The following is a 72,089-nucleotide window of genomic DNA, read 5'->3' as shown; positions in this document are numbered from 1 at the left end:
CAGACGCACAGGTATATCCTCAAAATATGCAAACTTGGAGCATGTTTATATTTGTTTGATTGTTTGTTTTCAACGCCGCACTGAGCAATATGCCTGCTACATGACGGGGGTCTGTACATAATCGAGTCCTGTCCAGACAGTCCAGTGATGCACATCATGAGCATCGATCTACGTAATTGGGATGCGTTGACATGCATCAACCAACCCTGCGAGCCTGACCAATTGATCCAGTTTGACGCGTCTTACGACAAGAACAGTCGCCTCATACGGCAAGCATGGGTTGCTGAAGACTGGGAAATATTATATATTTTTCAATATAATGTTAATGCTTTTTTGTCATCGCTTCAGGTAGGTACATCAGCGGAAGGGAATTGTCTATTTGATCGTTATTGAACGGAATCAGATTATTTTTTCTAGCTTCTCGTGTTCTACTTTTGCCAATCCGAGCCGTAATTCCGAGTCATAAGAAATGACATCAGCAAGAAGGGGACCACACTTGTTTCCAGCGGGGAAGCCTATTTCTTGCCTGTATGTCCTATCCCCCACATAGACGTTAGCAATGAGGAAGTGCAGCATCTCACATATCGTTTCGGTGTTAGGATAAGGTTAAGTTTTATGTCCCTACTGAAAGGCCACAGGCTCTCAGTGTTAATTTTTTTTTGGTTGCATATATGTGTCACAGTTCATATTCAAATTAACAAAATGATAAATGAACATTGATATGATTTCAATATTTTCTGTGAAAATAAAAAGATTATGTATTAAAGATGAGACAGTTATTTGGTGGTACATTTGCCGGACCCAGCAATGTATTTCTCTTTGTATGGATTTTTGTTGAACTTTGGAATCACGTACAAAAGAGGAATGGACATGTCTCCAAAACAAAAATTGATGGTACTGATGCATGGTTTTGGCATATTTCTTCTCCAGTTAACGTATTGACCTCACAGGTAGCATAATTTGATTTAACACTTAACAAGTTCTTTGATCAAAAAATTGACGAGTGATGTTTTCATATAGTTTGACCAGAAATTGACCAGACATTATTGAGTATTACATACGAGGGGCGTTCAATAAGTTTTGCAACTTCAATTTTTGCACTTCTATTTTTCAGTATAACCTCCATTCACCTCAATACACTGATTCCATTTGTCCTTCAAGCCTTTAATACCACTTTTATAGAAATCCGCAGAATGGCCCTCTAACCACGCTTCTGTGGCAGCCTTTATGTCTTCGTCATCCTGGAAGCGTCTTCCACGTAGGGCAGATTTCATTAGAATAGTCACTGGGGGCTCAGTCTGGGTTCGAACAGTTAAATCACCCACCCTACAGCCCAGTTGCAAAACTTATTGATCGCCCCTCGTACCATTTTGGCCATCAATATTTACCATAACAAAGGTTTAAGTTGAACATATTCTGACTTCGTTCAAGGGATACAACTCAGCGTATCATATTTGTAAAGTATGACCCGAGTTGTCTCCCTTGGTAGCAGCAGTCGGCAAACAAGACCACAGTGGAAATGGCAGCTTTGGAAAAAAGTAAGAATTTTCCTGAATCAAGGTCAATTTTTACAATCAAGGTCAGCTTAGGTCATTATAGAGAGAACATACATTCATCTATATACCGAGTTTTGTAAAATGTTGAAAGTGGATATGGAATTGAGCACAAGAAGGGAGCAGGTAGGCCAAAGACATTGACTGTTGGTGACTTGGCGATGTCTTATATTTGCCTCTAAAACAAACGCATAAGCATGGAAAATATTAGACATGAAATGATTAATATAAGAACTGTTCATGTTTCTTAAGAGTCAATAAGAACGCATTTACATGCAATAGATTGGCAGAAATCACGAGGCATGTCATCACCACTTCTAAAACCGGAGTGAGAACGACGTTTGAACTGGTGTTTAGAAATGTTCTCAGATTAATGTTCAGTGTGGCTATATCCAAACTGTATTAAAATATGGTACAGAAAAAACAAATTACCAGCGTCTTAAGTACAGTCTAAAAGTTCATGTGTTGGGTGCCCACCGTTATGTGTATTTGAATGTGAATTGACCAGTGCTGTGAACACTGATATTCTTCAGGGACATCCCCTTCCAACAGCACACGTTTTAATTTTGCATGGTAGCAGATGGATATTCCCAGCAAGGCGATGGCATAGAGCGAGGCATTCTCAGGAGTGGTTTAACGAGCAGCATGTTCTCCTGGAATGGCCCAACTACAGTCTGGACCTGAACCCAATTGAAAATATTTGGGGAATCACGAAGGACAATATCAATCAAAATCATTAAAATATATATATATATATGATATGAAAGCAGAGGTGGTGAGATACTGGGACAGTATGACTCAAGATTATGGAACTTCCATAATAGGCAGTATGCCTCGCCACATTGAAGCATGTACTAGGAAAAGAGATGGTCTGACAAAATATTTAACTGTTTGCTGTTTTGTATACGTAGCATTAGGTAATCAGTGTTTGTTTGACACAATCTCTTGGTCTATGACTTAATAAATCTATAATTAATTATGTTCCCATTCTCAATAATCTCTGGTCAAACTGTACAATGGTTATGTTATCTGAGACCTTGTCAGCAGGAACAACTACAAACTTGTCATGAAGGGCAGTCAGACTAAGGATGACAGCTGTCTGGGAGAGAATGGATATATTCCGAATTCAATTATGACTCCATTTTTTAAGGAACACATGCAGATCTAGCATTTCCGACTCCATTTAAAAACAATATTAGTAATGTTCATGTATGGTGCAACATGGACACCAAGCTTACTCATCATCCTATGCCAACGGTTTGGGCTTTTCCGAGCTACAAGTAAATGTGTCTGTGTGTTTCATACCTATGTAGCCAGACAAAGCTATACAAATGAGTCCGTATCCCTTCTAATTTAAGATATTGTGGACCTAAAACAACTCAAGCCTCCTCGGCCGATTCACGGCTATTAGCCTACAGTAAACTGATTGAGGGTCCGTCCAGACAGATATCTACATAGGCTTGATATATCGAGCTTATCCAATACGTGAAAACTAATGATATCTAAAGTTAACACACATGGGCGCAACCTAGAGCCGTTTTACGTGGATTCTTTCTGGTATTTGTCCAGAATGACGTTCTGGTGTTGCTGGAATATTGCTCGACATAAGGGAAAGTTGACTATTGGACACTTGTCATACAGTCTTTTTGATAGTCGTTGTTACACTCAATCTGTATGCATAAATCTAAATATGAAGGAGATGACACGATGTCACTAGTCTCTTTTATTGAACCATACGTAATTACCGTCTTTTGATTTTGTCCATCCCAGAAACATAAGTTCAGTGAGTGCACCAGGAGGCTCCTTAACCGTGACATAATGGTGCATGTTTGCGAATTGGATATAGTTATACTATGATTAAAGTAATGTATATTCTAGAATTACAATAGTCCTTGCAAATATGCAAATGTGTTGAAATGAAGGATTGGACAAGTTATCATCATCCAGATTCATGTCCTAGAAGGAGACTGAGGGTCATCATCACTAGGACAAAGGGTGCATTCTGAGAACATGCCATATATGTGTGGTGTTATGTCCCCCTTTTCTGGAATGTCACGGTCTACATGTAGTTCATCCAACGTTTCTGTTGCGAAGTAGACCCCTTTTGACAATGTCCCACGCGTGCTCAATTGGTGTAAGATTGAGGTCCTGTGCTGGTTATTTTGCACATAGTAAGTACGCGGAGACATACAAGGGAGACAAATAGATAAAAGAGGGTAGGCACCAGTATGTTGTCACGGTAGTTCCGTCGTGTGACCCTCCAATGACGCTGTGTGATTGTTTTCAGTGCGTCATGACGATCGCAACCCATAACAACACACTGCCACCACCATGCTGACGGACACCGAGGTCGACTTTATGTTCAATGGGTCGTTTCCAAACACTCCTATGCCAAATAAGGTAGTCTATGGAGAATTTCCTGAAACATTGTTTGTTTGTTGTTTGACGCTGCACTCAGCAATATTTCTTCTGCCTTGATATGCTAATGACAGTCTTGCATAAACAATATGACAATAAACCATTTTGAAATACAGTAATTCCACCTAAACCAATTATAATATAATACGAATTAACTTAAGTTTGTTTGTTTGTTTGTTTGTTTAATTCTTGTTTAACGCCGCCCTCAGCAATATCCCAGCTATATGACGACGGTCTGTAAATAATCGAGTCTGGACCAGACAATCCAGTGATTGATATCATGAGCATCGATCCAACGAGCCTGACAACCCGATCCCGTTGGTCGTCTCTTACGACAAGCATTGGTTGCTGACGACCAATTCTAACCCGGATCTTCATGGGTTCCAATGACCATCATCTCTTGCCTCCATGAACGTTTTCTGCAACGTTGTGACCGAGCTGCAAAGCGACGATCAGCCAAGTGTAAGTGTACGCGAGGCCGTCGAAGGGAGGTGGAATAGGCTTTAAAGTCGCTTTCAAGATTATCGCACTGATGCACAGACTATGCCGGTTTTGTGGTGCTTGCCGACAGATACTATGAAACAATTCCATTCATAAACGGTATACAAAGCCGAGCCGACCAGTCCTTGTTTTATCCCCTAGCCGAGCGTCAGGCATGGTTACAAGTGCAAACTTTTAAAGTCTCTTGGCATGAAGCGGCCAGGAGATCGAAAAATCGACCTTCGTTTTTCGGACAGACGCTGTATCTACTAGACCAAGGAGGCTGTCGTGAACGGGGATGAAGTGCCTGAAGACGGTGTCGAATGGTCTACCCAGAAATTCTAACATCAGTTTCCCTGTGTTTCTCTCGATGTGCAGGGCTTGAGTTGTGATAAGATGATCCTAGATAAGTGATATGGATCTAATGAGTCTAAATACAAACTGTGACGCACACAGTGTACTGGCTGGGATACTAGCTGACTTGTACCAGTCTGCAGCGTGCCTACAGTCCCGTTTGTCATGTTTCGGGCGTAGCATTGTTAATTGGACGCCAACCCATGATCAAATCGTACAGAGTGTGTGTAAACATTTGTGGGAGTCACTAAGTTCGACTGTAATGACGACACGAATAATCACTTCAATGAAGATGTTCTACTCTCTACATGTGCATAGAACCTCCACCTGGTACGCGATGCATTTGGGAATTTAATATGACCATACGTTCAATGTGATTATTTCAAGTTGTGTGAGGTTTAATAATATCCTTTGCTATATTTACAATAAATGTAACAGTTTAGCATAAATATGGCGTACATTTGACTGTAACCTTGCAGGACAGTATTAAATGTACAGTATCTAGAATATGTATTGTTTAAGTGTTTAAATCAGTTATCCATCTGACACAACCCAGTACATAAATTACTAAGCTGGTACATGAACAAACATGAGATAAGTCACAACATAGTTCACAAATACTGGTAAATCATTATATCCAAACGTATAAGGCACAACACATTACATATCTCTATTCTGGAACATGAATATACAATGGGATGGGACACAACGCAGTACATATCTCTATAATCTGGTACATGAACATACCATGGGATGACGCACAACCAAGTACATATCTCTATTCTGGTACATGAACATACAATAGGATGACGCACAACCTGGTACATTTCTCTATATTCTGGTACATGAACATACCATGGGATGACGCACAACCAAGTACATATCTCTATATTCTGGTACATGGACATACCATGGGATGACGCACAACCTGGTACATATCTCTATATTCTGGTACATGAACATACCATGAGATGACGCACAACCAGGTACATATCTCTCTATTCTGGTACATGAACATACAATGGGATGACGCACAACCAAGTACATATCTCTATATTCTGGTACATGAACATACAATGGGATGACGCACAACCTGGTACATATCTCTATATTCTGGTACATGAACATACCATGAGATGACGCACAACCAGGTACATATCTCTCTATTCTGGTACATGAACATACAATGGGATGACGCACAACCAAGTACATATCTCTATATTCTGGTACATGAACATACCATGAGATGACGCACAACCAAGTACATATCTCTATATTCAGGTACATGAACATACAATGGGATGACGCACAACCAAGTACATATCTCTATAATCTGGTACATGAACATACAATGGGATGACGCACAACCAAGTACATATCTCTATATTCTGGTACATGAACATACAATGGGATGACGCACAACCAAGTACATATCTCTATAATCTGGTACATGAACATACAATGGGATGACGCACAACCAGGTACATATCTCTATATTCTGGTACATGAACATACCATGGGATGACGCACAACCAAGTACATATCTCTATATTCTGGTACATGAACATACCATGGGATGACGCACAACCAGGTACATATCTCTATATTCTGGTACATGAACATACCATGGGATGACGCACAACCAAGTACATATCTCTATAATCTGGTACATGAACATACAATAGGATCACGCACAACCAAGTACATATCTCTATATTCTGGTACATGAACATACAATGGGATGACGCACAACCAAGTACATATCTCTATATTCTGGTACATGAACATACAATGGGATGACGCACAACCAGGTACATATCTCTATAATCTGGTACATGAACATACAATGGGATGACGCACAACCAGGTACATATCTCTATAATCTGGTACATGAACATACCATGGGATGACGCACAACCAAGTACATATCTCTATATTCTGGTACATGAACATACCAACGGATGACGCACAACCAAGTACATATCTCTATATTCTGGTACATGAACATACTATGGGATGACGCACAACCAGGTACATATCTCTATATTCAGGTACATGAACATACAATGGGATGACGCACAGCCAAGTACATATCTCTATAATCTGGTACATGAACATACAATAGGATGACGCACAACCAAGTACATATCTCTATAATCTGGTACATGAACATACAATGGGATGACGCACAACCAAGTACATATCTCTATATTCTGGTACATGAACATACCATGGGATGACGCACAACCAAGTACATATCTCTATATTCTGGTACATGAACATACAATGAGATGACGCACAACCAGGTACATATCTCTATATTCTGGTACATGAACATACCATGGGATGACGCACAACCAAGTACATATCTCTTTAATCTGGTACATGAACATACAATAGGATCACGCACAGCCAAGTACATATCTCTATATTCTGGTACATGAACATACCATGGGATGACGCACAACCAAGTACATATCTCTTTAATCTGGTACATGAACATACAATAGGATCACGCACAGCCAAGTACATATCTCTATAATCTGGTACATGAACATACCATGGGATGACGCACAACCAGGTACATATCTCTATATTCTGGTACATGAACATACCATGGGATGACGCACAACCAAGTACATATCTCTATAAACTGGTACATGAACATACAATAGGATCACGCACAACCAAGTACATATCTCTATATTCTGGTACATGAACATACCATGGGATGACGCACAACCAAGTACATATCTCTTTAATCTGGTACATGAACATACAATAGGATGACGCACAGCCAAGTACATATCTCTATATTCTGATACATGGACATACCATGGGATGACGCACAACCAAGTACATATCTCTATATTCTGGTACATGAACATACCTTGGGATGACGCACAACCAAGTACATATCTCTATAATCTGGTACATGAACATACAATGGGATGACGCACAACCAAGTACATATCTCTATATTCTGGTACATGAACATACCATGGGATGACGCACAACCTGGTACATATCTCTATATTCAGGTACATGAACATACCATGGGATGACGCACAACCAGGTACATATCTCTATATTCTGGTACATGAACATACAATGGGATGACGCACAACCAGGTTCATATCTCTATATTCTGGTACATGAACATACCATGGGATGACGCACAACCAGGTACATATCTCTATATTCAGGTACATGAACATACAATGGGATGACGCACAACCAGGTACATATCTCTATATTCTGGTACATGAACATACAATGGGATGACGCACAACCAAGTACATATCTCTATATTCTGGTACATGAACATACCATGGGATGACGCACAACCCTTTAAACATCCTTTAAACAACAAACAGCTGTATGTGCACAAGCAATGTCTTTCTTCACTGATACTTCACTCACGCATATGACAGGCATTGATAGCGTGTAGCACGACAACTCTGTAAGCTAACCCCTAAAGAAATTTAAGCAAGCCACGCAGAGGGTTCGTTCTACAACGCACGTCACTATTCCGACGTCATATCGCTATTTTTGACGCAGCAGAATTGGAATTTCGCGAAAACCTTGTATCATCAATATTTGTTTGATTGAGTGAGTGAGTATGGTTTTACGCCGCGCTTAGCAATATTCCAGCAAAATCACGGCGGAGGACACCAGAAATGGGCTTCACACATTGTAACCCGCGTCTTCGGCGTGACGAGCGAACGCTTTATCCACTAGGCTACCCGACCGCCCCTCTATTTGATTGATTCAGAAACACATGCGCATGATATAGTCTGCTTTTGGCAGATATTTCTATTGAATATGATAAGGGTTTTGTTGCTTTCATTTGTAGATTTCAATTGCGTTTTCTGCAATCTATTGCTACACATCCTTCGAATATTGCACTAACCACAACTTTGCATTTTGTAACCTATAATTGTACATAAAAGTATTTAAATATACCTAACGACATGGACTTTGTACATGAAAAAAAATCGCTCAGCAAAAACCCTACACAATATGCTTCGCAGAAACTACAACGCCAAGAAAACTGAAAGGGTTGTGTGCATGGCTTAAGGCTGACTACAGTTCATTGCTGCGGGTTTGTCACACACTCGTGAAGGTCCGGGTTAGAATTGGTCCCCATGCTTGTCGTAAGAGGTAACTAACGGGATCAGGCTCACTGACTCGACTTATGCATGTCATCGCATCCCAATTGAGTAGATCGATACTCATGATGTCAACCACTGGATTGAGGTATTTACAGGCCGCCGTCAGATAGCTAGAATATTGCTGAGTGCGGAGTTAAACAACAAACAACCAAAAGGACAGTCAACCATTTTGATATGATTCACAGGTCATGTTGCGGCTTCGCTACTAACGCTGTGCTAAAAGACGTCAGGCACATAAGTACATACAATCGCATGATATTTTTCAAAAATATAAAATGTTCTTGAAAATGCTGAAAACAATAATTTGACCTCCATTTCCAATGGACATGAACATGTTCCTATATATACATGTTCAGTATATAAGCGAAACATAGTTGTAAACTTGATATGAAAAGAAATGAATTTTATCAAGTCATTTTTTTTGTCAACACTCAGGATAGTGAAAAACAGGAACATGGCAGGGATCAAGAGCTTCATCACATTAGGATATTGACAGTATCTCTCACGACATGAAGGGCTGAAGCATAAATGACAAGGCATCCAAATAATGTCAATAACCCCTCAAGGCTTAATCTAAAACTTTGAGACTCTGTGCCCCTCTTGTATGGAACATTTCCATGTGATTTCTCCTGAGATGCTCACCGTCGATGATTAATGACTTTAAAAAAATATTTGTATTATATGTATGACCCTCAGGCGAATCTGTGGTGGATCATCCGAGGAGACTGTACTGTGTTTTCTTTAAATGAATACACTTACATTTTTATTTCAAGATTTCAAGAAATTGTGCTGTTGCAATATTTCTATTTTACTTTTGAGTAGGTTTTGTTGGTCCGAGATCGATTTTGATTGTTTGATAACACACACACACACACTCTGTGTGATTAATTCCTTAATCTCGGTATGTAGAAGGCCAAAGGTATATTTAACAAATGATAATGTACAGGACATATAAACCCATTTAGTCCTGGTCCTTTAAATCAGGAAACACCGCCTCCCCGGCGATTTCTCGTTAATATATAGAGAATCTCACATAAGTGTGTTTTGATATCAAATATATCAACACGAGTTGATAAAAGTGGGAAAACTCCGAGGCTTGCCGAGTGTTGATATACATGTATTTGATATCAAAAGACACTCGGGTAAGATTTTATTTATCATTCAACATCATTCTTCCAACTTTTTCAGTTTGTAGACAGTAATAAGCAGTGTCTTAAGTGTAAAAAGTACTGCTAACAGCTTCAATAGCAGAGCCATTAGTGATGTCATTTGATTGTGACGTCATGATAGCCAATGACGTCACAATGGTCTACAAAGCATTGTGATGCAATTTCATTGCAGCGATATCTACAGTGTAAATATCGCTTGATCTCACCCAAGCGATTTCTCCTGTAGGAGCCAGTTTTGGATGATATATACATATATTACCCTTACCATGATGCATTTGTCCAAATATATACTACTCCGGACCATTTCACTGCGAACAACTCAATCCAGACTAAGTGTAGATGTACATACTATCACTGTATTATAACAGCTAAAATATTATTCCTTTCAAAAACAACATTGCATGAGTGATGTCCAACAATTGGGCTTTAGCATAATTGGGCCACATGTAAGCTCTTTAATTAAAACACATTTAATGAATTAACGTAAGGGTAAAGCACGAAGAATGATATCAGCCTTAAACGGATCACTGGAAATATCACTGGAAAGTTGCGGAAAATTGAAATTGAAAATTATCTCATATATTCAAGTAGCTGGCGGCTAGCCTTTTTCTTTCTTTTCTTGCAAGTTTTGGATTTCTGTCATGACCAAGTACATAAATACGGCTAAAATGAGTGAAAGTGTCCGATTTGTGGAATTTCAAGATAACAAAAAGGCATGCGCAAGTCTGCGACAGAATATGATTTTCTTACCCTTTCCTTCTACTGTTTTTTATCAACATCTCTTAAGAACATACTTGCTCATGTTCAAATATAAAAAAAACGATTCTTGAGGATACCTAATATCAGTTTGTCTGACACATTTTTGCTTTGTCGATACTTTTAGAAGTTCTAAACGTGCAAATATTTAGACGAACAAAGCCTAAGTTTCATTGATACGAATAAATCTGAAAACTTTCATGAATGATTAAAATTTGTGTGAATTTTTTTCTCATTTGTTAAATTGTGCATGTATCTCGTAGGAAAAACGCCTTATCAAACCTAGTCCGTTCGTAAATGCATCTATTAAAATAGGTTTAATTTTTTTAAATAGGTGCCCAAAACCCTGTGAGGCTACTTTATGAATTGTTTTATTGGTCATGGTGACTCGGTTGATGTTGTCGCACCCTCACATCGTGGTTCGTTGCTCTCATTATCAATCACTGCATTGTCTGGACGTTTACAGACCTCCGTCATAAAGCTGTGACAATGTAACGCTGTAACGTTACACACAAAAAACTGCCACACCCGTATGTTATAGTGCAGAGCACTGCAGGAAGTGTCACGCGTCCTTTAGAAGTGTGTTGTTAGCACATAACATTCAAGCTGAAGTGTTTGTAAACTTTTGTGCAGCATGGAAACTTATATGTAGCTTTCTATCCAATAAATGCGTATTAGATTTTCAGTAAAGACACTAGATCTAACGAAAGTACACGTGGCTTGGATTTCACGGTGTTTAAAGCCACGTGACTACAGCCAGCCAATCAGAAAGGTTCAACCAGTTGTTTATGCACATTTTACCAAAATATGAGATAACACGTAAATCTATAAAAACAAACAAACAGAGCTCTCCATTTATATATGTCAAAAACAGAAATTGCCATGAACAGGTGTAGTGAGAAGCTTCGCGTTGAGTTGGCTGGAGCAAATACACTTTTCTAAACCACATGAACCACTCACATTAAAGCCTTATGCCCTTACCTTAAGGTGGTGGTTGCACAAATGTGTCTGTGTGGTATTTTAAGAAGTCTTTAAGAGGTGAAACATGCGTAAAACAAACTAATCAACTTGGGACATTAATCTGAACATACTAGTTAGATTCTACAGACATCACTGGGCCCGCTATTTCCGCCCTGACAATGCACCATTTATTCCTGGTTGTTGCTCTGTTGTATTTAGAAGTTGTACATAATTCAGATTTCTGGTGCTTTTGTATAGCCCTCATTAGTGGATGGATAAATGTCAAGTTAGGATTTTATTGTCCATTTACAAGATTTAATTACTGATTTGCTGACTGTATTGGTAAACAAACATTCTCGAATGTCATGATTACAATGCCAATACAACTTCATGATATAACAATATTTTATCAGTTGGTGGTCAATTCTCGATCAAGACAATTCTCTATGGAAATAGTTCATGCTCGTTATCACATAATATAGCTATATGAAAAGTGGGCAAAAATATGTTATGTCAAAAAAGAAATATTTATTTACACAACGTATATTCACATACATCTGGTATTTTACATCTATTGTTTTAACATTTACAACCACTCACCAGATGACTGATCTTTGTTTGTTTGTTTGTTTGTTTGTTTGTTTGTTTGATGGTTGGTTGGTTGGTTGACGCCGCACACAACAATATTCCAGCAAAATGACGGCGGCCTGTACATAATCGAGTCTGGACAAGATCGAGCATCGATCTACGTAATTGGAACCAAGACAGCGAGACCACCCGATCCTGTTAGTCGCATTTTACGACAAGCATAGTCGCCCTCACGGCAACGTTCGTAGAGGCATGCTCGATTGTACCTCAAATGTTGTGAAATTGTGACACCAAAGGCTGGAGTTACTGGAATATTGTCCGACATCAAGGGAAAGGTAACTGTTGGAAAGTTGAAGTCATTCCTCCATTCATGTTGTCTTGTGGGAGAGTGTTCTTTAATAATGCTAGGTTCTGGCCTTGAAGCAATATTTAGGAAGGCATTTTTTCACTTATATAACTGAACTTCACGAACTTCCCTATCACAGTTAATATCTTTGTTGCGAGACTGTTGTTTATATATTAAGATAAAGTGGGAACGTTCAAAGCCATCCTGTGCCAAGGGTTGATTTTGATTGATCTGTTTGATGTATACGCACTTTATAAAAGAAATAAAGTTTGCTCTACCCCCATGTGTAGTGTAATAAAATATAGTTTTGTCCTAAACTGTTAAAGTTAAAGCACGAGGACGCTATACTGCAAAACTGTACTATATTACAAAAGGGTCGGTGGGATAGCCTAGTGGTTTAAGCATTCGCTCGTCACGCCGAAAACCCAGGTTCGATTCCCCACATGGGTACAACACGTGAAGCCTATTTCTGGTGTCCCCTGTCGTGATATTGCTGAAATATTGCTAAAAGTAAAACCATACTCACTCACTCACTCACTCACTCACTCACTCACTCACTCACTCACTCACTCACTCACTCACTCACTATATAACACTACACATGGAGTAGCGCAAATGTTGTTCCTTTTCTAAGAATTTAAGACAAACTTTGTGAAGTAATGGAGATGTGTTTAAAGTCAAATCTGTAATAAGCGGGGGGTCGCAAATTGAAAATCCTCGAACAAACCTGGCAGGTTTGTCTGCCTGATTGCCTGCACCCTTACATCAATTAAGAGACGTAATACATTTTAAACAAAATAAAACACACAAAAAATATGCAGTTAAGTCACATTTTATTATCCGTGTGTGAGTATATAAAATCCCTTGGAGAAAAAGTAGAATTTGAATTTATGCTTTTACACGTATGTATTTTGTGTTCAGATTAATCACGTTCCACAAAACAGTCCACACGTGCATTATATGGCCGTGCCAACTTATTTAAACACAGTTGAAGTTTGTGTCGCTGGTTATTGTGAGATGAAGTGTTTTCTGTCGTAATCATTGAAACTAATGTTTTCATCACTGATGTTAGCAGACTGCAACAACTGCAAGAAATGAAGTTGAGTATCTGTCGAGTTGGTTGCACTGAAGGATACCATACAACTGACGCGAATCGACAGCTTTGGGCGAGATGACGTAAAGTGGCGTCGAAGTGGGACGAACATTCGGAGACAGAGCAACGGCGAAAGAGCAGTAGAATGGTGATGATGAGGTGTTTCGAGTATTGCCCATTTACGTGGTCATTGACAGACATAAGACGCACCAACGCCCGCCTCGGACAACTTGGTCATGTTTGTTGCTGTTGTGGCACGGACGCGGTGGTTCATCAACTTGGGACATTAATCTGAACATACTAGTTAGATTCTACAGACATCACTGGGCCCGCTATTTCCGCCCTGACAATGCACCATTTATTCCTGGTTGTTGCTCTGTTGTATTTAGAAGTTGTACATAATTCAGATTTCTGGTGCTTTTGTATAGCCCTCATTAGTGGATGGATACATGTCAAGTTAGGATTTTATTGTCCATTTACAAGATTTAATTACTGATTTGCTGACTGTATTGGTAAACAAACATTCTCGAATGTCATGATTACAATGCCAATACAACTTCATGATATAACAATATTTTATTAGTTGGTGGTCAATTCTCGATCAAGACAATTCTCTATGGAAATAGTTCATGCTCGTTATCACATAATATAGCTATATGAAAAGTGGGCAAAAATATGTTATGTCAAAAAAGAAATATTTATTTACACAACGTATATTCACATACATCTGGTATTTTACATCTATTGTTTTAACATTTACAACCACTCACCAGATGACTGATCTTTGTTTGTTTGTTTGTTTGTTTGTTTGATGGTTGGTTGGTTGGTTGACGCCGCACACAACAATATTCCAGCAAAATGACGGCGGCCTGTACATAATCGAGTCTGGACAAGATCGAGCATCGATCTACGTAATTGGAACCAAGACAGCGAGACCACCCGATCCTGTTAGTCGCATTTTACGACAAGCATAGTCGCCCTCACGGCAACGTTCGTAGAGGCATGCTCGATTGTACCTCAAATGTTGTGAAATTGTGACACCAAAGGCTGGAGTTACTGGAATATTGTCCGACATCAAGGGAAAGGTAACTGTTGGAAAGTTGAAGTCATTCCTCCATTCATGTTGTCTTGTGGGAGAGTGTTCTTTAATAATGCTAGGTTCTGGCCTTGAAGCAATATTTAGGAAGGCATTTTTTCACTTATATAACTGAACTTAACGAACTTCCCTATCACAGTTAATATCTTTGTTGCGAGACTGTTGTTTATATATTAAGATAAAGTGGGAACGTTCAAAGCCATCCTGTGCCAAGGGTTGATTTTGATTGATCTGTTTGATGTATACGCACTTTATAAAAGAAATAAAGTTTGCTCTACCCCCATGTGTAGTGTAATAAAATATAGTTTTGTCCTAACTGTTGAAGTTAAAGCACGAGGACGCTATACTGCAAAACTGTACTATATTACAAAAGGGTCCGAGGGATAGCCTAGTGGTTAAAGCATTCGCTCGTCACATCGAAAACCCAGGTTCGACTCCCCACATGGGTACAACGCGTGAAGCCAATTTCTGGTGTCCCCTGTCGTGATATTGCTGAAATATTGCCAGAAGTAAAACCATACTCACTCACTCACTCACTCACTCACTAACTCACTCACTCACCATATTACACTACACATGGAGTAGCGCAAATGTTGTTCCTTTTCTAAGAATTTAAGACAAACTTTGTGCAGTGATGGAGATGTGTTTAAAGTCAAATCTGTAATAAGCGGGGGGTCGCAAATTTAAAATCCTCGAACAAACCTGACAGGTGTGTCTGCCTGATTGCCTGCACCCTTACATCAATTAAGAGACGTAATACATTTTAAACAAAATAAAACACACAAAAATATGCAGTTCACAGCATTAATTAAGTCACATTTTATTATCCGTGTGTGAGTATATAAAATCCCTTGGAGAAAAAGTAGAATTTGAATTTATGCTTTTACACGTATGTATTTTGTGTTCAGATTAATCACGTTCCACAAAACAGTCCACACGTGCATTATGTGGCCGTGCCAACTTATTTAAACACAGTTGAAGTTTGTGTCGCTGGTTATTGTGCGATGAAGTGTTTTCTGTCGTAATCATTGAAACTAATGTTTTCATCACTAATGTTAGCAGACTGCAACAACTGCAAGCCATGAAGTTGAGTGTCTGTCGAGTTGGTTGCACTGAAGGATACCATACAACTGACGTGAATCGACAGCTTTGGGCGAGGTGACGTAAAGTGGCGTCGAAGTGGGACGAACATTCGGAGACAGAGCAACGGCGAAAGAGCAGTAGAATGGTGATGATGAGGTGTTTCGAGTATTGCCCATTTACGTGGTCATTGACAGACATAATTCATGACGCACCAACGCCCGCCTCGGACAACTTGGTCATGTTTGTTGCTGTTGTGGCACGGACGCGGTGGTTGGTGTAGGTTTGGGGTAACCTCCCGGTGTAGGAGCTGGTTGACATCATCCTTTTAAGGCTGTTTACTCTCTTTGGCTGCTGAGAATATCAACGGTTGTCAACGCTAGGATGTGTTTTATATGACTGTTTATAAGAAACTAGTTCACTGATCGAAAATTGATGCGGATGGACTAACCTTACTGACAGGACTGATCGATCAGTGTGAATGAGGATGGGGGTGGGTGGGGTGTAATTTGAGCATCATCATTACGTCAGCCCATTATGACGTAACTCAAACATTTTACTTGATCACAGGTTTAGAAAAGAGCATCAGCATCAACCTCACGTGGAGGATGTGTCAGTAACTTTCTTCTGATGAATTTCCAATATATCTTTAAAACTTGGAATAAAAATAAAGGCTAAGCCAAGAAGTAGTTATCCCCTTTTAACACGTATCAGCCATTTCCCATAACGTGTTCTTCTCAAACTCAACACATCGCCTGCTGTACATTGTGTTGTTGGCTGACGCTTGTACGGAGCTCGGAGGTAGTTTGGTAGCATGTCGAAGATGTGCGGTGCAAGCTTCGCTTTGCATCTTGGTACCAGTCTATAAACAAACTATTCATGGGGTAGATCGAGTCGCTTTCCTTCGATTTCAGGAATTGATTGTGATTAGGAAAGTCATGATAGTGCCACTACATGTCCATGTGTGCATTAACGCATATGCAACGACAGCAAAACACCTGGGTCGTGTTGTAACGACTGCTCGGGGATATATGCATGATATTACCTTCATATCACACTGAGCACCAAATTAAACAATTCAGGATTTTTCACAAATGTAGGTCTCAATATGTAAAACTAACGGGAGACATTATATTGTATGTGAGGTTGCATTGAGCAGCTTTGATTAATCCAGAAATATGATCTTATACTGTTGTTCCTCACACATTAATAACTTATGAACAAGAAGGGTGTTTTACAATGCTACTTTATTATACCACGACTTATGGATTCGAAGATTTATCCATATCATTTACAATGATGCTAGTTAACTTTTATAGAAAGAATATATTTCATAATACATGTAATAAGAATACCGCACGCTTGAAACAGCAATATCGTGTACGTGAGGTTGCATTGAACAGCGTTGTTTGATACAAAGCTATCGATTTCTAAATCCATTGCTAATAAATAAACTACATGTAACGATATAGCCTCACGTTTGACAGGATTTCCACAGATGTTGTATTTCCCTGTTATTCTATCACATGCTGAGGCAAGACATATTTCACCATATGCAATACAATTACTGATACATGCGTGCTCCCATAAGAACATGGAATCGGCTAAGAACATGGAGTAGGTTACTATTCCACCGAAACAATATTTTGTTCATTTGCTCAGTATTAAAGTTTTCTTTCGTTGATGTTAGTGATGCATGTCAAGAAGTTGTAAAGAGTTGAATTAAAATATAGGCTTAACTTGATCTGTATGTTCCTCCCTGTAGTAGAGCATGAAAGGTTTCCAAAGGAACCCTTGTATTAGAATGGAAGATTAGAGTAATACTTACATGTACATAACATAAAACATACGTTTCCGTTTAAATGAATATCTGATGTCTTTCTTGCCAGCGATCTGTCGAATGAATACATTTTCTCACACTGGTTACAAAACGATGTAATGAAAGTATTTTCGAGGGGTTTCCAAAATATCCTGCAAAATCAATTAGGATATATACATGTGGAAAGATACCGGTTGTCCGTCCTACGTTGCTTACATACTTACATATATAACGTAAGTGTTGTACTTCAAATAAAACACGAGCAATAGTCAACCATATGAAGCAGGGTCACCATAATCAATGTCAGCAAGTTGGAGAAAAGGGGAGTTGTAAGACTTTGACGAAGAAAGGTTGTAGAGCCTAAGAAAACATGATCGCAAGGTGAAAGTGTAGGAAAATGATACCCATCACGACTGTAACTCGATGGATAAGAGCGTTAAAGCATGGTAGAGAGTCCCTCGAAGATGACCCATGGCCAGGAAGATCCTCCGACGTGAAGAAGATGCTGCAAAAAAAAGGAATGATGAATGATGGACGGGTAAAGGTTGTGGAACTAGTCCGTCAATTTGAGGTTTCAGTGGGTAGCATTAAAAACACCATTCCTCAATATTAAGGTGTGTCTGATGCGTCATCAAGATGGCTACTGAGGAACATACATCCGAAAGATCTCCTCCACAGGATAGAAAGCAGTAAAGAGCTTCTCGAAAGTCTACAACTTTGTATCAATTATGTTTCTTTCATGTTTGTTGGGTTCGTCATAGGCATCTAGAGACCAAATCTGATCATTGCAATGGAAACATCCAACCTCTCCAGGGGGTCACGGGTGGCCCAGTCGTCTAAGGCGCCGCGATTCGCTGTGCAGAGTTGCGTCCCTTGGTCACGCCAGAAACCTATGATTGTGGGTTCGAATCCCGGTTCGCCCCAATTATGTTTCTAGGTTTGTCAGCACCATACCCGTGCTCGTGGGTTTCACCGAAGTGGTAAACGTCTGAGACCTGCATCACTTCGGGCTTTCGTCCCACATTAAGCTGACACGCCGTGATATAACTGGAATAATGTTAAAAGCGGCGTTAAACCCAACTCACTCACTCACTCACTCGAACCTCTCCTGCACCTCAGCTGGGAAGATTATGGCCACAATTCGGTATTCGAAATGAGATTATCTGCCCCTTCAAAACCGAAATGACAGGTCAGTATATGCCCAGATATTGACTGATTTGAGGAAAGCAATACCCATGAAGCACAGACGGATGTCGACACGTGGGATTGACGGATGCTGCAAGACAATGCTTTAGTTCACCAATTGAGAGCTGCACAGAATGCAATAAGGGAATGTAGTGTTGAACAGTTAAATCACTCCCACAGCCTAGACCTTGCCCTAAGTGACAATGATCTCATTCCCCCAAAATGTGGATAACAGACGATGATAGGTTGAAGTCTTTTGTGAAGGACTGGTCTGGAAATCAGATCTCTATAATAGAGCGATAACATCCCTGAAGGACGAATGGACCAAATGCATTATAAAAGGGGATCATTGTATTGAAAAATACACATGATGTCAGCTTTGTGTTCGTCTTCCAACGCCCTCGTCCAGTCATATTCAGTTTTGCCTTGATCACGATATGTTCTACACTAACTGACTCTCGGGCACCTCAATCAGAGTGAACTGAAAACTCCAATCAGACTGCATACAAACGTGAAATAATGTGGTGTAAGTGAGTGTGTCAGGTTTTACGCCGCCTTTAGCAATATTCCCGCAATATTACGGTGGGGGACACCAGAAATGGGCTTCACACATTGCACTCATGTCGGGAATCGAACCCGGGTCTTCGGCGTGACGAGCGAACGCTTTAACCACTAGGCTCCTGCAAGCCCCTTGTGTACCTGGTGATATGGCAGATCCTTGTACAGGATTCGCTTGTTCCACACTTATTCATGCGGTTTACATTAAATGGTTTGTTGACACTGGTGCCAAGCTGCCCTCCCCAAATTATCGAGAACGTCTTGATCCCTGGAATTGATAACCGACTATCACATCCAACTCCATGGTGTAAACTGTCGACATGACTTATTTTCAGAATGAACATGCACAAGTAAGGTATACTACCGTGGCGCTGTTTATGTACAGTTTTAATTATCTCGACTTGCGTAGCAGGTTCAAGCTTACCCGAGTACGAGAGTTGATACTGCAAAGATGATTCATTCCTTGAGGTTGTTGTTGTGGATGTGCACTCACAAAGTGTGCATGTGAGAGCAAGGGACACACGTAATTGCCACGATACAATTTCTAGACAAACACACGCATTTTCCTATGCAATGTTGATATCAGATAAAGTTGCATGTCTGTCTTGATTGAGTTGAAACTACAGTAAAACTGCTAAAGATAGCAATGTCAAGACTAAGGCAAACGAATCACTTTACTATATTACAGTTCTGTTCATACAATTATCCTCGTGTCACTGGAGACACCAATGTTAGTTGCTATGGAGACATAAAAACAATACAGTTAATATATTAGTTGCATATTTATATCAGACTTAACAGCTAATAAGATTTCAACACTGCGGTATATTGCCATTTGAGGTATTGACATGTGATATTCCAGTAAATATTTTGTATCATGAAAATGATACGACATCTAGCGTATCACTGTCACAGAACATCTGTATTTAATTTCACAACCAGTCCTAGGCTCGCTAACATTAAGAATATATGACACCGATGCACATGCGGTGATCCTGCCTTCCACTGCCGCGAAGTTAGGTGCAGCAGGAACTTGGGAGAAATCCAATAACTCAAAGGTCAGCGACACATTATTAACAAAGACTGGGCATTAACGTCAACGTATATATATATGTATATAAGGTTACAGGTAATGCAGTGTTAATGACAAGATACATCTTCTACCAATTTCTCCTGGTCTCAATTTCATCGAATGGTGTGGAATCTTGTCTTCTAGGATAAGTAGAGCTCCATATTTTCCGAGACAGTGATAAGATGCTTTCCCCATACATATTTGCGATATCTTAAGACGCACGAGTAGATATTGCTCTGAAACTGAAACTTCTAATGATCTTAAATCAAATTCATTGACTTTATTTGTGAAAAGCAATATCATGTTGCGACAGATAGAATAGTCCGATATTTGTTCCAATCATTCAAGCAATTGAACTTATTACCAGTGGAAAAGAAATGTATAAATATCCCACACGTCAATTTGGCAAATGTAGCAAATGATGTCACACACGTACCAATGTCATTGCCCTGAAATGGTTCTTATCTTATGCTGAAAGCGCTACCCCTTAAGTAGCGAATAAGTCGATGTTGTTTTCATATTCAAAGTCTCATGATAATGAATAAAATGAAAGTAGCGTAATTGTTTGTTTGTTGTTTAGCGCCACATTAAAAAACCGAGTCTGGACTAGACAATCCAGGGATTGATATTATGAGCATCGATCCGCGCGATTGGGCTACAATTACAGGTGAGGTGAAATGGGGTTTAACGTCGCGTCCAAGATTATTGCACTTATATAGCGACGTGGGCTACAATTACATGCATCTACCATGTCATCGAGCCTAACCACACGATCCCGTTAATCGCCTCCCGGGACAAGCATGGGTTGCTGAAGACCCAGATCTTCACGGGTCTAGCGTAATTGATATAATAAATAAAGACCATGACAGTGATGCTAGGACACTGGTATTGATGTCACTGAGGAAAGCCTCAAGTCTGTGAAACCCAAAAGAATGGGAAAGGTGCTGACACACCAAGGATCATAATCGGAACGCATCTGAGATTCGAAATCTTAACGACATTTATCGTCATAGAAACATGTGTTATACGAACACCATGCTGGTCTTGCACATCAATACACACTATAACAATAATGCTAAGAACACTAGTATTTAGGTCCAAGCACCTGGCACATGATTTGAAGGACGGAATATCTTCATGTACCGGTATTCATTGGAAATTGGATTGTGTGATTATAGAGCGCCTAGTTGGTATATATTTCCTTCATTTGACAGTGGTGCGATGTTTATCTTCTTTTGTCAAGAGTGTCTGCGCCATTGTGAGTTACTTTCAATCACGTTCATCTGGACATGTGTTATAATTAGTTTCAGATGTATTATGTTCTTTTTCTGGTCATACACTAATAATTATACAATAAACGTCAAGTTCATTGAGCTCGCTATAGAAGCACACTAAGACATTAGTCAGCATGTACAGCTAAAAGGGTCTATGTACATGCAAATGTATACCGACACAAACATGCCTGAAACATCAGGCTCTTTAACGGTTCTAATAATGGGCGTAGACCCTGGGGAGACATTCACAAGGAGATAGTGTTTCGTTCACTTAGATAGTATGAAACTCCTTATATGTCCATCTAGGCCACGTGTACATCCGGGTAATTTGAACTGAGTGCTGCAACCTCATGTACTTTCTGTTGATGATGTAAATTTGAAATCCCACTGCCTACGTGTGCATCATTGTCATGTTGACAGCACCAGTATCTTTGGTGTAATACATTACATTAGATAATTATGCAAAATTGCTATCAGAAGCAATGTAATCTATCAAAACGTTCATGTTGCACAAGAAGATTTTGGAAAATGGAACTTTTAATATCAAGACGAAGAGTCGAAGAATAGTCAGTGAAAATGTCCATATGAAATAGAGGAAGCGGTTTCACTCGTCTCTTTTAATTCTAGATCAGGTGGAAGGGAACTGGCTATTTGAACATCAATGGACGATATCAGATCATCGATATATTCCTTAAGCTTAGGTAAAACTTCTTGGCCAAATTCCTGTGTTTCGATTGTGCCAGTCCGAGCACATATTTGATTCATATACAAAAAAGAAATATCAACAAGGAGAGGTAACAATTGATGCCATTGAGTATGCCTACTTCAAAAGTCAGTATGTGGCAATTTGATGTCACTTCTACAAAGTTCCTTGATCAAACATTAAATGTTGTGATACTTACACATATTGGTTATTTTACGTCAGACTTCACGAAGGGCAGCCAGGGTGACAGCTGGCTAAGACAAAATGGGTATATTCCAATTCTGTTTTTAGTTTGTGTGTTCTAGAAGTGACGACTCCATGCACTTAGCTAGACTTTCAACAGGTTCATCTCTCTATTGGCCCATTTCGTCGCATACTCTTTGACAGCATCCATAACCATTGCAAAGTTGTGATGCCATTGTGGGCCCTATTTGAATAGCTGACGAAGTTATTGCCAACAATATCTGTGTACCGGTTCACGTGTGTAGGAAGCAAACATAGATATTGACATGGAAGTTTACATCAAACGTTACTAACGATCGCTGGTTCGATCCGATGGCAGCCCCATTGCAAAAGACGTCAAAAGATGGCACTGGTACTTGTTTGCCACCCTGCCTGACGCTCTACATTAAGGAGATAGAGCCGAACAGTCCTTGCTCTGAGTCATAATGTGACGTATCCATGTTAACTGTGGCTAGAAACTCATGATCAGTTGGCTAGCATTATTAAACTGGCACGTACTAGTACAAGCAGCCCTACACATACATTTGCATGCCCGTCGCTATATGAGTAAAATAATCTTGAAACCTCACTGCACCTCACCAACCTGAGTGTGTTCAGTAACACCTACATGTACATGATGGCTTATATCTTGATTTCCAATTTAGACAGGTCTTCATTCTTGTCATTATAAAATACCGAACCTTGTGACTTTGTTTAATCAAGCGGTAGTGGGTTTCCGCAGCCCTGTTGCTATGCCTTTAAGATAAAGTGGTATCATTATAAACCAAAGCAGAAACTCTTCTCCCTATCTGAAATCGACGTACTTATAATAACATATACATTATGTAAAATGACGTTTTTATATTACCTTCAAAGTTAATCGTGTGTGTTATCAGGTTTAGCAGCTTTCACACTGGGAACATATGGAAACATCAAGGTTACCCGTTGAGAGTGAATGGCGTATCTCTCAGAGAATGTTTTTATTTCGTTTACACTGCTTTTTCATGTTGCCAAAGTCACAAGAAATATTTAAAATATGTGAATGGATGAACTTTCTTATTTCCACAAGCCATATCGCGATGGTGCTCTGGGTGCAACATTCAGATCACATGAAAGAAACATAGCAATTGTGGCGCAGAAGCAGTATCGTGTTGAAACTGCATGGGAAGCTACTGGAGAGGAACGGTGCCTGGGTGTCGAAACTTATATCCCCTATGATGTCACGGATAACATCCAAAATGTTCTTAGGTCTTCGTGTCACATGTACTGCTCAAGATGCAGATTATCAAACAGGTTTTGACTGGGTTACTTGTTTGGACACAATTGTGCAATAAAATTAATTATGTTGACGTTTGACACTATCTGTAGTGTTCCCGTCACACTACAGGCGCTTACATTCACAGAGAGATATTATATCAATTTCACTAAGTATGAATAAAATGCTGAGTGTACTTTGATCCACTGGGTTGCATATGTGTGTGTAGGGCTGTTTGTACTAGTACGTGCCAGTAATGCTAGCCAACTGATCATGAGTTACCATGCCGCAGTTAACATTACTCAGAGCAAGGACTGTCCGGTTCTATCTCTTTAATGCAGACCGAGAAGATCAGGGGTAGAACATGTCTTCAGCAACCCACGCTTGCCGTAAAACCCATGCTCTTCTGATGACGTAACGTGGGAAACGTCGACATTCTTCTTGGAGGGCCTGGATCAGTTCTTGTCGGTTGGTTAGAGGATGTGGTCGCTGTCGAACACAACGATCCATGACATCCGAGTAGTGTTCTGTGGGAGACATGTCTGGGGAGCGTACAGGCCATGGCAACACGTTGACGTTGTTGACTGTAACGAAGTTCTGCACGATTGGGATGTAAGGGGTCTGGCATTGTCATGTGATAAAGGACACCACGTGGCATTTGTTGTAGAAATGGGAGGTCATTAGACGAAAAATGTGACCCATGTGACACTGAGCTGTCAAATTTCCGTTAACGATCTCCTGCCCACAAATTCCCCCCTAAACAATAACAACCCTCCACCATATGGCACGACATCCAGACCTCAACATGCCGCCGTTCGTTCTCCCTTTCGTTGGTAAGCACGCTGTCTTTCATCAGCTCTGAACATACAGAACCGGATTTCATCAGTGAAGACGAGCCTCTACCTGTCACGTCGGCGCCAACGACGTACAGTCAATAACTGTCCTCTGTAAGCCCTAATTCCTTGAGCCCTGAGTTGCCTGGCCACTGTCTGTCGACTAACCATATGCACAAAGGCATTCGTCGCTGATAACGTCACTGTCAGGAATCGATTCCTGAGATGCAAAATACACAAGTACCGGTCTTCATTGGGCGTAGTTGCCCTGAATGTGTCTGTTCTTGGCCTGCCTGGTTATCTGCTCGGTCTGTCTGTAACGTTGCACCTAGTTAGTTACAGCAAAAGGGGAGCGACCAATAGTTCTAGCAATGTGAGCATACGTGGCTCCCATCTGCACCATACCCAGAGCCCGCTCGCGTATTTCGGGTGTTAGTCGTGGCATATATGTGGCGTTTTTTTATCATTGTGAGTGTCTGACATGCCGTCCGTATAATTTATATTCACGTGTAAATTATTGAACGTGTAGTTTCGGCTGCCCAGGCGAAAGTGCTTTTCACTTTTAGCATTTTCTAAAAAGAAAACGTGCCAAGGAGATCCGCGAAGAGCATTGTAGTTTTTGGGCGATGTGACTTACATTGATTTAGTTTTAACTCGTGTTTTAATCTTTTCTGCACCTTCTTAAAGTGGTAGAGTTTCTTTTGGCCATCAGAAAAGACGTCCACACTTCTTGAGTGTGCGAAAGCAACAGGGTGACAAAAAATAATACGAGTAAATGGCAAATTATTAAAGGAGCAGTGGGACAAAGCCACTGCATCATACCTGACTGAACAAAACATCCGTGACCAGCTCAGGGGACTAAAATTATATATGCGCCTTGAGTCTGGTGAGCTGACTGCCAACACTCGTCAGGCGCCTTTGCATGAACACTTAGTTCCAACAGTAGCATCCCCGAAATTGCAATTGAACGTTTGCATTATTCTCGCTAAATTACCTGATGCAGTTGACACTGATGACTCACACATGGGCTCAAGAAATGAATTTCGAAGAATACTCTCGATTCCGACCCCTCTTCTGTCAATGATCTTTCTGATGATCCGTGTATATTTGGTTTATGTCATTTTATAATCAAATCTGTGATTTACCTATTAAGAAACGGAGGCCAATTGAACAATTTAATAAATCATATCCACAGAATCAACCTGATAAATTAATGACATTATTTCAGTCCGACTGTTCTTTGCGTGACATTAACTGTTGCGTGTATGCTACTGCTTGAACACTTGAGGAACCAAATAAAACTAAATGAAACAAGGAAAGACATATCCAAGATAGAACCTTGCTTAAAATTACGTTCCTTGTGACAGCGGCATCAAGCCATACACAAGCGATGAATTGCTGTGCCTGACACCTATGGTCGCGGATTCGAATCGAATCGTCCTGATTACGTTTCTAGGTTTTCTAGCACACTATCCATGCATGTGGGTTTCACGAAAGTGGTGAACGTCTTAGACCTACATCACTTCGGGATTTCCTCCGATAGCAAGTTGGTAAGTTGGCATATAAGTGGAGTTAAAGGCACTCAGTCAGTCATGGTAAACATTTTCACGACAGGACGCTTAGAGATATTGGTAAATTGAGACCATATTTCACAATAATGTTGTTGCAGTGTGTATATGCTTCATTCGGATAACCGACGGTCCACATTTGATTAAATGTCGCGATGTCGCCTTGTCGCGCGTTGCCAAGCTTTGTTAGAATCATGTGAAATATGATGCATGTGTATGGTACCGGAATTCGAAACCATGATCATAGGTACGCCTAGGGACACATCGCTGCACATATAGAGACCGGGATTTGACGAAATATACTGCCAGAAAAAATATACACTCATGTTTGATGGTAGCTGAAAATGAAACAAAACACAAAATGGGTATTCAATGGTCATGTATTTGAAAGGGCTATCATCTGCGATATAACATGCATCATATCAATGAATATCTCACAACGGGTGACGTGCACATGACGTCTCAAGGAACATGGGGGTCGCTATTTCACAGTACACAGTACCCTGTTTGGTTACAGATACCTGTAATTCTCAATAGCGAATATGCCAACCCAGAGCATCAATGCACGCCCCGATTTGCCCTCTCATTGACGTCATTAGGATTCCGTCCCCAAGTGCGGTTTTCAGCTATCGAAGGTTCTGGAGGACATGTAGGCTATAGGCTAGGCTGAAACTAGAACATCCACGCTTCTTCCAAACAACAAAGACATCTGAACAACAATTGGTTTGGCAGGTGCAGTTACACAGTATATAGCCCCGATGAAAGGTATATCAGGTATACACCTTCTAACAAATATGTATTTATATTTGAGATAATAATACACCCTTTTTCTATTCATTTCGATAAGTTGAAAATAACATTGTCTTTACTTTACAATGTAAATAGAGATGTATACACCACTTAAAATGCATTGCTTTCAAATGATAATGATGTCCTCCAAACCATTACTTCAAATAAACGTTGACAAAAGATGGAGCAAGGAAAGGTAATGGTTTGTATACACTCAATAAATGTTCTCCAATCTGCCTTATCTTATGATAAATGGCTTTTATATCGTTGATGTTAAATACGGAGGTTGTCTGCATTCAGCTAAATGATCAAGTAGGACCAGTTATATTCAATTGGATAATAAATCACTATCCTCTGTCTGTGTCGTTGTCGTCAATATTTACGGAAGAATACATTGTATGGTCGTATAAATCTGCAAACGCGCCTGACGTACCGTAACCGTTAGAGCGATTCTTCAGTCCTCGATCCCCTGACTGTCGTTTATCATGGTAGGCTTTCAGTTTTTGTCACGGGTTTTCATTCACGGATATTACCTCAACTTTCAAGCATTAAATTAGTTCATGGATTCCCATTTGCAATACTCGTATATCTGATACGTATCTTAATAATTCAGATGTTGAATTTTTAAAGTTTAAATTCATTGTCAGCGAAAACAATGTACGCCAACTGAAGTAGCGCTATGTCCTTTAAAGTTATTATAGCCGCCTTCTGTTCTGTTCTGCATGCGATCTCTTACTGACATCCAGAAAAGTTAAAACTTTTCTCATAATTAGATGTGCTAGGAGCAGAAAATTCAAAACTTCAACGCGAGCATATAATTAGTCATAATCAAACGAAAAAGATCACATTGGGCGTAAATGACAAAATAGTGGTGAATATGAATGGATCACTGAAAATCATTGATGACGTCAGGTGGTTGCGAAACGTTAAATATGTCCTGCTCTACTGGTAGCACATAGTCAAGCTATTTACACAATTTGTTTCAAAAGGTAAGTGTGTGTATGTTGATGCAAGTGAGTGGAGCTAGCATATTCTTTCGCTTAGATTCTCTAGCGTTTTCCAAATGTCAATAAAAAATTGCATATCAGTCTGAATCTAGTTAGTTGTTTCGAAGGTAAACAATATTTTAGAGCACAGATAAGAAACATTAGCTAAACTTCCATACTGCTTTCAGAAAAGACAGAAGCAGAACGAATCAGAAGCATGTACATGTACGTGTTATTATTTCATAATATTAAACGCAGGGACACTACGTTCGTTTCAATGTGCATTTCGATGCAAATGTAACATTGAACCGTTAATATTAATTACCCTGAACAAATATGCCATTATAATCTAAGTGTTCAGGTTTGTTTTTGTACACATTTGTAATTTTAAACACGGCATTCCTGGGCCCAGTGCCTCCACTTTTATCGTGTACGGTATGAATGGTTTCTCAGATATCAGTGGGCTGAACTAAATTACTTTCATGGATAACAGGAGACAATTCCAGACGTATATATGAATGAAATACTCTGAAATATGATCTAACACGACTATTATATTGAATTCATAGACTATTTCATGAACAACAATGCGATTCCACAATGAACGGTCATATTTCGTACATTTATTTCAATCATAAAAGTGTTCGATCGATAGAAAAGTATCAAATACTCCCCTGGAAAAGCATTCAATTCGAGAAGAATAATAGCGATGTGACACATTTGACTCCTTGCTGTCCCAATTCAATCAGTTTTGGACCTGACAGACGTGTGTGGATTGAGTTTGACGCCGTCCTCTGCATCGTTGCAGCCACATCAACGCCTTGTGCGAGACACTGGTGGAACAACTCTTTCAAACAGCATTTAGTTACTTAGCACAACCCAGCGGACAAAAATACATCAAATTTCTATATTATCGTGTCCAGGTTGATTCTAACAGAAATACGAGCAAATCAACTTTGTTTCACCGAATCCACACAATTTTTTTTCAACTCACCCAACCTGTTTAATTAGCGTGTTGCTGAAAATGAACTCGGCACCTCATGATGTAAACTCAACAACTTGTGACTGTCAAGACTCTTCATACTGCTACCGACGTGTTGGTCATATAATTGACTTCTCTATTGTTGACAATGACAACCTTAGTTATTTACTCAAATATATAAAACAACATATCGTTTTAGGCCTGTAACAAACGGATGCGCAGGTATAAAATAATTATTGATGCTGTCCAAACGTATATTAAACATGGGCCATTAGAGATGATTAACCTGCTGAAGTGGGTTAAGTCAGTGCGCGATGTTTAGAAAGCACAAACTGAACAAGAAACATAATTGGAACAAGAACTGCCTCATTCCATCCCATCCCATTGTAACCGCAATCCGTCATACAATCAAATGAAAGTGAAAATGTTGATTCTCAAGAGCTTGAAGCAGTTGCTAGATATTTAGGGGAAATCTGCATTACTTGGTCCAGAATGGCATGTGTAACTTAACGTGGTGATAAATATATAGATATATCTCAACCTTCAAAGCTCCATGACAAATTAAATTGTCAAACATGAAAGCAAATGTCATCTGAAGTTCACATTGAAAACAATATGTGATATGCTGGACTGAAACGCGGAGAAATGACATTTAGGCAAGAACAAGGCATTTCCAATTGTGCTCCTCTCATTTCTGATCTTTATGCATTTGAATCAAATTTTCTGCTTGGATTGGCAATATCAAAATAAGTGTATTTGGCCAAGAAGCTCCACACGAGCTTCAGGAATATCAATGATCTGATGTCGTTCAATAATAGTCATCTAAGCACATACCCTTCCACTGATTTACCCACCTGAGCTGGAAATAAAAGAGACTAGTTAAACCGCCTCACCTGTTTCATATTTCGCTCTATGCTTAAAAATTCAGAGTGATAACAAACTGCTAACAAGATTGTATGAGAAGATGGGTGACTCTTCAATTGTCAACTTTCGAGCACTATTTCTAGAGCTTCAGTCATCAGATCTTTAGGTAAATCCAGTATGCTCTTTATAAGAAGATTTAAAGAGCTAAAGCTTCTTACGACTCTTGCTCAAAAGTTGTAAGATCGCTCTTGCAACATTTAAGGCATTAGAAAAACGTACAAACATGTGGACATGTGGAGTACATTTCTAACTTGGACGCATCAGATAGGGAATTTTGACTATCTCGTGTTTTTCAGGTGAACAATTAACTTGACTTTGCATGATTTGACTGTGACGGATGTCAGCAGTCGGTCGGGATACGCTCACCTTTTCGCTAACATCTGGTATCATCACTCTGCGTTCAGCAGAGATATCTGATCATTAAGCAAAAGTTTTTGACTCTTATATTTTTAATTGGAAGCCTTTGTGATCTACTCAAAGAATTACTAGATCAGAACAACATTGTTATGTTTCCACAAGTTACACTGACTGGTCTTCGACTATTTCGACATTATATCATAACTTCTATGATCCACGATCTACTTCTTATGCAGCCTTAACATTTTTATAAAGGACATCGCTACTGATAGCGGCTTTGCATATATGAGGTAATGCAATATACCAAAGATACTGATAAATTAAAGTGTGGACAGTAGGTAGAACAGCATAACGTCAATCGGACAATGATGCATAGGTGGGCAGTAGGCTCTCAAATTTTCATCATTTTCGCAGAAAGTACATTACGCTGAAATGCACTGATCAAATTAGCCGGATCTAAATGTGAGATATATGAATGATACATACACCTGTAGTTCTTCATGTCCCCACGGACATATATAATGTCGTATTGGGTGCGATGGAACGCTTTATGAGTTTTACCATACCAATATTCTCGATAAGGAGTTTCATAATATCCAGCGAAACGAAACACTATCTCGTTGTCGATGTCTCTCCAGGGTCTACGCCCAGTATTGCAATAGTTGATGAACCAGGCATACGTTTCAGGCATACTCCTGTCGGTACACATTACATGTACATAAACCTTTTATAGATACATATGGTACTGTTGCTGACCAATATGTTGTACTTCTGTAGTCAGTGCACTGAACTTTACGTATATTTTAACCCTTATGGGCAGAAAAGAAAAGAATACATATGACACTAATTAGTACGCAGTTTAATTTCCATATGAACGTCATTTAGATTAATCACCTTAATAGCGCAAACAATCTTGGCAATTCTTTACTATGGGTACATCTGTCTGTAAGGTCAAACGATGATAAACATCGCATCACTGTCAAATGAAGTAGCATAAGTAGCATAAACCAACCATGAGCTCTATAATCACAAAATCCAATTTCCAAAGGATACCGGTGCATGAAGATATCCCGTCCTTCAACACACGTGCCAGGTTCTTGGACCTCAATACCGGTGTTCTTAGCACCATTGTTATAGTCGTGCTCGTATAATTCATGTATCTATGGCGATGGGTGTCCTGAAGATTTCGAATCCTAGATGCGCTCCGATTATGGCCCTTGGTATGTCAAAACTTTTCATATTCTTCTGGGTTTCACAGATTACCTCCGTAATTCAGGCTTTCCTCACATAATATCCCGCCTTAATGGTATCTAAGATACATGCATAGCCAATAAATTGCCAAAGAACGATTTGCACACCAAGCACATTGTTTTGCGTTATGTGTCCATAAACTGGAAAAAAACTCAAGCCACGCCTACCAACAGACTACTGTTTAGTGGTTGTCTGATAATAATAACCCAACACAAGATCCACCCATAATATTATTATGGGTGGATCTTGTGTTGGGTTATTGCAACGAATGGTGTTGCTGATTTCGTATTCTTGCCTACAGAATTATTATGTTAATATTAGACATTAAGCAGTCTGTGAATTTATTATTGTTGACATATTGTTTTATAAGCATTGTTTTTAATGCGGTTTCGCGTTTTGGGAGGTATGAAAGTATAAATCGGCTTGCACTCTTTGTGTGAATCTGCTATGCTCTATTCACTATCAAGGAAGATGCAAATTTAGTGTGAATGAAACATGTCAATAAGTATTTATTTAATTTTTTCGTCATTAAGGAAGAGGTCGACGGATAATCGTCATCCGTTGCGGTCTAAACATTTGATCTACGGAGTCAATGTGGAATCACTACCAACATATTGTAGCTGCGTGTGCTTATCAATTTTAAGAAACGTATAATGGATTGACATCCCTGTGTAAAAATTCAGTTGGTTAACAGTTAAATCTTATTAAATGCAAACAGTTAGAAGCCGTGTTGTTGTTTCTTTTGGAAGTCCGAGTTTGCAAATCACTTCACATTACGTCACAGATAATGAACGATTTGGACACAATAAACCCGGTATTTTGTTTTTGTCTTTTGCTCATACTGTAGGCCTTGAAGATTCCGGGGTGGAATAGGTCTTCAGAAACCCATGCTTGCCGTAAAAGGTGACTATGCTATTCGTAAAAGGCGACTAACGGGATCGGGTGGTCAGGCCCGCTGAAATGGTTAATGCATGTCATCGATCCCAATTGCGTGGATCGATGCTCATGATGTCAATCACTGGATTGTCTGGTCCAGACTCAATTATTTACAGACCGCCGTCATATAGCTTGAATATTGCTGAGTGCGGCGTTAAACAACAAACCAACCAACCAACCAATCATATTGTAGGAGGAGGTGTTATGAAAATGAGTAAATGCGCAGTCTAAAGTATACTTATTTTATAATAATACATGAAGAGAAAGAAAGATTGGAAGCAATCTGAGCATGTATCAGTGTACTAACACAAGAAAGAACATGTGCTCATGTTATACTATACATGGTTGCGCTCAAGAACATAAGCGTTATTGTGTAGGAAGATGTAGGTCGTGTAACTTAAAACACTCACAGGAGTTTCTTTGAACGGGGTTTGTGATATTATAACAAGCGAACAACATGTATCCTAAAAAAATATTGAGTGTGCAAAGTTGCATAGAAAAGTCATTTAGGATTAAACATATTGCCTTAGATAAACACTGTCAAAAATAAACGGAAAGTAAATGATGCTGTGTTTACTTACTCCCTGTGAGTTTTACCACAACCTGCCTTATCTAATGACACACGACCCTTGTTTCGCTGACAGTGAATATATGCATTGTCCACATTCAGTTATATAATTAAGTAAGAACGCCATGTTTAAGTGAATGGTAAATATCATTATTCTTCGTTTATAATTATATCTTTATTTACGGAAACATTGGTTGTTTTGCCTTTCAATCAGCAAGTATGTACACCAATATTTGCCCTAACTTTCAGAGCAATACTACAGTCCCCCTTGTTACTTGGCATTGTTCTTTATCATGAATGTTGATGTTGGTTTCATTCACAATTTCTCATGTTATTTGAATGTTTTAATGTACGTACATTTAGTCATCTTTCCAAGGTAAGGAAGTAAACGAGAAAGGACTTTCTAAGTTACAAGGGTTGCAACTATGCATGCACGCACACGCACACGCACACGCACACGCACACACACACACACACACACACACACACACACACACCCACATTTTTAAAACTTTTGAGATGGTCAACTCGCGCATTCAACCATTCTGAGTCCAAGTAACTATGGTTTTGATAGCTGTATAAATATGACGAGTCGAAAGGGATTGGGTAAGTAGAAGCGATAAAACAGTCCATAATCATAAGAAATTCTCAAATATCGCAATACATATGTGATGGATAAAAACAAAGAGCTACAGTCTCACAATTAGACACCCCGTTAAAGCAGAATAAAAATCACAACAAAATAGTTCCATAGTTAAAAGAAAACTCTGCTGAAATTAAGCAGAGTTCATTGTACGATTACGACTACATCATTAGCATGTGTTTAAGAACCATACATCAAATAGTGATGTTACCAAGTGCCCCCGTATAATGACCACAAGCGCTCAGTTCAAACATTAAAAGGTATCAAACCTACAGTTCCAATAATGATAATAATTGAAATGTTTTTGAAGGAAAACAAAAATCTAAAACATAATTACGTGGGCTACGTCTGAACATATCTTCAAAGCTAAACGATTACTAAGTTTGCTTTGTTATTATGTGTAATCAGTTCAAATCAATAATCAGACAAGGAAATGGTAATCGTTTAGCTTTTCAAAAGGAGTGTTGTCAGACAAAAGGGTGTCTATCAGCCTGTGTGCCTTGTAGTTTATGGTACTCTTAAACTTAAACAAGTGACACGTAATATATTTCAAGAAAAGCCTAATCAAATACATTACTAGTCAATATATCTGCCGGGTTGTAAGGGAATGAACGTGCATGCAGTGTGTTACGGGCCAACGATGTATTTAAGCTCCCAATATTTCCATTAAACAATTACAAGACTAACATTTGTACACTTGTTATCAAGTAATTACTCCACAAACATTGGCTGCATTGAATAACATTACATGTTTTATTTTTTACAATGAATTATGGGCATGTTTGTCAAAGTATTTCAGCAAACGAATGCGTACGTAACTTCGAGGTTTGGTGATTCCAGTCTGCTGTATCTGTTTACATAGAAACACCAGGTTAAGGATGTATGAGACAAATGTTGCGTTATTCAAGTGTCATTTGGTCTGCACGTTTGGACTATGAATGAATGAGTATGGTTTTACGCCGCTTTTAGTAATATTCCAGCAATATCACGGCGGGGGATACCAGAAATGGTTTTCACACAATGTGCCTATGTTGGAAATCGAACCCGGGTCTTCGGTGTGACGAGCGAACGCTTTAACCACTAGGCTACCCGACCGCCCTCGTTTGGACTATGACCAACTGTGTATGTATACGTAGTTACATTTTAAGGGTATGCCGATCGTTAATCGTGATCACTTTCTGACATCCAGAGCGTTTAACTTTTTCCCATAATTAGAGGTAAGATTGTAAAGGCGCACCAAAGAATGACTGCAGTGTAGGAATCTCTGTGGAAGCTATATATGATGACTGTTTATGCATGTGAATGACGGTGGCAGGTTCATGTGTCATGTTGGCGATAGTCTAGCAGATAATCTGCGTTTTGCAAATGACAGCAATGGGTTTCATGTCAGTCTGGATTTAATTAATATGGAAGGAATAAAAGGATGAAAAATCAAAACTTAAAAATACTTAATATGTATTCATCTTTCAGGGCGAGCTCGGACGATTTTGAAGAATAGTGAGTTAGTGAGTATGGTTTTACGCCGCTTTTACCAATATTCCAGCAATATCACGGCGTGGGACACCAGAAATGGGTTTCACACATTGTACCCATGTCGGGAATCGAACCCGGGTCTTCGGCGTGACGAGCGAACGCTTTAACCTCTAGGCTACCCGACCGCCCCTTTTGAAGAATAGAAAGTGTATACAGTCATAGTTACATGAGAAGGCATATTAACCGTGAGACATAATGTTAGTGACTGGCTGCCACACTGTTTAGAAACGACCAATCTTTCAGTGTTACATATGCTAACATCCATTTTAATGACGATTCAAATGTAGTTTTTGTCCACATTTTGCATCTATCTTTATTCCTTTATGATAAATACCCTGGACCCATTCGCTGTCGAGGGGCGGTCGGGTAGCCTAGTGGTTAAAGCGTTCGCACGCCACGCCGATGACCCGGGTTCGATTCCCGACATGGGTACAATGTGTGAAGCCCATTTCTGGTGTCCCCTGCCGTGATATTGGTGGAATATTGCTAAAGGCGGCGTAAAACCATATTCATTCGCTGTCGTACCTTCGTTTTTAGGCGAAATGATACGACGAGAGAATTGGACGTGATAAAATTGCACATGTGGTTAAGAGTAATTCTTTGCGTTTTTAAAAGAAAAGCGAAGATATTGACTTCACTCATAAATGAAGGTAAGGTCCATTAATATCCCCAGGGCTGATGATTGACACCACGGCCATACAACCAGTCAGAAGCCGTGTTGTTGTTTCTTTTGGAAGTCCGAGTTTGCAAATCACTTCACATTACGTCACAGATAATGAACGATTTGGACACAATAAACCCGGTATTTTATTTATAGTTTTTTGCTCATACTGTGGGAGGAAATATCAAAATGTATTTCTGAGTAAAAGCGAAGTCTACAGTATAATTTATTTAATTATAAATGTTCGATTTGAATATTTAAACCTCAAGCTAACACTAATCCAATGGATCAGTGTATGGATTGGAATCAATATCTCGGATATAAATTTCATTTAAGACTCGCGATATTTTACTGTGGGAGACACAATTGGATGACAAATGTATATGTTAATATCTTTTCGTAACACAAAAGTAGAAATTTTAAATACCGCAGTTCAAACTACGTTGCGCCTACAGGTAAAATTTCTGAAACGGCTGAAAAAAACATAATGCAAGGCAACCTACATGAAGAGAAAAGATCGATTGGAAGTTAATGAGCATGTATCAGTGTACTAAAACACAAGAAAGAACATGTGCTCTTGTTATACTATACATGGTTGCGCTCAAGAACATGATTATTATTATGTAGGAAGATGTAGGTCGTGTAACTTAAAACATTTACAGGATTTTCTTTGAACGGGGTTTGTGATTGCAATGCTTTAAACAACACAGGCAAACAACATGAATGAATGAATGAATGAATGAATGAATGAATGAATGAATGAATGTTCAAACTGACCAGTAAAGTACGTCCCTGTGGTTTCATTACCTACCTTTTGCAATGAAATCTACTCGTATTATACCATGTTACATATATCGGAATACAATTTTCGTTATGATTAAATTAAAGCAATCAGATTCACACGTCTTCCAGGCAAAGACAGGCACCTGATGCACAGGCAGACAGACAGACAGACTGGGCCTACCTAACAAATGAAGCTTATGTGGCCCTCCAAGGGGCCCAGGGCATCATGATTGACATCAGGACCATCGATCTGCGCAATTGGGATACGATGACATGAATCAACCTTGTCAGCGAACCTGACCACCCAATCCCGTTAGCCGCCTCGAGCGACAAGCTTGGCTCTTCACGGGGCCATCTTAGTTTGAAGGGAAAATAGAATGTTGTGTTGTTTAATAGTTATTAATAGTTGTGGTTCACAAACATGCCACATACAGCCTTAATTACCCGTTGTTTTCTGCATGAGGTACAGACACGTTGTTTTCACAGTTTACACGTCTCAAAGCAGTGCCTTCTTGAACGTAATGTCTCCACGTGTACCGTGTACCAAGTCCGTAAAAGGATTCAGTGTGCTAAATTAAATGACATTCTTAGATGATACATTTGCAGATATAAACATCTTTGTGATACTTTGAAATTTGACGTAACATGACTGTTAAATTAAATTCATAGACTTCTTCATAAGCAGCAATGCGATTGCTCACTGAACAGTCATATTTCGTATATTCATTTCAATCATAAAAAGTGCTCATCCAATAGAAATGTATCAAATACTCCTCTGACAGATCACACACAACGAAAGGAATTATAGCGATACGACACATTTGACTCTTTGAGTTCCCAATTCCATCAGTTTTGAACCAGACAGACGTGTGTGGAGGGAGTCTAACGCCGTCCTCAGCAACGTTGCAGCCACATCAACGCCACATACGAAGCGCTGGGGAACAACTTATGCAATCAGAAGTTGGTCTAGGGCTGAACAACATTCTTTTATGTCCCTGAGTTAAACTGACTGGTCTTCGACTACTCGACAAATTTTATTATCTGAAACCTACTTCTGACGCAACCTTTACATTTTTCCAGATTACATTGCTTCTGGAAGCGGTATTGCTGATTGAAGATAATACGTTATATCTGACGACCAATAAACAAGTTGTATTCCACTAGTAATGTAATGTGTCGGAATATCTACAACTCATCTGACAAAAGTGCAGTAGTATACATTCGAATATCAACTTGACAATTGCAACAGAGGGCACAATGCCGAATTTCGCTAAATGTTTTAATAAAGCGGATTTAACTGTAAATGTTAACGTCTATGAATACCCGTGCATCCCTTTTCCCAACAGCTATACGTTTGGTCCGATAGGGTACGATGGAACGCTTAATTAATTAGTTTATCTTTGTAAATAATCCCTATAACGAGTTTCACCATAACCACCTGAACGAAACACTAGTATCTTGTCATGTTTTCGCTAGGGTTTGGTCCATCCTTAGAAAGGGGCGGTCGGGTAGCCTAGTGGTTAAAGCGTTCGCTCGTCACGCAGAAGACCCGGGTTCGATTCCCGACATGGGTACAATGTGTGAAGCCCATTTCTGGTGTCCCCCGCCGTGATATTGCTGGAATATTGCTAAAAGCGGCGTAAAACCATTCTCACTCACTCCATCCTTAGAAAAGTTTCGGAACCTTATATCTTATAGGAATACACCTATTCACATACACTTGGCTATACAGGTATATATTGTTCTGCGTGTGTAGTTTGTGTACTTAAAGACCATTATGTCATTGTCCTTCTATCACATAGGGGGCACGGGGGGCCCAACCGCCCAATGCGCCGCGATTCGCTGTGCAGAGTCGCGCCCCTTAGGCACGCCAGAAACCTATGATTGTTCGCCCCGATTATGTTTCTAGGTTTGTCAGCACCATACCCGTGCTCGTGGGTTTCACCGAAGTGGTTAACATCTGAGACCTGCATCAATTCCGGCTTTCCTCCCACATATAACTGAAATACTGTTAAAAGCGGCGTTAAACCCAACTCACTAACTCTATCACATAGAACCGTACACTGGTACTCATCATTATAACTAGATAACAAAACAATCTACTTCAAAGTACTAGTAACAAGCACACAGTGCGAGATCCTTAAAGGATATAAGTTACTAGATTCAACAATGAGAAGCATTATTTATCATTACAATCCTGATTAATTTTGTTTTGTTATCATGTAAGCACATTTATCTTAAAATTGCAGTCAAATAACAAATCCAGGTTTCATCACTCTCATTGACAAGAAAGTGACATACTATGCAACTGTTCTATAATCACAAAATCATATAAAGTTTGTTAAATGTATGTGGAAATGTAGTGTGGCGTCAGTGCCAGTGATTTTAATATTACTGTTATTTTGTGAGTGTATATTAAATGAACAAATGACTCATTTGCCTTAGGTGCACTAATTCGCTCTGGTTTCGAGATTCAGCTTGATTGTTATGTTTTGTATGTCTGTGCCCTTCAGATGCTCGTGGGAAGCACACCTGCGTATACGTCTTCCACCTGTGTAGGACCTCGCATCATCACGCTGTGAGCTATTTAATATACTGTACAACCGTCTCAGAAACCGCAACATCAGATTGTTTGAGAAGATATTGATATTGTTACTCACGCTGGAACGCAAATGAAGAGTGTTGCTTGAACAGTAAATGAATGTGTATTATTGCCTCTTCGTACGTCTGACTGGCAACAGATGCCTGATGCCTGATGAGTTGAATGTCATTTTCGATTGTCAACATTCCTTAGATTTTGATTTTGAACCAGTGTGAAACAGTTGGCGTTATGCTGTTTGTGGACGAAATCTGGCAATAACATCCTCGTCGTGATCATTAATCACATAACTGACGATTTCAGGAATAACGCCATTTTGGAATGAATTTTAGTTCCTTCACGACGGGCGACTGAAGTGACTCTTGGTAGAATAACAATATAATCCAAAACGCCAGTTGGTGTTTGCTAAAAACAAAAACATCATTTGTTGGTTTGTTTGTTTAACGCCGCACTCAGCAATATTCCAGCTATATGACGTCTGTCTGTAGATAATCGATCTGGACCAACAATCCAGTGGTTGACATCATGAGCATCGAACCACGCAATTGGGATACAATGACATGCATCAACCAAGTCATCAAGCCTGACCACCCGATCCCGTTAGTCGCCTCTTACGACAAACATGAGTTGATGGAGAATAATTCAAAGCCAGATCGTCACGGGTCTTAACAGCCATTAATGCGATATGCATAACCTGATTAATACACACGGACATGAATCATGTGACAATTAAGGTTATACATTATTCTTTTTGTTCTCACAATAATGACCACAGGGATTTCTAAATAACATCTCCTTTGGGTCATCATCCTTTAACACAGTTTGAGCTTAGTGCCTTTAAGTTAATTAATTGGAGCTTTGAGCCCTTAATTTAATTAATTTCTCCCAAAACAGACAAACACGAATTGATTTTCTAGGATTTCTTCTAAAATAAACAATTTTTAAGACGACGCACTTGAGCATCTGATATTTAAGATCATAAAACAGCCAGAATGTTTTTTAGTTTGTAGCTTTTACAAATGAAGTGGCAAATGTATTTTAAGAAAGCCGTTTTACAGTATGTCACATCTGTTTAGTGAGGATTATACTATGGTCTACACGAATACAGTTGAACCTCGTTAATTCGGACCCTGTAAGTCCAGAAACCTCGCCTTCTGGACGAATAAAGACAATTTCATAAGACCTCAGTAAACCTTTCAACAAATTACATGGTATACATATTGGGGACATTTTCAAATTGGACGCATCACGCAAAAACACGATTCCTGATGAAAGTCCTTATATTGACTTACAATATGTTCCCGTGGACATTTGGTGAACAATTGACATGTATTTGTGACGGGTGCCTTCGCGAACATCTGGTGTGATGACTATTTAATAGTAATTCATAACCACATACTCATAATATAGTCGCAATTGCTTTGAGCACAGATTTGTTATGGTTATAAAAAATAGTGTTTGTCGTTTTTGTTATGTAGAACACAGTAACCTCCGGATCATTGTAAGAAGAAAATAACAATGTAACTCTTTGGTTTTATCAACTATACAAGCATTTTAGCGTCAAATGAATCAAATCCCCTACTTTTCTCGTAACTGAAATGATCTAGTACTGGTGTTGAGTGGGAAATATTGTGATCAATAAAGAGTTTTAATAATTTCATCATTTGATGTTACGATTTCAGACAAGATTTCATTTCAAATTCACTTGTTACCTAACTTCACATCGTTAACTCGTTTCAAATCTGTTGAAATCATCCCGTTACGTCCGTGTAACCCCACATTCTTTCGACTGCTGGCATATATGTAACAGTAAATGTGTAAAATCAGTCAATGTGAGACATGTGATTCACTGAGGCAATTTACAAAATGCCTAAATATCATTTTAAAATTGTTTGAAATATCTGTCCATTTAATTGACAAATTGACTAAAATTATTAAGAAGTTCAAAAGGGCGTAAAAACATCACAATAGATTAATTATGCGAGGATAAGAAGCCAATAAATATAAAATATATACATTGACTTTCGTATTCTTTTGATCCTATCATTTTCAGTCAATGGGTGATGAAATTAAAGTTTAAAATGTTTCGACTTCGTTATCATAACAAAATAAATGGATAGAAGTTTCAGTCAATTTTTTAAATAACTGATATATTTAGGCATTTTGTAATTTGCCTAAGTAAAACTACAATCCTTTTGCACATTGACTGTAACATAGAATGTTTGTTTGTTTGTTGTTTAACGCCGCACTCAGCAATATTCCAGCAAAATGACGGCGGTCTGTAAATAATTGAGTCTGGACCAGACAATCCAGTGATCGACAACATGACCATCGATCTACGCCTTTGGGATACGATGACATGCAGCGAGCTTAACCACCCGATCCCGTTAGTCGCCTCTTACGACAAGCACGGGTTGCTGAAGACTAATTCTAACCCGGAATCTTCACGGTACGTAACATAGAATGATGGGGAAGTATTCTACTATAGAGCGTCCACGTTTTGCCTGAATGTGACTATGTTGTCACACGAATATAAGTTATCACTGCTAAGGAACGCAAGCTTTTGAAGCTCATTTCCTGATAAGTAACCAAACGTACACACCTTACAAGTTGTTATCCTCTAGTTTCACAGCAGTTTGACACGGCTCAGTACCTATAGCAAATGTTGAGGGGTTAGATAAGCGCTGTACTAGGGACATTTGTTAAGCATATTTATAACCGCGGGGCGGTCGGTAGCTTAGTGGTTAAAGCCCCGAAGACCCGGGTTCGATTCCTGACATGGGTACAATGTGTGAAGCCCATTTCTGATGTCCCCCGCCGTGATATTGCTAAAAGCGGCGTTAAACCATTCTCACTCACTCACTGTATTATTCGACACATATATTTAGGAACTGACACAAGGAAGACACTTTAATTCCAATTTTTGTATGATTGCTAGAAGCCTTCAGATCATTTAAATGTCGTGTCTGATTGAAACAGAAAATACGTATTTGTCTGCTGGCCAGCAGAAGACGAATATTACTGACAGTAATATAAGAACTGGTTTCGTAAGAATCTACTGTGTTCTGGAGGTGCAGTGAGTGGAAAGAATAGAGTGGCTCAGTTTTGGGAATAATGAAGCGGGCGTAAAATGTGAAGGGTTTCCCGTTGAGGCATCAACGCATGTAGATGTTTTCAGCAAATGATCTTTTCGATGAGGTATTGGTTTGGTCTAACTGACATGCCGGGAAACGACTGCAAGACACAACAAATTGTTAACGAGTTATGCCATGGTTGGTGAGTGGTATTTAACGTCTTTTGGAAAACTATATGACCATGTCGTGTCAGGTTAAGTGGGAGCGAAAAACAACGTTAGACAGAAAGAGCACTGGCATAAAAACAAGTAAATGAGCGAGTAAGTATCGTTTTACGCCGCATTATTCCAGCAATATCACGGCGGGGGACACCAGAAATGGACTTCAAACATTGTGCCCATGTCGGGAATCGAGCCCGGTTTTCGAGCGAACGTTTTAACCACTAGGCTACCCGACCACCCCTAGTAGTAGTAGTAGTAGTAGTAGTAGTAGTAGTAGTAGTAGTAGTAGTAATAGTAGTAACAAAAAAGAACGTTAGGCAGCAAGATGACCTGTTTGATAAAACCCACGAGCACTGGCATTGTGATGACAAAACCTCAGTGGTTTCAATTCCTACTGAATAAGGTAAGAAAGCATAACCTTTACTTTGGATATTCCGTGCTCCAGAAATGAGCCGCCTTGAAAAGTTTAGAAATATAGATTTTATGACCGGTTCTCGTCAGTGAATCTTAAGGTTAAACAACGAGGCCGTTAGAGTAGTCTCCCCTACATTGCCAGTGAATTGACTGCACCGACTATGTGGTCATTTAAGAAATAAGATCTAGAGATAAACAACAAATGATGTCTAGACATATTTTATTTCGATTCTATTTTTGTCTGTTTTGTCGTATAATTGATTTTAACAGACTTTATATTTGATGACTCATGCCTAACCACAAAATGGGACGTTCAGCTGATTCGTGAACGTAAAAGGCAGTTGTCAAATAAGATGTACGTTAAATAAAATAATATTTTACATACATCAGTCTGTGCACGCCAGAATACACATCGAATGGCATAGGTTTTGTGCGGAAATGGTTGCATCATTCCCATTATGACGACTCGTGACGATTCTGGGTAGAATAGGTCTTCAGAGACCCATGCTTGCCGTAAGAGGCGGCTATGCTTGTCGTAAGAGGCGACTAACGGGATCGGGTGGTTGGGTCGCTGACTTGGTTTATACATGTCATCGATCCCAGTTGTGGGGATCGATGTTCATGACATTAATCACTGGATTGTCTGGTTCGATTATTTACAGACCGCTGGAATAGTGCTGAGTGCTGCGTTAAACAACAAACCAACCCAAAAAGTTCTAGCAGGACCTTGCCCTTTACAATGAATTTAGAAGTATGATGTTCACGTGACACCGTAAAGCACTGTGTGTTCTCTATCAGGTGATGTTCGGCGCCTTTAATCTATAATATAAACTCAAAAGTAATTTGAATGTTTAAATGTGAAATGAATGGGACGTCTCTAACACTCTATGTATCATCTCTAGCATTTTGTAAAACATACATTATGTAAGAATTGACTTCATTGAAGTATGACTCTTCATAGAGTGGGGGCCAAACTGCATGAACGTCAAAGCTTGCTGACAAATAGCTTGATATGTCTAAAGACTCAATCTCTGCACAGAGTAAAGGAACAGAATGTCACATTTTGGAATTAGTTTTCCACAGAATGAAGACCCAGATGAAATATTTATTTCTTTAAATCTTTAAATATTTAATAAGATGGAAAGGCAGAACAACTACAAACATACTTTATTTCTTTAAAAAGAATCCACTTCTCTGGGCATCCATTGTATGTGTAAAGATTTTCTGTCAGTTTTCAACCTTCGTACTGAAAGAGGTTCACAGCCCTAAGGTCTCAGCCAAGGGCGAATTAATTTTGAAACTGGTTTTGAACCCCTCATTCCGCACCCCTCATCCCGCACCCTCATCACGCACCCGCACCCTTCATCTCGCACTCCTCATCTCGCACCCCGCACCCCTCATCACGCACCTCTCATCTCGCACCCCTCATCCTTCATTCCGCACCCCGCACCCCTCATCACGCACCTCTCATCTCGCACCCCTCATCCCTCATTCCGCACCCCGCACCCTCATCACGCACCCGCACCCTTCATCTCGCACTCCTCATCTCGCACCCCGCACCCCTCATCACGCACCTCTCATCTCGCACCCCTCATCCCTCATTCCGCACCCCGCACCATGCACCACGCACTATGCATCCCTCATCCCGCACCTCGCACCCCGCACCATGCACCCCGCACCATGCACCCCTCATCCCGCACCTCGCACCCCGCACCCTCATCACGCACCCGCATCCTTCATCTCGCACTCCTCATCTCGCACCATGCACCCCTCATCACGCACCTCTCATCTCGCACCCCTCATCCCTCATTCCGCACCCCGCACCATGCACCACGCACTATGCATCCCTCATCCCGCACCTCGCACCCCGCACCATGCACCCCGCACCATGCACCCCTCATCCCGCACCTCGCACCCCGCACCATGCACTCCGCACAATGCACCCCTCATCCCGCACCTCGCATCCCGCACCATGCACCCCTCATCACGCAACCCTCATCACGCACCTCGCACCCCTCACCATGCACCCCTCACCCAGCACCCCTCATCCGTCACCCCGCACCATGCACCACCGCTCGACACGCAGAAAACAATCTCGCATTCCACTTCCCGCACCACACATCACACCACACATCGCATATCACACATCACACATCCTGCATCTTAAACCCCCATCCTGCATCCCGCATCCCACATCCCACGTCCCCCATCCCACATTCCACATCGGACATCTCACATAACACTTGCCACATGCCGCAAATCAAATTCCATATCACACATTCTAGATCCAACATCTCAAATCCCACATTCCACATCTCACACCGGACAAACCACACACCACACACCACACACCACACACCACACACCAAACACCAAACACCACACACCACACACCATGCCCCACACCCAACACCCCACATCACACACCCCACACCCCACAAACCACACCCCACAGCTCAAATCCCACATGCCACATCACACATCACAAATTACAGATCACACATTCCACATCCCCTTTCTCAAATCCCACACCCAACATCATATATCACACATCTCACATCCCGAATTCCACATTCCACTTCCCGCGTCTCGCATCTTTAATCCCGCACCCCGCACCCCGCACCCCGCACCCCGCACCCCGCACCCCGTTTCTGCATCCCGCTTCTCAAATTCCATATTCCACTTTCCGAGTCCCACATCACAACCTGTGTAGAACTGGGTTAGAATAGGCCTTCAGCAACCCATGCTTATCGTAAGAGGCGACTAACAGGATCGGGTGGTCAGGCTCGCTGACTGGGTCGATGCATGTCATCGTATTCCAATTTCGTGGATCAATGTTCATGATATGAATCACTGGGTTGTCTGGTCCAGACTCTATTATTTACAGGTCGCCGTCAAGCAACAAACAAACAAACATCCCACATCCCACACCCCACATTCCACATCTCAAATCCACCATTCCACATCACACATCACACATTCCCCGATCTCAAATCACACATCACACACCCCGCATCAAACACCCTGCACCCACATTCCACTTTCCGCATCACACATTCCACATCTTACATCCCTCATATCAACTCCCACATCCCACACAACACACTGCGAACCCAACATCACACATCACACATTCCACATCTCACATCCCTGATATCAACTCCCACATCCCACACAACACACTGCGAACCCAACATCACACATCACACATTCCACATCCCGCATGCGACATCCTGCATCTTTACTCCCACATCCCGCATCCCGCACCCCGCGTCCTGCATCTTTAATCCCGCATCCCGCATCTCACATCTCGCATCCCACATTCCACATCCCGCATCTTTGATCCCGCATCAAGCTTTCCGCATCCAGCATCTTTAATTCCTCATCCCTCATCCCGCATCCCGCATCCCGCATCCCGCATCCCGCATCCACATTGGAATTAGTTTTCTACAGCAAGTAGACCATGATGAAATAGTTATTTCTTGACACTTTGACTTTGCATCTTTAAATATTTAATAAGATGGAAAGGCAGAACAACTGCTAACAGAATTTATATTTCTTTAAGAGGAATCCACGTCTCTAGGCATCCATTGTATGTGTAAAGATTTTCTGTCAGTTTTCAACCTTCGTATTGAAAGAGGTTCAGAGCCCAAAGGTCTCTCAGCCAAAGACGAATTAATTTTGAAACTGGTGATATCATTCTTGACAAACATACAGTGACAGATAAAACCTCAGTTAGCCATTACGGCACCGTCAATGTTAAAGAATAAAACCCGAGGCCAATACCTCGTTCTTGATAATGACCGTGTGTTGACGGTGTTCGTGACACAGTCATTTAAACAGGAGACACACATTTCACAGTACGTTGATAATTTTCCATGAGTGATTACATTGTCCTTGAGTCATATTTCACGCAGAACATCGATATGTCCATGTATGTCTGTTGGGAGCAGCATTTAACCTACACTGTGTCTTTTGTTATTTTATACGCATTGGTTTTAAATACTATTCGGGTAAAACTTATGTTTGGTTTACTTTTACTTTTACTTCCCGCATCTCACATCACACTTGCCACATCCCGCCTCTCAAATCACAAACCACACACCACAAATCCCTCATCCCACACCACACCCCACTCCACACCCCACCCCACACCACACCACACCACCCCACCCCACCCCACCCCACACCACACCACACCACACCACACCACACCACACCACACCACACCACACCACACCACACCACACCACACCACACCACACCACACATCCCTCAGCCCACACCACACACCACACCATACACCATACACCATACATCACACATCCCACATCCCACATCCCTCAGCCCACACCACACCACGCACCACACACCACACATCCCACATCCCTCAGCCCACGCCCCACACGCTTCATCCCTCACATCCCGCATCCCACACCAGACATTCCACATCCCAAATCTCCACCCCACACTCCACACATCACACAACACACCACAAACACACCACACACCACACACCACACATTCCACATCACACAGCTCAAATCGCACTGCCATACCCCGCACCACACACCACACACCACACACCACACACCACACATCCCGCATCCCACACCCCACATCCCACACACTCCGAATCCCGCACCACACGTACCCACCCCCAAACCCATCCTGGCCACACACACACACGCGCCACATACCACACACGCCACATGCCCCACCCCCATCGCACATCACACGTCAAACCACACAGCACACAGCAGACATCACACCTTTCATATCCAACAGCTCAAAACAGACTGCCATACCCCGCATATCAAATCCCACACCCCACATTCCACACCCCACATTCCACATTCCACACCCCAAACCCCACATCCCGCATCCCGCATCCCTCATCCTACACCCCACACCCCACACCCAACATTCCACATTCCAAAACCCAACACCCTTAACCCCACACCCCACATTCCATATCCCACATCCCGCATCCCGCATCCCTCACCCCACACCCAACACCCAACATTCCTCATTCCAGATCCAACACCCCTCACCCCGCACCCCACATTCCATATCCTACACCCCACACCCCACATTCCGCATCCCATATCCTACACCCCACACCCCACACCCAACATTCCACATTCCAAACCCGACACCCCTCACCCCACATCCCACATTCCATATCCCACACCCCACAGCTGCATCCCGCATCCCACATCCAACACCCCGAAACTCACATTCCACATTCCACACCCAACACCCCGCATCCCGCATCTTTAGTTCTGCATCCCGCCTCTCACATCCCACATTCCACTGCCTGCATCCCATATCCCACATCCCACACATCACATATTCCATATCCCACTTTCTGCATCTTACATCACATTTGCCGCATGCTGCATGCCACCTCTCACATACCCCCTACTGCATCCCATATGCTGCATGTCACCTCTCACATACCACCTACTGCATCCCAAATCCTGCATGCTACCTCTCACATACCCCCTACTGCATCCCACATGCTGTATGACACCTCTCACATACCACCTACTGAATCCCAAATCCTGCATGCTACCTCTCACATACCACCTACCGCATCCCACATGTTGCATGCCACCTCTCACATACCACCTACTGCATCCCACATGCTGCATGCCACCTCTCATATACCACCTACCGCATCCCACATGCCGCATGCCACCTCTCACATACCACCTACCGCATCCCACATGCTGCATGCCACCTCTCACATACCACCTACTGCATCCCACATGCTGCATGCCACCTCTCACATACCACCTACTGCATCCCACATGTTGCATGCCACCTCTCACATACCACCTACTGCATCCCACATGCTGCATGCCACCTCTCACATACCACCTACCGCATCCCACATGCTGCATGCCACCTCTCACATACCACCTACCGCATCCCACATGCTGCATGCCACCTCTCACATACCACCTACCGCATCCCACATGTTGCATGCCACCTCTCACATACCACCTACTGCATCCCACATGCTGCATGCCACCTCTCACATACCACCTACCGCATCCCACATGCTGCATGCCACCTCTCACATACCACCTACCGCATCCCACATGCTGCATGCCACCTCTCACATACCACCTACCGCATCCCACATGCTGCATGCCACCTCTCACATACCACCTACTGCATCCCACATGCTGCATGCCACCTCTCACATACCACCTACTGCATCCCACATGCTGCATGCCACCTCTCACATACCACCTACCGCATCCTACATGCTGCATGTCACCTCTCACATACCACCTACTGCATCCCACATGCTGCATGCCACCTCTCACATACCACCTACCGCATCCCACATGCTGCATGCCACCTCTCACATACCACCTACTGCATCCCAAATCCTGCATGCCACCTCTCACATACCACCTACTGCATCCCACATGCTGTATGACACCTCTCACATACCACATACTGCATCCCACATGCTGCATGCCAACTCTCACAGACCACCTACTGCATCCCATATGCTGTATGTCACCTCTCACATACCACCTACTGCATCCCGCATGCTGCATGCCACCTCTCACATACCACCTACCGCATCCCTAAACCTGCATGCCACCTCTCACATACCACCTACTGCATCCCAAATCCTGCATGCCACCTCTCACATACCACCTACTGCATCCCACATGCTGCATGACACCTCTCACATACCACCTACTGCATCCCACATGCTGTATGTCACCTCTCACATACCACCTACTGCATCCCGCATGCTGCATGCCACCTCTCACATACCACCTACTGCATCCCAAATCCTGCATGCCATCTCTCACATACCACCTACTGCATCCCACAAGCTGTATGACACCTCTCACATACCGCCTACTGCATCCTACATGCTGCATGCCAACTCTCACATACCACCTACTGCATCCTAAATCCTGCATACCACCTCTCACATACCACCTACTGCATCCCACATGCTGTATGACACCTCTCACATACCACCTACTGCATCCCACATGCTGTATGACACCTCTCACATACCGTCTACTGCATCCCACATGCTGCATGCCACTCTCACATAGCACCTACTGCACCCACATGCTGCATGCCACCTCTCACATACCACATACTGCATCCCAAATCCTGCATGCCACCTCTCACATACCACCTGCTGCATCCCATATGCTGCATGCCACCTCTCACATACCATCTACTGCATCCCAAATCCTGCATGCCACCTCTCACATACCACCTACTGCATCCCACATGCTGCATGCCACCTCTCACATACCACCTACTGCATCCCACATGCTGTATGACACCTCTCACATACCACCTACTGCATCCCACATGCTGTATGACACCTCTCACATACCACCTACTGCATCCCACATGCTGCATGTCACCTCTCACATACCACCTACTGCATCCCACATGCTGCAAGCCATCTCTCACATACCACCTACTGCATCCTACATGCTGCATGCCACCTCTCACATACCACCTACTGCATCCCATATGCTGCATGCCACCTCTTACGTGCCACCTACTGCATCCCACATGCTGCATGCCACCTCTCACATACCACCTACTGCATCCCACATGCTGTATGACACCTCTCACATACCACCTACTGCATCCCACATGCTGCATGCCACCTCTCACATACCACCTACTGCATCCCACATGCTGTATGACCCCTCTCACATACCACCTACTGCATCCCACATGCTGCATGCCACCTCTCACATACCACCTACTGCATCCCACATGCTGCATGCCACCTGTCACATACCACCTACCGCATCCCACATGCTGTATGACCCCTCTCACATACCACCTACTGCATCCCACATGCTGCATGCCACCTCTCATATACCACCTACCGCATCCCACATGCTGCATGTCACCTCTCACATACCACATACTGCATCCCACATGCCGCATGACACCTCTTACGTGCCACCTACCGCATCCAACATCCTTCACCCCAGGCCCAACAGCATCCTATTTAGCATCTCCTTCTCCAAACAACAAAACACCTGCATCTCACATAACCCACATCATGGCCTGATCCCACATCCCACATTCTGCATCCTATATCATACGTCCTGTTTTCAATTTGTTTAAGTGAAAGATCTTCCGACAAATTCTTAAACGTTGTGTTCTTCATTTTTGTGAGTTTCTTGTCCACTCTATACGGCAGTGTTTACTCTATCGGTGCATCCCAGACATAAAGACACCAAATTAACAGATACAGTGTATGATGATTTGAGAGTCTAACAGTCCCTGGTAAGAAACAGGGTACCACTTACTATTCTAATGTTCTGTCTGACGTCAGTCCAACATTTTTGCAGTAATAACTAATTGTCTTTCACAATGATCTGTTTCTGACGTTGTTCATCAAACCTTTCCAGATGTCATTTATATTTTCACTTCAATGAAGGCTAACTATGCCAGTGTGACAAAAATATTATTTTGACTTTACATCCTTCTTCCTATATTCCATCCATATGGATGATGTCGTTATAACACGTTGGTGGAATTGTACGAACGATAGCATCACCGCGAAACACTAAGGATTACAAGCCAGACTGTTTACAGCGTAATACCCACTGCGGGGAGGCAGATTGGGTAACTTCCATGTCAGACCGCAATAGCGGAAACTAAATAGGATTTAATAAAATACTCAAGTATGCCAGAGTCACCTTCAGGATCAATATAAAATGGCAAAATGACGCTCTCAAGAGCAGAGTTAAATGCCAACGTCACCGGTTCTACAGCGTGTCATCTATAAAGTGGAATTGGCCGTGGTACAGAGACAGGAATCCGAACCAATTTGTGCGTGTGTGAATTTAAGCCAGACATATTTTGAAGATACGCCATATAGTAAATATGAATGATATCGTTACAGGACCACGTCACGTTCCAGCATGTCTGTTAAAACCTCTCCATCACCAGTTCGTTGGTTTATTTATATAAGTTGTGTAGTCGCAATTTTATGGATTGTCCCTTGATGAAACAAACAAAATCAGAACAATGGAGGCTCACACCGAGCATCTTGTTATGCCCATGCGTCACTGTGACGTAGCCAGGTATTGTCTTATAATACCATTCGGATCAACGCGACAAATTCCGTTTCCTACATAATAATGTAAGCAGTACTGATAGTATATAACTGCACTGTAAACCTCATACCGACCGATATCCTCCACAGTATGACGTCTGGGATTTGAGAAAGGCTTTTTGTGGTTTACACAAATTTGAATATTAGTAAAATTAGATATTGAACTCCCGTCAAAATTGTGTCGGTGACATGATAGTCATGGGAACGAGTGAAACTAGTGAAATTAATTCTAATATGGATACTCCTGAATGCTGGCTGAAATGACACTGTGATTGCAATGCACCGAATGCCTTTAATACCAGCCAGCCAGTAATACCACACAGCCAGACAGGTATAATCTGAATTGTTGAGAAAGTAAATGTGAGTCGGTGAATTATGTGTACGCCACAGTGAGTAATATTCTAGCGATATCAAGGTGAACCGCGTCTGGATAATGTAAACTAGCGGTTAGAAGCATGAACAACCATCCACACTGTCGCAGCACCACGACAACCTGTTTCCTAGGTTACGCATTATAACCAGCCGATCACCTTATCTCGGCTTTTACCACAAGCATTGGGTGCAGCGGCCTTTTCTAACCTGAACTCTCAACGTAGACAGTGTGTAAAAGTGGAAACAATTTTTATGTGGTTTGTGAAAAAATAATATAGTGATATCTCAAATTACAAGACTTAGTGCTTTCCGTTCCAATACAATCTGGTTCTCATTTCTGATTAACCAGGGGCGGTCGGGTAGCCTAGTGGTTAAAGCGTTCGCTCGTCACGCCGAAGACCCGGGTTCGATTCCCGACATGGGTACAATGTGTGAAGCCCATTTCTGGTGTCCCCCGCGGTGATATTGCTGAAATATTGCTAAAAGCGGCGTAAAACCAAACTCACTCACTCACTCTGATTAACCAGATTTTCACTCAGGATTTGAATTTGTTTATTGGTTCAGGAAATAAGTTTTAGAAAACTCCTTAGGGACCACATTCATTACTATTTCCATTACAGATATTTTCTTCGAAACAAATCCCCTGGTGATAAACAACATCACAGTTTCTTTGCCTTGTGGGTATATACATGCATATCTGAAAACCCCAATCTTGGTGCAATTTGAAGAAAAACACGTGGTTGTAATTCTGAGGTCTTTTCTACCCTGAAATACACATAAGCAACTCTATGTTTGTCAGTCCATTCCTTACAAAAACTTACAAAACATCCAAATAGCAAAGTCAACATACAAGATTTTATCAACAAATATGAAAAAAGATAAATACGTACTGCATTATTCTGTAAGGGTTCGGTCCAGGAACAAGGGGACGGGGTAGCACTGTGACAACAAACCCCAGTGCAAACATTCTTGTCCATGCGTATATCGAACACCACATCAGATGTAAACAGAACGCAAAATAAAACAGTTAGATGATAAAAACGTGTCGTCAAAAGTATGTCTCGGTGATCGGTAGATTGAAAAACAAAGAAATGTGCTGTCGTTTGGCGCTTCCTTGAATCACCTTTATTCCCACATCGATTATCTTGAGTTTTTACTGAAAAGGTTGCAAGATAAACATTTTACTGAGAATTTGTGTTTTTAGGTTGGCGGATCCTCAATCAAGTTATACCCCAAAGAAACGTCTTGTTCTACGAGTCTACTGTAACCCGCTGTGTTCATCGTCATCGGATGAATATATCGGGTCGTTTTGGGCAGTATTTTTATGAAAATAAGAGACAAATTTGTCCACAATCAGGACAGGATTTACAAAAACTATGATGTTCTTAAAGTATGCGAAATTACAAACGTGATATTGATGCATTTTTTATGTTGATAAACTAAATGTTTTTGCATCCAAGCAAAAGTTTGCACATATTAGGCCTTAATCGAACGGATATAGCCCATGGAGTATTCTGGCTCTTTGCAAATTCTTGTAGTATAATCATGAAAATCGATATATGTGCCCTGAAATCTTTGAAGTGTTCATTAGGATATTAATCTGTCTGATACATTGAAAGCAAATTGTAGTTTCAGTTTTGCATGAACCTGCCCTTAAGTTGTCGATAACACTGATTACTGAGAATGTCCGATCTTGTGAATGTTTGATAATAGATTTTAATTCATAATGTATTCTACGTGAATAATTCTCATATATGCATGCCATCACTCCGAAATGCTATGACGTCAGGATGCAAATGATGATGTCATAAGCACCCCCGAAAACTGAAAGACCTGGTTAGCGATATGCAGAAAAACAACGAAAGTCAAGTTGCTCAGATAAATGTAAATCAACGACAATATGTTGTGAATACGATGTTCATCCACCGTGTCAAATGCCACAATTTTAGAAAATATATGCTGTTTAGCATATAATGGATAATGTTATCGATGTGACAAACCAACCCAAATAACAATACAAATACGACAGATGTGCAAATGAAGTCACGCAGCATGAACCCCTTTTTAATAAGCCCCATACATCTACACGATGCCTACTTGTCCGATAAACTATTGCAAAACTTTTCCAATCATTTCAAATAGGGGTTTCCCGATGTGAGTGAGTCAGTATGGTTTTACGCCTCTTTTGGCAATATTTTAGCAATATCACGGCGGGGGACACAGAAATGGGCTTCACACATTGTACCCATGTGGGAATCGAACCCGGGTCTTCGGCGTGGCGAGCGAACGCCCTAACCACTAGGCTAACCCACCTCCCCCTTTCCCGATGTGCGAGTGTTTCTAGCTGTACGTCATGTCTGAAAATTATTTGGCAATAAATGTGGCAGACTGCTCATGCACAAAATTCAGTTACTTCAGTGAATGAACACCCGTCTTATTTTTCGATTATTTAAGGGTGACACGATGAAGAGATTATTATACTTGCATGTTTCCGTATCATTAATATCATTTGAAAATATGTATTGTGCTTGCATAATAATTTTTTACACAAATGTAAACAAACGAGCGATATTCATCAAGACACGTATCCGTACGCAGTGTTAGATCCAGAGGATTAATGAGCATGACGTCACATTGAACAAGGTTAATCATCCAGTTATATTTGGACAGACAGTCACATGTGGTCATGTGAATCAACCAGAGTTATTGTACCATATACACGAGCTCCATGTATTTGACCTAATGGTTCAAGTGAATAAGTAAGAGATCACGAGGACGTGACAGGATAATATATGAGGCCACTTGAAGAAAGACCCCCGTCAGTAAAGTGTCTCTATATAAACCTAAGTAATTCTGGCATTTTTCTGTTGATAATATGTTGTCATGATATCTGTTTTTTCTTACACACCTATTGAAAAAACTGGTACAAAACACATGTGTGAGAATTCAAGGTCAGTGAGTGAGTGAGTTGGGTTTAACGCCGCTTTTAACAGTATTCCAGTTATATCGCGGCATGTCATCTTAATGTGGGAGGAATGCCCGAAGTGGTGCAGGTCTCAGACGTTTACCACTTCGGTGAACCCCACGAGCACGGGTATGGTTCTGACAAAACTAGAAACATAATCGGGGCGAACCGGAATTCGAACCCACAATCACAGGTTTCTGGAGCGCCCAAGGGACGCAACTCTGCACAGCGAATCGCGTCTCCTTAGACGACTGGGCCAACCCTTCTCCCTCAAAGTCAGTTATTGACTACTCGATAGTGATTACCTAAGATCAGATTATGATTGACTACTTTTCAGCCCGTAATTCATTGATACAATCCTGTTGCTTTAGTGCAATACAGAACTGTTGATCATTTGCCGAGCCCCTTGAGTTTCTTGTTATTATGGCGACGGTATTGTATTCAAGTATGAGTATTTATGTGTTGAAATAAACTTGGAATAAAAAAACTTTTTCTTTTAATCCCCTTTATCGTCTGCTGTCGTAGTTGCTGCTGTGTAATTTCGACATGGAAAGGCTTCAACAATCAGTAATATCTCTGTAAACGATCTTGTGAAGATCGATGCAAAAGTCAAAAGTCGTGTTATGCGAGAGCTGGTCAAAAGAACCAACAATTGTTAAAGTGTTTTTATTATTATTTTTCAACATAATCTCCCTGCTTTTACACTTCTTATATCAATAGTGAAGCATTTCAAATCCTGCCAGGAAGAATGTTTTTGAAGCCACCCTAATTCAAGGCAGCTTTGAGGTCATCGTTGTCGTCATAGCGCTTTCCTTGAAGGTGTTCTCTCAGTTTAGGAAACAGGTGGAAAGCAGTTGGTGCAGGTCTGGCGAGTATGGAGGGTTAGTAAGCTCTTCGAACCCACATTATGGCACAGCAGCCTTTGCAAGTCAAGAGGTGTGAGAAAAGACATTGTCATGAAGTCGTAGAACTTAAGCAGTCATCATTCCTCGCCACATTTGTTTGATAGAAACTCTCAGGCGATGAAGTATATCAGCATAGTAGGCACCGGTAAACATCTTTTGACTTTCTAAGTAATCAACAAGGATCATACCCAGAATACAGTGGCCATAACTATCTTCACTGATCGTGAAGACTTGAATTTCTTTGGTACCGGAGAATTGACGTTTTGACTCGGGACCATAGTGGCAGACCCATGTTTCATCACTCGTTTCTATACTCTTTTCGAATTTGACGAAATCCTCCCAAATTTATCTGGCAATGTCAGTTCTTTTTCCTTTAAGATCAGTATTTAGAAACGTTGGCACCCAAAAAGCAAACATCTTAAAAATCTGTAAATGTTCATAAATAATAGTTTCAATGGATCAATGGCTTAGACCTGTGTTTTCCCCAAGTTCAGCAATGGTAATACGTCCATCTGACAGTATAAGTTTCTTCTGTCTTCTTGATTGAATCTTCACTGATGGAAGCTGAGGGAGGTCCAAACCAAGGGTCATCACCAAGGCGTGTTGTCCCAGCCTTAAACATAGCTGCCCAAAGTTTTCAGTGGAATATCTACGACACATACCCCATACACCGCAATCAATTTCAATTTCTTTATTCAGTATAAAGGCCACAGGCCCATGTACAAATAAATATTGACATATATAATATACATATTGGTGCAACATTAAACAGGTATTACAAATGGGATGAACGTAATACAATAGCCTCTCTAATATATTTACAGCATTGAAGTAAATCATGATCAGTTAGCTTGCCTGAGCTTATATGCTTAAATAACTGAGATTTATAATATATAGTTGGAATGTGTTTCTGTCTGATATCATCATATAATGGACATGATAGCATAAAATGTAATTCAGTTTCAATGATGTTCTTACAAAAAGGACAAAATCTAAAATTAAAATCAATATTACTTTTTCTTCCAATATTCACCATGATATTTAATTCTCCAATTCTTAATAGTGATAACATTCTTCTTAGTTCTTTACAAGTGATTTTTAAAATATACGGTTCAATAACAAATGCTGTTTTGAGTGACGAATAAAATTCTAAATGTTTATAATCATTATCTTGTGAATGCCATGTTTGTATATACACTCTTTATCTCTTTGTGAAAACTCACATATAAATATTTTCCCATACAAAACCAAAAACCATATAAAGACAAAATATTCTTAATGTTAGTAGCCCATGTAACTCTTCCTACTTGATCTAATCTAGATATCATATTATAACTTTGTCCAGGATATCTTTCATTTGACATAGTGGTTAGTTTACACCAATATTTCAAACAATGTACACCTCACAATACAATTTATAGCGTCCACATTCACCCAAAATTGCAACATTTGTACAAGATTTCCCGACACCAAGTAAATATTTACAAAATTTAGTTTGCATGGCTTCTAAAACATTCCAATTGTGAGTTCCCCAGTTTTCTGAACAGTTAAATAATAAGGATTTTATTTGCGTATCAAACATTTGAAACAATATTGGTAAAGGAAGGGAGTTAAGTTTAATGTGTAATTGCTTAATGGGAATAAGAGCTTTATGAGCTTTCTGGACTAAAGTTTGCACACATTTTGACCAAGATAATCGGTTTGAAAATACAACACCTAAATAACTATAATATGTTCCTATCGTTATATGTACATCATCATAAAACCATTTTTCAACATTTTTAAGTTTTCCACCATTTCGGAAAACTAATATTTCAGTTTTAAGTTAACTTTCAAACCCCATTTTTTACAAAAGAAGATAAAACATTAATTTTTCTTTGCAAACCAATAACTGAGTCATCAAATATACATAGATCATCAGCATACAACAATAAAAACATCATTGAAATCTCTTCCGACAAATATGCCTCTACCACCACACGTCTGTAATGAGTCTTCCAATTGATTGATAAACATAGAAAATAAAAGAGGACTCAAAACGCAACCTTGTCTAACTCCACTAAGACATTCGAAATAATCTGATAAAGAAAAGTTATCAAGTTTCACACAAGCAATTATTATTGTTTTTGCATAAATATCACGTATCATATTCAACATCTTTCCATTGATACAATTTGTAGATAAAACATACCATAGCAAATCTCTATTCACCGAATCAAAAGCCTTTTGAAAATCAACATATATACAATAAAATCTACCTTTTGATTTAGACAAGTACTTTTGGATTAGGCACTGAAGAGTAAAAACATTATCAACTGTAGAATATCCTTTGCGAAAACCCGCCTGACACTCTGGTAATTTGTCATAAAAACATACAAGATCGTTGAGTCTTTTGTTAAGAATAAAAGTAAATATTTTCCCACATATGTCCATCAAAGACACCACTTGTACTTCCTTTCTTATGTAAAGGAAATATAATACTCTTTGACCACTGTGGAGGATATGTCCCTTTCGTAAATATGAAATTGAACAAAATCTTAAGGTAAGGTAACAAAATACTCCGACCGCATTTGTAGACCTCAGGGGGAATGCCGTCAGGGCCAGGTGCTTTATTATTTTTTAAAGATGAAATAGCAAAGACGATCTCCTCTTCAGTTATGGGCTGGTTTATCATGTCATTTATACCCTCATCAATCTCCAAATTATCTATATCATTAATATAACTACTGACAAAAGACATGAATTCTGTATCTGTTACATTGTCTTGAATATTGAGCACCTGAGTAAAGTATTCAATCCATGCTTTACTGCTTATATCGCCTTGGCGTTTATTACTAGGATTTCTAATAATGGACTTTACATAAGACCAAAAAGCTTTGGGATTTTGCTTACTAGAGTCGACAATATCTACAGCAAGTGTATTTGCATAGACGGATGATTTAGAACGTCAAACCTCTCTATTCTTATTTCTTGTACGTCTAAAACTATGCAAAAAATCAAGATTTCCTGACAACCTAAACTTTTCAAGGTACATATACTTCTCAGTTTTTAATGAGTGACATTCGTCATCATACCAAGCTTCATTTGTGCACACATTCGAAGTTCGACATTTTACTTTCATATTATTTTCACCTGCACACTGCTGATCATGAATGGTAGTAGATAACAGCTCTGCTACCTCTGAAGTGTCATGATTACAAAGAGAACTAAAATAGTCTACATCTATTTTTTTAAGATTCACATTCAATGTATCAATAAAATCTGCTGCCCGAGATTCCTTCCAGACATATTTATCAAACTAGCTTGGTATAGTCTCTGATTCTGAATGTTGAAGCGATGGAGAATCACTAAGGAACATGATATAGGAAAATAATCAGACTCTGCACGTGTATGAACACAAAAATCCTCAATAGAACCGAACAATGCCGTTGAACAGACAATATAATCAACTAAACTAGCACCGTTATTGGCAAAACAGGTAAAAGAGCCATTTATATCTCCTGGAAAACGACCGTTAAGAATATGCATATCAAATGTACATATGGTCATGAATTTCTTTGGGAGGACTTTTCTCTGAAGTCAAAAGCTTTATGGCATGCTCGGTACTCGTTCTTCTCCATTTCTGTGTCCATTTGGACCCCTATCACGTTCAACTGGCTGTCACTAATATACAAACGGCCTCAACAGACACTTGCAATGAATTACTCAAACAATGTACTGCATTGACTAGTTCACTTTGTTAAAGCCCATAGTTGAAAGTGAGGCTTGGAACCTTTTGACCAGCCCTAGAATACATTGTTTATCCCCTTAGAACAGGAGAAATGCGACAAGTTTCAAGGTATCGTATTGCCATAAGACCGAACACGGTGCCTTTAATTGATGCACTGATGAAGGATAACTTTCCATTGATGAATATGATGATTTTAAAGATGATATTGACCAATCTCTAGCCCCTGAGCAACTATATGATCTTTCTGATATTGAGAAATTCGTTCTTGACAATCCAAACCAAAACGATATACTCGTGCAACATAAAACGTTTGCAATGTCAAATTTGCAAATTTCAAGTAATCGCAACATGCAGAGTGTGAACACATGCAGTAACAAATAGGTATCCCGTCCGCACTGGGCAGGTAGATAATGCACAGGACATAGAAGGGGGGCCCGAATAGCCCTCGTCTCGCTCCTGTATAGGCACAGCCAGCTTTCCAGAAATTGTACCCCCCGCAAGCACCTCGAGCAATCGAGACAGCCCCGGCTCGACAAGCTCCTCACAGCGGAGCTCTCTATACAAGGCGGGTGAATTTTACCAACTGCCGTGGTAGAAACTCCACAGCCACCCGAACACTTAACATTTTATGAGTGCTTCATTTTCCTGCCACGACCAATCATCAGAAGTAAACTCATAAACATTACAACATCCTTAGCGACAGTTGGGCTCGGTTAAAAATGCAAAATGTGGCGACGCCGTCCTCCTTCGACAGTGGACGTAACCTCTGCAATGGCACTTCAAACAATATCACTCGGGTTACATTCTGTGACGAACTCTTCTCCGTATTTTCAGCTAGGGGAAGGGGGAAGAGAGGGTGGTAATATAATGTCTTCCTACATGTGTGCGATAGGGTAAATCTTTAGGTACGGGGGCATCTAAAAGGTATCTCAAAGTCGTTCTGTGGTAATGTCGTTTTGTTATTTTGTCCGTGTGGTCCTCGATAGTCCATCCGATATCTCATCTCGTCAGCCTTTGGTTTGCGTCTTCCCATTAGGGGTGTGTGAGTGAGTTGGATTTTACGCCACTCTTAGCTATATTCCAGCAATATCACGACAGGGGACACCGGAAATGGGCGTCACACATTGAACCCATGGGGGGTGTCGAACCCGGGCCTTCAGCATGACGAGCGAACGCGTTAACAACTGGGCGACCCCAACGCCCCTTTTCCCATTAAGAACATCATTCTTTGACTCGACCTATTGGTTCTACTGTGGTACTGAATTGCATGCTCGCTCGTATTGATGTATATGCGTAATGTGTTGTGTCATATAGAGTGTTTGTGGGGTTATATAGAACGCATGGCCAAGGAACTGCGACCAACAAAAGTCTTACTACCACATAATGTAAACAAACACGCCATCGGTTTAATGTGAGCTTGGCAATACTTAACTGACGAGTGGCACTAGGAAGGCATGCTAAGCTCAATACTATCCAGACATGAAATGGTTATAACACATTGCGTAGACACATTTCTTCTGCGACTTCTAATCGTGTCTGTCTTTTCAACTTATCTGAACACGCCATACTTGATTAATATAGATATTCCATCGACCAACCACAATTCTGGCAATTCTATGTTGTAAAATGTGTGTACATGCAATATCGGTGAGGTTTAAATCAGCAGGAATCATCGTCGCCCAATACAATAATGTATTGTTTTATACCAGCGATGACCTTGGAAACCACAGAGGATGTACACTGGCACTGGTTACAAAGCTCCACCAACGAGACCCACAAGATAAGGTCACTGACACTTTAATGGCCATCTTGTTGACCACCTGTGGCGTAACTAGTCCCTGTGCTCTGTCTGTACGATGGATCAAACGATAAGCTGGCCTTACCATTGATTAAATGCAGTCCTACAGTTTTGCAATTTTATTGTTGCAAAACAAAGACATCCATCTTCTGTTCCGAAAGTCGATGTTCATCGGCGAGTTCAGGAAATTATTATCAGATGAAGAAAATCCAAGTGACTTACATATCCGTGCCCATTAATACAGAGCCTGCGTGTTTTTGCTCGATGTTCCGTTATCCAACCCAAAAGTTTCAGCTCATGAATATCGGTGTGTGTTTAAGTTCATTCTGATATTGACAATAAATGTGTCAGCGAAAATTCGACGTTTTCAACAACCATGGAAATAAAACCTTGACGTTTTCGGACTGGTATTAGCGGTGACAATATATACACTTTAATCATTATTTCCAATTAGAAAACGTAATTACACCTATTTTCTCTTGCCTATACTCGTAATTTTTTAGCGTCGTGTTTTTCATTCTGTGGAGAGGTATAGTTTAAACATCAACTCAGCTGCCTCTACGACTGAGTCACAATGTGACATGAATTTGTGTTTTTTCGCGAGTGATCGTATATTGTTTAACGTCGACTTTGATCGGCCCACTAGTCTCAATCTCCAAATTCCACTTCTCTTTTGTATCTTGTAAGACGAGGGTCCCGGGCACCTTAATGAGGAGTTCCTGTACATATTCGAGTGGACCTATCTCCCTTAAAAACTCTATATAGGGTATATTCGAAAATAACAGATGATTCCAGCAATACAAAGAGGCATCGAGTGATGGTGATGGATGGATTAGGAACAGCACGTGTGTAACATGACAATCAACAGAACATGTTGGCGGCGTGTTGTGCGCGTGTAGGCAACCAGGATAGACTCCAGGTGTGTGTAGTATGAAAGATGAACGCGGGAGATGACTGGATCAATAATGGGTCACACAACCCACGATTGGTCAAACTTTCGTTACCACTGCTTGGCATGGTCCAAATCAATCTCTCAATCATAATTTGTGGGAGTCTTGTCCTCTCTTGCAGCGCCTGGCTCAGCTAACTCCCGAACATGTCCAAGACGTGCTCTTAGGACGAAAGGTTCAGGCCTCATGGCTGGCCTTGGCATTCTGGCGATATTTTGCTTCTGAAGGTAGTCACTTACGGTACGTGGATGTGGGCACGAGCGTTACCGTCACAAGACGTGGACCAGTATGGCGCGCAAACGGCACAAATATTGGTGGCAGTATGTTGTGTCGGTAGTCTTGTCCAGTGAACCTTCTGTGGACAATATGTAGAGGCTTTCTTTTCTGTCATAGTTATCCCGTCCTATACCATTACAGATCCAAATTAGTGAAGTTGCCTTGCTTTATGTTGACGTTCGCATGTCGTTCGTTATGACGTCTCCAGACATGTCCACGTCTATCCAGAAAGTCCAGAGTGAATCTTGACTCACCTGAAAACATTACACCATACCAACTGCAATTTCCCCAGTTTCTACGTTCTAAACGTCACTTGCGTCTGGTTAGAATGTGTTAACGGGGATACAATTAGCTGCATGAGATTAGCTGCATGCAGACGATTTCTAATCGCGCCAGGCCTGAACTCCGGTGGCCTTGCGCAAATGAACTGCAATTGAATTGGCTGTTGGGATTAATCGATCCTGGACTTGTGTTGCTGACCAAGGGCGGTCTGTGCGGGGCCGACCATTAACATTTTGTGTCTGCAGAAACCTGATCCAAAGACTGCAAATGACAGACTTGGACACACAAACCATTACGGCTACCTCTCGCTGAGTTCTACCTGTTTGAAGCATGCGAATAACCCTTTGGCGTTCATCACAATGTAGACGACGTTCTATCTCTGATAGAATATTTTCAAAGCCGACCTTTCGTCTGGCGACTAATCATAACATGATTATTTCATGATCCCATGTTTTTAAGAGAGTATATTAATTATGTTATGTGGCAGTAGATTATTGGAAGTTATTTCTGATGATTGTTAGAGGCAGCAAATTGCACGAAACTCTCATAAAATGTGTTCTTGTGGCCTATGGTGATAACCACACGGCAGCTCGCTAATTACAGTGATCTCTCTTAGTTGTTTACAGTCCAACTACTTGACACTATCGTTATCCTCCCGGTATTAGAGAGCTTCGCCGCGAGGAGCTTGTTTTGAGACGTGGTTTCACTTCCGGGACATATACTACATCGCGAGGTAGCATTTTTCTAGAAGGCTGGCTGTAGTTATATAGAGAGTTGACGTTCCTGGTCCGGACGGGATACCTTTTTGAAAGCATCGACTTTTCTGCCTGCTTCGAACACTGATTCCTTGCTCAAAGAACGGTGCACGTGCCTCATTCCAGACATTTAAGTATGACAAATTCTGGACATTCATGAGTGCGCTGACTCTTGTACCAGGATCATATATTTATTACTGCTGCCACATATTTGTATTTTGTATTTGACCCATTGTCTTTTATGATTTTAAACCTCGTCCTTTATGTTTGAGTATAATTTCTTAATTATTCATTGTTCTTTTGTTGTTACTGATTTCACGATGTAGTTCTGCACGAACCAAATCGTTGGTTAACCTTCGCGTTTCAGGCTCAATCATATACTACAATAATACAGACATGTATTTATCTTTGTATTTTATGACGTTTTTTTATCATTGATACTGGTTTTTTGCGAGGAAAATCCTGGTCGGCAGTCGGTAGAAGATTCTTTGTTTGTGTTATCTAAACGGTTATCTAAATATGTGTATGACATTTGTACAGTATTTGTAAAGCTTGTCCCGTCGTTAAACCTATTGCAACCTATTGTCTTGTAGTAATTGTAAGCACAACCATTGCGGGGATTCAGCGGTAAAGAATAATCATTTCAGATCTTATTTTGTTCCGTTTTAAAGTATTTGAGAGTCGGCGGAACCAGTAAACCAATTACTGACAATCTCGCTTTATATATATATATTGTCGATGTATCATTTGGCTTCTTAAAACGATCGTAGACACAAAGTGATTAATGTGTCGTCGATAATATATTAGTCTGTTGTAGAACTTGAGATTCAACTCAAGGAGCACCCAGAGCAATAAGCCTTGAAGTCTAATTTAAACGCAGATATCTGATGGCACATTATCGTGCCTTCTACTTTTACAGTAAAATAGGTCGTTTACACACAACCAAGGGTACAAATTACGCCACTCCGTCAACAGAGTATATTAGAATACTAAATGTTGACAACGCCCTAAAGGCTTGTCCGAAAAACTAATTCCATCATATTGGTAATCCAAGTCATAGCTGCAGGACGTTTCGAGCTAGTCATGCAGAAATAGTATCATATAAACCGCTATTTGGAAGAATTTTCTCCCTGAACAAGGTTATCCTAGGGCTGATTCTGGCTACAGTGAGTACTAGGTTACAGCCGTCCATTGGGAGTTTTTTTTCCGGATGAATTGGTAGACTACTCACAGAACATTTACCGTCATTACACAGGGACCCAAGTATCAGAATAGGCGCCATACAACCGCCGAAACACATATGCTGCAGGGACATATCAGCTCTTTTGAAATGTCCCCTGTACGAGTGATTCGGACTGATAGATACCATACGGCGTTGCTGAAACGCCTCAGGGACATGGAGCCATAAAATGCTTCTCCACATATTTTTAGTCAAGCATTATTCACTAACATTGATTTAATATACAAAATGTTATGAAATCAATTTGGGGATAAGATGTACCATTTAATCTCAACTTTCACCCCCCTTGTGTCAGAATGTGGCTTTGCCTATGTAGATTATTATTATGATCAATTATTAACCAAGGGCAATAGCATGTTTTATGGACCCAAGAAACTGATATTGACTTGGATGGTGATCAACAGTTGTTTTATTGCATAATATGACAACAGAATATTTCAAATTCAACAATAATTGAGTCAGATGCCATGGTAAGTCACAGGAGGCACAACAAGCCTCGAGTTACATTCTCGCTGATAGGCTAAAAATGTTTCTCTCTTTTGAGTCCATTGGCTTAATTACGAAAGCCTAATGCGGCCGCTTTAGTAGCATTATTTCCTCAATATTTCGAGTTCTTTCTCGTCATTTAAAGTTGTTTGGCGTTACTTCGATTATTTTCGCGTTATTTCAGTTATTTTCTCGAAATAAAGAGTTTTTCTCTCTTTACTTCGAATATTTTCTCGAAAAATTGATATAAACTTGAAATAACGAGAAAATAATCGAAATTACAAGAAAATAATTGAAATTACGAAAATATAATCGAATTTACGGAAAAACTCTTTATTTTGAGAAAATTAAGAAATAATTGGAATATTATAAAACTTCGATTTAAAAAGAATTTGTATTGCAACCAACGTGGCACAATTAGGCTTTCGTACTTAAATACGCAAGGCAATACCACTTTTAATCGCTGCACGGCAGGGTTGGTCTTAGAGCAATACGTATTTTAACGAAGGTCATGTAACCCTTCTCAACAAAAGTAAATACAGATATAATTTGTAAATGTAATTACTAGTTACATTTCTTTCTTCTAATCGCCCTAGGAACAAGGGAGGCTCAGCCGCGAAAGGCGTCGCAATTCGCTGTGCTGAGTTGCGTCCCTTGGGCATGCCAGAAACCAATGATCATGGGATCCAGTCCCGGTTATGTTTTTAGGTTTGTCAGCACCATATACCCGTGCTCTTGGGTCTCACCAAAGTGGTAAACGTCGACATCTTCCCGAGGCAAGGGCGGTAACTGACTATAAAAGTCCAGTTCCCACCCCTGCCGAACTGGACTGGAATTTTGTGGCTCGATCGTAGCGCCATCAGTGGCTATTACGAAATCCATGTTGTTTACAAACCGGATGTCTAGTTCGTTGCGCGATTTTGATTGGACTATCCATCTACTCGTTAGTCCAACCAAAATGTAACTCCGGAATTCTGGCCTAGTTCGGCGAGGGTGGGAACTGGACTTGTATGGTCAGTTGCAGAGTTGCCTCTATTAGCCCTGTTACACGTTCACCCAAAAGTGATCCTAGTAATGATCCTTTGTCTGCACTATACCCGTGCTTGTTTGTTCACTTTTCACATAGACCGCCTCGTGGCTTAGTGGTAGAGCGTTCATCCGAAGAGCGGAGGGTTGTGGGTTCGATTCCCGGCCGCGTCATAAAAGATTGTACTTGTTGTTACCCTGCCTGTTACTCGACATTAAGGTGCTAAAGCAAGGACTGGTCGGCTCGGAGTCCGTATACTGTGTCTGAGTAGGGTATTCATATTATACTGCAGCATGATGTCTCAGTGGGCCAGCACTGCAGAAACGGCATTAATCCGGACTGGTGCAAGCAAACACACATACTAACTTATGGTGGCATTGTTTGAAGGACTATGTCATATGTATATCTGACATTTGTGGTAATGTGTCGATCCTTGTTTTGTTTAAGTGTTCAAACATCCGATTCGTATACTATCCAAGGAAAAATCAGTCAGCTACCGGTGGAGGTCCCTGATACTTGTCTAAATGTTCTGTCCCCAAAACATAAGATTTTGTCAATCAGGGTATCTGAATTGGCCTACGCAGATATAAAACGTCAGAGCCACAGAATAACCAGTCTCGATTAAATGACGAAACAGATTCCAAAATAGCGGTGAACATAATATGAACGGATCACTGAAATCAGCGATGACACCACATGTTCGCGAAAAGGATAAGAATGTCCTGCTCACCGATAACACCCGCCTCTCACTTTTAGCAAGCAGGTGTAAAAATCCCTGAGTTACTAAATAGAGTTACTTTCTTAACAAATTGATCAAGTCCATTCATAATTGTAAAAAAATAATAATTTCCAAACCACCTTTTTTCAAAACACAGCACTTTTTATTAGAAAATGTATATCCTCTTTCAATTTTCTATGAGGGCGGAACAATCTTTGTTTCCTGTTCCGAAATTATATAACTTCAATCACATCTTTTGAATTTGTAAAGATCAACATGCAATTACCTCCATTTGTCTCATCTATTCTTTGATAGTATTTAATTACGCCTTGCTTATTTGTTGCCTTTGTGGTCTTGACAAGGATCTGTTGGTGCACTTGCCAAGCCCTGGACTATTTCTCTCTTTATGAAGCTTTGGAATCATGTATAAAGCTGGAATGGATTAATTCTCAGATGTTTTAGAAATTCCACGAGTAAGAAGAAATAATTCGTGCTAGTCACATCTTTCTCTTCTGAGACATTGGACTGGCTTTGTATGCTGCTTACACGTGGTGATTTTCAGGCTTTATTAGTGGGAACAATGACACATGTTTCATGTAATTCAGCCAGTGAGAACAACCTATTTTTTTTTGTACTCGTACGAATTTTGAAGGAGTTACGAACAAATATGTTGCGATTGGATTTGATAAACTCGCAAAGGTATTTTTCAACTGGTTCATTCTCTCGTTTTGTTCACTTCAACTATCTTTCAGCAATAGTTCAGTTATGGTATGTTTAACTCTGGTTTCACTACGATATCATGTGACAAGCTGGATCAACAGTTCGAAAACCTTCCTACATGAAACCGTGTACGAACAGTGCACCGCGTCTTCGTGACCTGTTTATTGAATATTACCAAGGAGACATTAAAGTTTGCCCTCACACTAACTATGAATAAAACATAGAATCAATGTACATAAATATCTCGTTGTTAAATTGTTGGAATTTGCGGATTTCTTTAAAGAAAGATAGAGGGATGGTGGTGGAAATGAAAATATATGTGAGAATAAAGTGGCATTTTATTTCGGTTTAAACGTTTCGTCAGTAGGATGACATGGATGGAAGCGTGTTTGAAAAAAATATTTGATCAATCATCTTATGATTTTGTGTTAATATTATAATTTCATTCCACGTTTATGGTCAATAGTGTAAACTGATCTATAACTTCGGAGTTACTATTTGCAAATGACTATCTGGAGTATTTATCAGATCGTACACGAAAGTATCTGAGTTGACCTCGGCGATCAATCTCTGGGTACAACAGAAGGATAAGCACAAAAACAAGACAGCTATATTAAGGGGAAGCACCAGAATCTTTGAAGGGTAAAAAAAACATTTTCTCCGAACAAACGACATGACAAACGTGATTTTGAACTCAATCATTTCGCTCTCATGGTAACGTTAGTACCAATTACGCCATAATCAGAGGGAGAAAACCCACGGTACGCTTTTCTTTAAGTTGAGTACGAATCCTGTTAATAAAATCAATACATGCACGTTAAACCTTTGATGTCTATTTTTTGTATTTTGTCAATTGATATCCATTAGCCTTTTAATTTTTTTACAGTAATGGTTTATATTTTGATTGAACTTGTCCAGATTAACACTAATTACTGAGATCTGCTTAATGATGTGTTGTGGGGGAAGGTGGATATGTTAACATCTGAAATATTATGCTTATGATATACATGTATCTATGTATGTCAACGATTTACAATTCCGAGTATCACACGGGGGCACGGGTGGCCAAGTCGTCTAAGGAGCCGCGATTCGCTGTGCAGAGTTGCGTCCCTTAGACACGCCAGAAACCTATGATTGTGGGTTCGAATCCCGGTTCGCCCCGATAATGTTTCTAGGTTTGTCAGCACCATACCCGTGCTCGTTGGTTTCACCGAAGTGGTAAACGTCTGAGACCTGCATCACTTCGGGCTTTCCTCCCACATTAAGCTGACACTCCGCGATATAACTGGAATACTATAAAAGCGGCGTTAAACCCAACTCACTCACTCACTCCGAGTATCACATGAATATGTTATAGCGAGTAAAATTCAGAGAAAGTTACACATGTACAGAAGCATCAGATAACCTCATCGCATTGAGGTTTAATATATAAGACAACATGTGGAAATATCCTTCAAATGACTTATTGATTCCTGACAATATAACATGGTATGCTGTCTATAAATACGTAATATATACTGGCTATTCATACTTTTGATTAATCTGAAACTATCTGCTTGTATTACCCAAAGGGTTAGAAATAACCGAGTTCATATGTGCACTAGGTAAATTGTTAACGTCATCCGGTGGTTAGTTTAATCGTATTGTGACGTAAGGTCCGAATGACGTCCCACTAGAAAAGACGTCTGAGTTGAAGATTGTTGACGTTCGATTGTGGTTTCTAAGACGGCGGTCGTGATCAGTGATATTTTTCTAAGGGGGAGTTCAAAATGATCAAGAAATAATGGGTCATGAAGAAATTATTTCACTCGGATGTGTGCCAAACTGAATTTACGAGATTCGTGTAAGAATTCATAGCACTCGTTTCGTAAAACCAGTATGTCACACGTGCTCGTATAATAATACACTCTTCAAAAAAAGAAACGCATAGGTGTTTTGAGAATTCCAATCAATTTTTTTTTTCCAACAATCGTCATAAAGACAATTCTTATGTTTGATTCCCGTTAATCATGTCATGTTTGTTGTGCATTGCGCGCAAACACATCTCAAAATGTTTTTTTGTAAAGGTTAACGTTTATCAGCAAAAATGCAAAGGATGCATGGAAATTGCTTTCAGAAAAAGTTTTCAGCACAATGCACGTACAGAGTGTTGGAAACAAGAGTAGAGACACTGACTATAAAAGACCGTACAAAATTCATCAGTTCATTACGAATTTTCTGACGTGAACGGAGATCGAAAAATGCCAAAATTAACTGCAGCTGACCGAAATATCGCCATTGGACGTTTGGAAGCAGGGGAGTCCCAGTCTGCCGTTGCAAGACACTTCAACGTTCACCAAAGCACCATATCTCGACTATGGGATCGATATACCCGCTCTAATTCGACACAAAATCATCCCAGAAGTCGAAGACCAAGAGTGACCACCCCTGCTCAGGATCGGTACATCCGGTTGCATCACCTTCGGAATCGATTTGCTACAGCGAAGGACACCTCAGGACAAGTGCCTGGTATGCGAAGAATTTCCGACCAACCTATCAGAAATCGTCTGAGAGAAGTGGGAATTCGAGCGAGACGACCAAAAGTTAGACCTGTCTTGCGACGTCTACACCGTCAACGACGTGTCCGCTGGTGCAACAGAGTACATGCATGGGCTCTCAGGAACTGGCGACGCGTTTGGTTCAGCGATGAGTCACGTTTTCTTCTTCAACGACGGGATGGAAGACAACGTGTATACCGACGTCGATATGAACGTTTTGCGCCGAACTGCGTTCGACAGGTGGACCGATTTGGTGGAGGGAGTGTCATGGTGTGGGGAGCCATATCCTACACGGGTAGATCACAGTTAGTGGCTGTCCAGGGCAATCTTACAGCAAACCGATACATAGACCAAATTCTGCGTCCTCACCTCCTCCCAACCTTGGACCGCGAGAGGGAGCTGTTCCAACATAACAACACTCGGCCCCACACAGCACGTGCAACAGTTAATTTCCTTGTTAATGAGAACATCAATGTCCTTCCATGGCCGCCCAAATCGCCTGATCTCAACCCGATTGAACATTTGTGGGACGAACTTGATCGACGCGTCCGTCAACGTCACCAGCGTCCCCACACACTGGCACAACTCGCCAACGCCTTACAGGAGGAATGGCGAAGAAATCCCCACGACCAAAATCCGAAGACTTGTGCAATCTGTGCCAAGGAGGTGTCGAGCAGTGACGGCTGCAAGAGGTGGTGTGACCAGGTACCGACCATGACGCCCCCTTGTGGCTACACATGTGCAATGACTGAATTAATGCTGACAGTGACGACAATGCTTTTGTCGATCACTGTGTCTAATTTCATTTGATTGTGTTCACGAATATTCTGTGCAGATACTTTTACATCCGCTTAATAAATATCCTTATTTTTTAACTATGCGTTTCTTTTTTTGAAGAATGTAGC

The 72,089-nt window shown here is 40.7% G+C and overlaps 2 protein-coding genes across 2 annotated transcripts; both read left to right on the top strand.

The window, feature by feature from the left end:
* Positions 1-43,189: 43,189 nt before the first annotated feature.
* Positions 43,190-45,445, top strand: LOC124131748 (protein TRACHEARY ELEMENT DIFFERENTIATION-RELATED 7A-like). The gene is made up of 2 exons (XM_046495219.2): positions 43,190-43,267; positions 44,510-45,445. The coding sequence occupies exons 1-2, from the start codon at positions 43,190-43,192 to the stop codon at positions 45,443-45,445; spliced, it is 1,014 nt and encodes a 337-aa protein (XP_046351175.2).
* Positions 45,446-48,968: 3,523 nt separating this feature from the next.
* On the top strand, positions 48,969-50,228 carry LOC125384487 (uncharacterized protein PB18E9.04c-like). The gene has a single exon (XM_048403937.1). The coding sequence runs from the start codon at positions 48,969-48,971 to the stop codon at positions 50,226-50,228; it is 1,260 nt and encodes a 419-aa protein (XP_048259894.1).
* The last annotated feature ends 21,861 nt before the right edge of the window (positions 50,229-72,089 follow it).

This window comes from Haliotis rufescens, unplaced genomic scaffold (genome assembly GCF_023055435.1).
Source record: "Haliotis rufescens isolate VD_foot unplaced genomic scaffold, xgHalRufe1.0.p SCAF_1, whole genome shotgun sequence".
NCBI classification, from domain to species: Eukaryota; Metazoa; Mollusca; class Gastropoda; order Lepetellida; family Haliotidae; genus Haliotis; species Haliotis rufescens.
The sequence above is the reverse complement of the archived record's forward strand: the minus strand, read 5'-3'. Positions and strand labels throughout refer to the sequence as shown.

Excerpts from the sequence above, each read along its gene's own strand:
- LOC124131748 (XM_046495219.2), top strand. The coding sequence starts at position 43,190 with ATGACCTGTTTGATAAAACCCACGAGCACTGGCATTGTGATGACAAAA. Across the intron at positions 43,268-44,509 it reads TTCAATTCCTACTGAATAAG|TTTTCAACCTTCGTACTGAA; the intron begins GTAAGAAAGCAT and ends ATTTTCTGTCAG.
- LOC125384487 (XM_048403937.1), top strand. The coding sequence starts at position 48,969 with ATGCCGCATGCCACCTCTCACATACCACCTACCGCATCCCACATGCTG.